Source organism: Rana temporaria, chromosome 1, assembly GCF_905171775.1.
Source record: "Rana temporaria chromosome 1, aRanTem1.1, whole genome shotgun sequence".
In the NCBI taxonomy this organism is placed as follows: domain Eukaryota; kingdom Metazoa; phylum Chordata; class Amphibia; order Anura; family Ranidae; genus Rana; species Rana temporaria.
In genome coordinates this window covers 361988205-362060293 of record NC_053489.1, presented here as the reverse complement: position 1 = coordinate 362060293, position 72089 = coordinate 361988205, and the positions used below count along the sequence as shown (strand labels likewise).

General features: G+C 45.5%; 1 protein-coding gene across 1 annotated transcript; it reads left to right on the top strand.

The window, feature by feature from the left end:
- Window positions 1–23296: 23296 nt before the first annotated feature.
- On the top strand, window positions 23297–37685 carry ODF3L2 (outer dense fiber of sperm tails 3 like 2). The gene is made up of 4 exons (XM_040335890.1): window positions 23297–23879; window positions 24192–24302; window positions 25380–25493; window positions 37105–37685. Exons 1-4 carry the CDS (start codon window positions 23828–23830, stop codon window positions 37587–37589), a joined length of 762 nt encoding a protein of 253 aa, XP_040191824.1. The 5' UTR covers window positions 23297–23827; the 3' UTR covers window positions 37590–37685.
- Window positions 37686–72089: the final 34404 nt, after the last annotated feature.

The following is a 72089-nucleotide window of genomic DNA, read 5'->3' as shown; positions in this document are numbered from 1 at the left end:
GTCTGTAATACTCTGAATATGATAAAAAAAAAATTCCACTATAAATGTTATGTCTATAATTCATCAGTTTATGTTCTTTTCATTCATATACTTTATTTAACCACTTCTCCACTGGGCCTATTCTGGCACTTCTCTCCTTCATGTAAAAATCTAAATTTGTTTGCTGGAAAATTAATCAGAACCCCCAAACATTATATATATATATATTTTTTAGCAGACACCCTAGGAAATAAAATGGCGGTCATTGCAACTTTTTTCTCGCACGGTATTTGCGCAATAATATTTCAAACGCCTTTTTTGGGGAAAAAAAACGGTTTCATGAATTAAAAAATAACAAAACAGTAAAGTTAGCCCAATTTTTTTGTATAATGTGAAAGATGATGTTTCGCCGAGTAAATAGATACCTAACATGTCACGCTTTAAAATTGTGCTCACTCATGGAATGGCGCCAAACTTCGGTACTTAAAAATCTCCATAGGCAACGTTTTAATTTTTTTTACAGGTTACTATTTTCGAGTTACAGAGGAGGTCTAGTGCTAGAATTGTTGCTCACGCTCTAGCGCATGCGGCGATACCTCACATGTGGGGTTTGAACGGCATTTACATATGTGGATGGGACTTACATGCGTGTATGCTTCTGAGCACGAGTTACCGTGGACATGGGCGTTTTTTATAAATTATTATTATTATTTTCGTCACCAGTCATCTCTATGGTTGCGAGCCAGCGCCGGCCGATTCGTTCTCCGGGCCCCCGATGGCACGGGAGAGCCCGGAGAAGCACCAGATGGCGGCGGGAGGGGGATGTCCCGCTGCCTATAAGAACGATCAAGCGGCGGAACTGCCACTATGATCATTCTTATCGTGCAGAGAATCGCCGGCAGAAGACGATGATAGCTGAATGATGCCTGTAGCTGCAGGCATCGTTCAGATATCACCGCACAGTCATATGATGTCCACCCGAGGACAAGTAGTTAAAGTGGAGGTTCGCCCGGAAATGAAAATGTTTAACCTTATGCCGCGTACACACCATCACTTTATGTGATGAAAAAAAACGTCATTTTTAAAAACGTCACTTTAAATGACCGTGTGGGGGGGAAAACGTCGTTTTATGTCTTGTGAAAAACGACAAAAAAAATTTGAAGCATGCTTCAATTTTATGTGTCGTTTTTTCAAAACGTCGTTTTTTACTTCACAGAAATTGACCGTGTGTAGCAAAAAACGACGTTTAAAACTACGTTTTTACACCCGCGCATGCCCAGAAGCTAGTTATGAAGCGAGCTTCAATGGAAAAACGTGGTGAACGTAACCTTGCTTTGCTGGAGCATTGTGAAAAAACGATGGTGTGTAGGCAACTTCGTCTTTGAAAAGTCTCAAAAACGTTGTTTTTTACTTCACAGAAAATGTCGCTTTTTTTCATCACATAAAGTGATGGTGTGTATGCGGCATTAGTTTCATGCTCATTTTGTCTAGGGGAATCTGGTAGTTTTTTTTAAATCGAAGCAGTACTTACCGTTTTAGAGATGCATCTTCTCCGCCGCTTCTGGGTATGGGCTGCGGGACTGGGCGTTCCTACTTGATTGACAGGCTTCCGACAGGCTTCCGACGGTCGCATCTATCGCGTCACGATTTTCCGAAAGTGGACGAACGTCGGTGCGCAGGTGCCGTATAGAGCCGCTCCGACGTTCGGCTTCTTTCGGGTACGACGCGATAGATGCGACCGTCGGAAGCCTGTCGGAAGCCTGTTAATCAAGTAGGAACGCCCGCTCCCCAAGACCATACCCGGAAGCGGCGGAGAAGATGCATCTGTAAAACGGTAAGTACGGCTTCGATTTTAAAAAAACTTCCAGATTCCTCTAGACAAAATGAGCATCAATCTAAGGTTAAAACATTTTTTTCGGGTGAACTCCCGCTTTAAGAAAAAATACAGAAATGATTTACCTAAATAAAAATATTTAAAAAGAACCTTTCCTGGCAGACTCCATGGCAACCTACGTGTGGGTTAATCCCGCCCCTCATACCCCATAGGACCCTTCTACCATAAATCTTTGCTCTGGGCCAGAGGCCATGTTCCTTTTTTTGTATTCTCCTAGAAAGATATATAGCTGGATTTAGAGACGCCGCCGCAACTTTAAGGCGGCGTAGCGTATCGTATTTACGCTACGCCGCCTTAAGTCAGAGAGGCAAGTACTGTATTCACAAAGTACTTGCCTCCTAACTTACGGCGGCATAGCGTAAATGGGGCCGGCGTAAGCGCGCCTAATTCAAATTAGGATGAGGGGGCGTGTTTTATGTTAATGGGGGGGTGACCTGACGTGATTGACGTTTTTTACGAACGCCGCAAGGACGTATTGGTTTCGACGTGAACGTAAATTACGTCCAGCCCTATTCACGGACGACTTACGCAAATGACGTAAAAATTTCAAACGCGGGAACGACGGCCATACTTAACATTGACTAGTCCAGCTATTTGATGGAATAACTTTACGCCTGAAAACGCCTTACGTAAACGGCGTATCTTTACTGCGAGGGGCGCACGTACGTTCGTGAATAGGCGTATCTAGTCATTTACATATTCTACGCCAAACTCAACAGAATCGCCACCTAGCGGCCAGCCTAAATATTGCACCCTAAGATACGATGGCGCAGGCTGTCGTATCTTAGCTAGGTTTAAGTGTATCTCAGTTTGAGAATACACTTAAACTTAGGACGGCGCAGATTTCGAGTTAGGTTGGCGTATCTACTGATACGCTGGCCTAACTCTCTCTGAATCTAGCTAATAGTCTTACCTTTTCATGAAGTTTTCTGTAAGGCCTGGTGGTGTGCACGGCGATACGTTGGTGGTTAGTGGTGATCCTCTCTGCAGTCCAGCAATCCTAGCTATTAGCAGGTGGAAATGGGCGATATGATGCGATACCAGGCAAGCGGCAATATGGCCAAACATCCCAGCTATTAGCGGGAGGCCTTGTGAACACCCGATCGTGCAGTGGGTCGAGCGAACAGCTCCCCAGTCCCAGGTTCTGGTCCGGATCGTGCCATGGTGGTGGTGAAGTACAAAGATATTCGTTTTATATTGCAGCCGTATCTCTGTGTTTTGTTTGTCTCCTTATTTTCTATCAAACTCCAGTGAGTGGCCATGGCGGCTGGAGCGCAGCTGCATTCCAGCTCGCTGCTTCAGGAAGTCGCCAAGACCTGTCTGCGCATCTGCAAGCCATGAACGAAGATTCTGTGCTTGGTTTGTGCAGGCGTGGTTTCGCCAAAATGGTGGTGGCGGTTGCACATGCGATTGGTCGCCACCGGGTCGCAACGTTTTTCCAGCGCTAGCACGCTGTGGGGCAGTGACATCATTATCGGCGGCAGATTTAAATAGCTGTCAAAGCAGCTATTCCTTGGGATGACTTGCAGGCTTATGCAACGGTTTCCCTAGGCACTGGTCTCTGGTTTACAAAGTAAATTGTTTGCTGCAGGCTCCCTAGGTGCTGGCTATATTTGTTATGTGTTCTCTCATGCCTGTTGTCACTCCTGTTTCTCATAAGGCTTTAAAGGGTTTGTAAAGGAAATATTTTTTTTTTATCTTAATAGCTTCCTTTACCTTAATGCAGTGCTGTTTTCATGTCCTCATTGTTTGTTTCTGCTCTCAAGTTGCTGTGATTCTTCTCTGATCTCCACACTTCCTGGTTGTCTGTTTCCTGATAACCACAGTACTGGGAGCTTTCTCTCTGTGGTCACTAATCAAGGAGGTGTGATTACTGTGTGTCTAAAACCCCACAGCACCAATCAGTTTCGTTTTCCAAACCATCACTGCCCTATATTGGCTCTGTGGCTCTGTACATCACAGAAGCAGGAAACAACAGCAAAAACGAAATTAGAAACTGCAGGTACATTATATGATTGATTTTTATCTATTTGTAATCATTTTTAAAAGGAATCAGTTAACTATTATGTCTCTATACCCTGTAAACAGTCATTTCAGCAAAAAAAATGTTTTCCTTTACAAGTCCTTTAATGGTTCATTTCAGTTTCAAACTGCCTTCCCATGCATATGTCACCGCCCTCCTGTGGCCAACCCTTGCGCTGCAGATAGGATTTAGTTCTTTTCTGCCTGTGATGCTTGGCTTTACTCATTCAGGAGCTATTAACCCTTTCTTTTTCACACAGCACTTCTAGTTCTGAACACCAAAGCATGGAAAAGACCGTCCTAGGTCTCAACGTTGTCACTCCTCTTCAAGCTCCAGACATCATAGATCTCCCTTTAGATCTAGGTACCACAGAGAGGAGTCTAAAACCACCTCTGGGCGACACTCTCACCACCACTCCAGCCACTCTGTGAGGAAAGCCTGTTGGGTATGCGGGGCCCAGGTTCCTGAAGGTAAATCGCTCTGCGAGCAATGCTTTTCAAAAGTCGCAAAAGAGAGGGTAGAGACCAACAAGTGGAAGCACTGGTCAGAAAGGTGGTCCATGAATCCCTGAGTAAAAAGGTTTCTGTTCATACCCACAACCCTGCTGGCAACACTGTTAGTCCCTATTAGGGATGATCTCGAGGCCCCAGGCCCTTCACAGCCGAGCCATTCCTCAATTGAAGCCTCAGACAGTGGGGTAGAGGTAGATGACCCTGGTGCAGGTTTTGAATTTGCCCCATTACCACAACTGGTCAAAGCTGTCAAAGAAGCTTTGAGATGAGAAGAGCCAGTGGGGGCACCCTCCAAACAGAGGAAATATTTTAAACGCCTCAAAAAAGAACGCCCTAATTTCTCCTTTTTGGGTGAACTTGGCGCAATAATTACAGATGAATGTGGTGGTGTTGAAAGGAAGTATTGCCTGTTAACAAAGGTGTCAAAAATGTACCCATTTAAAAGCAAGGATGTAAAACACCTGGAGTCTGCTCCTCTCATTGATGCAGCCTTAATGAGGATTTTGAGGCACGTCACACTCCCATTGGAGGATACTGTTTCCTTTAGGGATGGCCTGGAGAGGAAAATAGAGACCGACCTCAAGCGGATCTACATTACAGCGGGTATGAGATGCAAACCAGCTCTAGCTCTCACAGCTCTTTCTAAAGCGATGGAAGTCTGGGCGGACGACATAGATGCTTCTCTGAGGAGCATGTCAGAAGAACTGGCCAGGAGCTCATCTATTCATGGGCTAGGGTTGGCACTGGCTTTTTTGGGTGAGGCTTCCCTAAACACAATTCACCTGGTGGCTCGGATCATGCTGTCATCTGTCACGGCTAAGCGTGCATTGTGGCTGCGCCCATGGGTAGCTGACCCTGCCTTCAAGCAGGCATGGTGCAGGATTCCCTTTGAAGGTTCGTCCCTCTTTGGGAACAAATTGGACAGTGCCATCACCCGTGTCAAAGGGGGCAAGTCGGGGTTCCTTCCCCAGGATCGCTGTCTGCTAAACTAGAAGAGAACACAGCCCAGGCAAGGTTCAGATCGAGCAAGGGATGCTCGCTTCTATAGGCCTGGCCGTGAGTTCAAGAAGATCTGGAAGAAAAAATAGCCTTCAGGACAGAAGTTTTCAAAAGGGGCATCTTCCGGTGGACAAGAATCCCCTAAGTCTTTATGATATTGCGCCTGCCCAGACAGAGTGAGTCGGCATGCTTGCCTCTCTCGGAAGAGAAAAAGCGAATTCTCCTATCCTATGCAGACACTCTTGTGGCTCAGGGCACTGCAATTCCAGCCGACGAAAGGTTTCAAGGGGTCTACTCGCCCCTCTTCATGGTGTTGAAGAAAAATGGCTCCTGGAGGCCAGTTGCAGACCTAACCCACTTGAATTATTTTATCAAGAATAAGTTCAAGATGGAGATACTACTCATGATCAGTCAAGCAATCTAACCAGGTGATTGGCTTATGTCTATAGACCTGAAAAACGCCTACTTCCATGTTCCGATAGCGTCAGAATTCCAGAAATACCTTTGCTTTGCTGTCGATCAAATCCATCTACAGTTCACCTGTCTCCCCTTCGGGCTAACGACATTGCCTTGTGTGTTTTCAAAACTCTTGTTGACTGTCGTGGCTCTGATCAGGACCAGAGGTATCCGTCTGTATCACTATCTAGATGACCTGCTTTTGTTATCTCGGGACAGGGAGCAGTTGCTAATCCACAGATCCCAGGTCATCTCCACTCTACTCGAGTTCGGTTGGCTTCTGAATCTGAAAAAGAGCCACCTGGATCCTACGCAGTCCCTGGTATTCCTCGGGGCACACGTCAACGCTATCAAGAGCATCATCTCTTTACCCCTGGAAAAATCCCAGTGATCTGGGACAGAGTTCGGCTTGCAATGTTGTCCTCTCATCCCCGAGCCTCTCAATGCCTAAAGATCATCGGCACCATGGTGGCAACAACACCCATGGTAAAGTGGGCTCAGTGGAAAATACAGCCCTTCCAGAAGGGGTTCCTTCAGCAGTGGAACCCAGGGCTTCGGGATCACTCTATCCAAATAATCTCATCCATGCGGGAGAGCCTTCCTTTGTGGCTACAACAGAGGAACCTCCTCAATTGTCACTCCATCGCACCTGTGTCATGGGTCACCATCACTACAGATGCCAGCAACAGGGGCTGACAGAAGTAGCCCAAGGCATATGGAATTTTTCCTCACAGGATAGTTTCCAATGTTCTGGAACTCCGGGCAGCGTTCTGCGCTCTGTAGGCCTTTCACCACTTAACAGCAGGAGCCTCAGTCCTCTTAAGACTGGACAACATGATGGCAGTCACATACATCAAGAGACAGGGGGGTACTCAGTCTCTCCCTGTCGAAGGAAGTAGAGCCCATCATGATCTGGGCCCAGAAAAACCTGGCCAACCTGACAGCTGTCTACGTCCCTGGAGTCCAGAACGTCCATGCAGATTTTCTGTAGAGAATTTCTCTGCACAACGAGTGGACTTCTCCCCGAAGTCTTCAGGTGGGTCCTGTCCCTGGGAGTCATTCCGCAAGTAGACTTGTTCGCCTTCCTGTGCAACTTCAGATTAGAGAGATACTACACGAGGTCTCGGTATCCCCAGGCTTTCGGGTATATGCTCTGACAGACCATTGGCGGTTCCACAGGGCCTATGCCTTTCCCCCGGTTTCTGTCATTCTCTGGTTTCTGTCGAGGCTCAGGATAGAAGAAGCAGAGATAGTGGCAATAGTCCTGTACTGGCCAAACAGGCCATGGTTTCCACTGCTGATGCAACTCAGCTTCCGGGACCCAGTTCCTCTACCCTTCAGACCAGATCTCCTATCACAAGGGGCAATTCTACATCCATGCCCGGCCCATCTACATCTGATGATCTGGTTCTGGAGAGGGGAAGGTTGGAGGCCATAGGCTGTCCAAGTAGGGCCATCTCCACATTATTAAATGCCAGAAGAGCAGGCACCAACAGGGTCTACCAGAGGATTTGGAAAAAGTTTGCAGACTACACCACTTTCACTGCAGGTTCTTGCAATGACACAAAGATACATGATATCCTGGGCTTCCTACAATCAGGCTTGGATCTCATTGTCAGTCAGCTCGCTGCAAGTCCAAGTCTCTGCAATATCTGCCTTTACAGGTGTTTTTTGGGCTAGACACCCTCTTAGGCCCCATACACACCATAGAATCTATCCGCAGATAAATCCCATCAAATGGGTTTCTGCGGATAGATCCTATGGTGTGTACACTCCGTCGGATATCTATCCGCAGATAAATCTCCCCTGGGATGGATTTCCAGCAGATGGATATTTGCTGACATGCTCAACAAATCCATCTGCTGGAATCCATTCCAACGGATGGATCCGCTCGTCTGTACAGACTTACCGGATCCATCCGTCCAAAGGGATTCCCCGCACGCGTCGTAATGATTTGACGCATGCGTGGAATTCCTTATATGACAGCGTCGCGCCCGTCGCCGCGTCATAATAGCGGCGACGGCGCGACACGTCATCGGCAGAGGATTTCAGCGGGGATTTCAATGCGATGGTGTGTACACGTCATCGCATAGAAATCTTCTGAAATCCTCGAGAGGATTTATCCGCGGATACGGTCCGCTGGACCGTATCTGCGGATAAATCCTCTCGTGTGTATGGGGCCTTACTCAGTAGTTGTTTAGATGAGCAATAAAGCTCAGACCTCAGAAAAAGACAAGATTCTCTAATTGGGATCTTCCCCTTGTCCTGGATTTTTTCTCAGGTAGAGAGTTAGAACATGAAGATCAGTCCTCTATCAAATGACTCTCTCTAAAAGATGCCTTCTTGGTGGCTATACCATCGGCCAAGAGGGTCTCTGAAATCAGCTCTCTGGGATGCAAGGTGCCATTTTTAACCTTTTATAATTCCTATGTTGGGTTTAAAACCCAAAGTGGCATCTGTGTTTCATGACAATCAGGAGACTGCTCTTCCAATGTTCAGATCTACCGAGGATTCCAGTGTTCATCCCTTAGATATTGGAAAAGCTCTGAGTCAGTATCTTGAAGCTACAGCTTCTTTCCGTCAGACCGACCACCTGTTTGTTCTTTTTTATGCGAAGAATAAGGGAATGTGTGCCTCTTTTCAGATCTATCGCAGCATGGATTGTTCAGGCCATTTAGTGGGCCTTCAAAGCCAAGGGCTTGGCACCTCCAGAAACGGTGACTGCTGACTCAACTAGAAGTGTGTCTTAATCATGGGCGGCGTCACGTCACGTGAGTCCAGAAGTTGTTTGCAAGGCGGCCTCGTGGTCTTCAATTAACACGTTCACGGCACACTACTGCGTAGGGCCAGCATTGTTAATTTTGGTTTACGTATCTTTTGTGCCAATTAAACCTTTTTTTCTTTTGTCCAACACTCTGCCCACCCGGGTGTGTATGGCTAATTATTTCCCACACGTAGGCTGCCATGGAGTCTGTCAGGAAAACTGAAAATTGATATCAAGGAAAACTGAAAATTGATATCAAATACTTAATAATTTTCCTTTCCTGATGGACTCCATGGCAGCAGGAGTTTCCTCCCTGTGGCTGGAGTAGGCTAAATTATGGAACACGGCCTCTGGCCCAGAGCAAAGATTTATGGGAGAATGGTCCTATGAGGTATGAGGGGTGGGATTAACCCACACGTAGGCTGCCATGGAGTCCATCAGGAAAGGAAAATTACGGTAAGTATTTGATATAAATTTTCCGTTATGATATGACAATGGCCTTAAATTTGTGTGTAAACTACATAGGAACTGACCTAGGGCAGCAAAATATCAGGGCGTCACATACAGCCCTCATTTTTATTGACTTCTATTTTGCTTGCATTAGTTTTGAAAGCAGTGAAACAAGAACAGAGATCATAAATTCAGAGTCTATGTATAGTACAATTGGATTGAGTCATTGACATTCAATAATGTTGTTCCAGTTATAAATTGCATTTTTTTCTGCATTACTTGGCTAGACATGGTATGCAAATAATTCTGAGTTGTAGACGGGACAGAATGACATAAGCAATATTGGAAAAACAAAAAAAATTTAATCTATTGGATCCCTAAAGCTTAAGGCTTGGTTCACACTATCGCCGCATCCGTCGCAAAGCATTGGTCCGATGCATGCTGGTTTACCGTTTCAGGCTGAATTCGGACCTGAAACCTGAAATAGCTTGTGGACTATAACTTTCACAAAGACCAAATAATATACACCAATTTGTACTTATTTTTACCAAAGATATGTAGCAGTATAAATTTTGGCCAAAATTTATGAAGAAAATTTACTATTTTGCAAAATGTTATAACAGAAACGAAGAAAAGTAAATTTTTCGACCGAATTTTCATTATTTTTGAATTTTTAGCGCAAAATATAAAAAACCCAGCGGTGATTAAATACCACCAAAAGAAAGCTCTATTTGTGGGGAAAAAAAGGACAACAATTTCATTTGGGTACAGTGTTGCATGACTGAGTAATTGTCATTCAAAATGTGAGAGCACCGAAAACTGAAAATTGGTCTGGGTAGGAAGGGGGTTTAAGTGCCCAGTGGTCAAGTGGTTAAGGGATCAGAATATGAAATTTTTAGTTTTTTTTTGGGGGGTTAACAAACGTTTTAAGCTTTTCTTCAAGGTAGGCTGTACACAGAAAAGCGTATGCAATGGAAGAACAATTTTTTTTACAAAGGAGTGTACTGAGGTTTGTACGTGTCTTTTAGACTCTCGTTTGTAGCACAGTAATTAAAAGTATGGCCAAAGCTCTTTTGGTCATACTTCTCCAGTGGGCCACAGGAGTGCGCTTAGCTCTGCTCTCCTGTTACCCAGATTCAGCCGACAGAGCAGCTGACCCACAATTGTGTGGGTTAGCTGCCCTTCCCTATAGATTTCTATGAGGTCCTTCAGTTTTGGTGCAGTTTCAGAAAGCACATTAAAAACGCTTTGATACTGCATCTTTGGTGCTTTTTCTAAAAACCACAGCAAAACCATGAAAGAAAGGAGTAGTGTGGTTGACCAATGGAGTGGGCCTACATCCCAATGGAACTGGAAAATTAACAGGTTTCCCCTAACGGGACTTTAATGGCTCAAATAGCAATATAGTAAATAAGAGTAAAAAAAATAAATATGAAAAAAAAGTATACAACATTTATTGAAAAAAATATATATAAAATGTTGTAAGTGTCTGCTAACCCCCACAAAACCCGTGGATTAGCTACGCCTTATATGATGTCTGGCAGTTTTGGTGCGGTTTCAGAAAGTGCATCAAAGATGCAGCATGCAGGAGTTTTCATGCACTTTCTGAAACCCTACCAAAACTACAGGACCTCATAGAAGTCTATAGGAAAGGGCAGCTAACCCACACAAAAACTGTGGGTCAGCTGCTCTGTCGGCTGAATCTGGGTAACAGGAGAGCAGAGCTAAGCGCACTCCTGTGACCCACTGGAGAAGTATGACCAAAAGAGCTTTGGCCATACTTTAATTGCTGTTCAACAAGCGAGAGTCTAAAAGACACGTACAAACCTCAGTACACTCCTTTTGTAAAAAATTTAATTCTTTATGGGAAAGCGCAGGTAACCCACACTAAAACCTTGGGTTAGCTGTGTTTTAGCAAAAGCTCAGCGGGGTAGTGTTAAGCCACCTTGGTGCTTATGTATCACATGCTACCTAGAAAGAAACCTTAACCACTTTAGCCCAGGAAGGATTTACCCCCTTACTGACCAGAGCATTTTTTGTGATTCGGCACTACGTCGCTTTAACTGACAATTACGCGATGCTGTGCCCAAACGAAATTGACATCCTTTTTTTCCCACAAACAGAGCTTTCTTTTGGTGGTATTTGATCACCTCTGCATTTTTTTTGTGCTATAAATAAAAAAAGAGCGACAATTTAAAAAAAAAAAAAATGTTTTTACTTTTTGCTATAATCCCACATTTTTTTTTCAAAAAAACATATTTTTTTCTCAGTTTAGGTCGATGTGTATTCTTCTACATATTTTTGGTAAAAAGAAAAATTGCAATAAGCGTATATTGATTGGTTTGTGCAAAAGTTATAGCGTCTACATAATAGCGGATAGATTTATGGCATTTTTATTATTATTAATTTTTTTACTAGTAATGGCGGCAATCTGAGATTTTTAACGGGACTGCGAAATTATGGAGGACACATCGGACACTTTTGACACATTTTTGGGACCATTGACAATTAAACAGCGATCAGTGCAATAAAAATGCACTGATTACTGTAAAAATGTCACTGGCAGGGAAGGGGTTAACACTAGGGGTCGATCAAGGGGTTAACTGTGTTCCCTCACTGTGTTCTAACTGAAGGGGGATGGGACTTACTAGGGGAGATAACGGATCGCTGTTCATACTTTGTATGAACATATGATCAGTCATTTCTCCCCTGAAAGTCACGAGCGATCACGGGTGCCCGGCAGCAGGGCTGGTGCAAGGATTTTTGACACCCTAGGGGAAAACTCATTTTCCTGACTGACTCCATGGCAGCCTACGTGTGGGTTAATCCCGCCTCCTCTCCATTGTGATAGGACCCCATACCCATAAAGAGTTAACTCACCAGTAGCACCAGTGTTCCTTTTTTGTCCTCCTCCATGGATCTAGGAAAACGAGTTGTTCAAACGAAAGACAAGTTTGGAATAAATGGATGGCACACTTTCAGCGGTGCAGCTCGGATCCCAGCCATGGGCGGGTGGAGAGCTTTGCAGCAACTTCCCCTCCGCTGTGCGGTCGTTGCTGTGTGTGCTGAAGACAACGGATCCCGGCTGGCAAGGTCTTATCCTTTTCATGGCAGTCACCTCTGTGTTGTATGTATGTTTGTATTTTTTTGCCTGTATGGCGGCTGGAGCGCTCCTGCGTTCCAGCTCGCCGTCCTTTCCCTTCCTGGTGTGAGCGCCAGAGCCCCTCGCGCATGCGCAATGCCCACACTCAGAGTGAGGCTTGGTTCGCGCATGCGCAATCGGACGGGACTCGCGGCGGCCGTGCAGGCGCCGTTGAGTCATTTGCCACTGCGCAGGCGCGTACGTGGACAGCGTCCTACGTCACCGGCGGGTGATTTAAAAATCAGCTGCTCGCCTGTGTACATTGGGATTCTCCTGACAGGCGAGCAGCTGACCCTGTAATAATATCTGTGGCCAGGTTAGTGTGGGGAATCTGCCTATACTATAGGCATAGATTCCCTTTTTTGTTATGCCTGCACTCTATGTACTTACATAGCATAATGATTATTATTAGTCTGCAAATTGATTATTTCTTAGTTTTTTCTTTCAGAAAGTTACATTGTTTTACGGTGTATTATTTTTAAAACATTTTTTCTTCTTAAAGGGGCAGTGATCTTACTTTTTGTTTTATCTGGCATCATAGGATTCCATTACCTTTGCTTGGATATAAGTGTCACAGTGCTTCGTAGGTCCAAGAAGCTATGGACCAGTCACCGTCTACAGGTGGCCAGCCCTCACGCACAAGGTATGTGCGGGTGAGGGGGGGCATAGGGGTAGAAGTCACACTGTGTATGTCTTGTCTGACTTATTCCCCCTACATATCTCTTTTTTAGCCCTTTAGGTCCTGATCCTAATGCCGCTATCCAGTCCAGAGACCTTGCCAGGCCGCATCAACATTCCTCTTCTTCTAAATCAAAGAGTAAGCGAAGATCTCCATCTACATCTTCCCATCAGAGGAGAAGTTCCCATTCCTCCTCCAGACACCGCTCCCACCGCCACGAAAGTCGCTCTGATCGCAGAGCCTGCTGGGGATGTGACACTCATGTCCCGGAGGGCAAATCATTATGTGACCGATGCTACGCCCTGGCGGTTGGGGAAAAAGAGACAGAAGATCGTCGTATCGAGTCTCTTGTGGAACGTGTGGTGCAAAAATCTTTGAGAGAAAATGTCTCCCACACACAAAGTCAAACCGGTACCATCAGGTCTGGTTCTCCAGCCATTGAGGTCCATGAGGATCCTGGTCCTTCCCAGCCTCGCGCTGCTTCACCAGATTCCCAGGAGGGTGAACTGGAAAGCGATGAAGAGAGTCTAGAGTTCGATTTCTCCCAAGTAACACCGCTCATCAAAGCGGTTAAAGAGGCTCTCCTGTGGGAAGAGCAATCTACTTCCCCAGCTAAACAGAAAAAATATTTTAAACGCCTGGGGAAGGAGCGCCCAAGTTTCCCGTTAACCGAACTAAAGGGCATCTTTGAAGAAGAATGGAGTAGAGTAGACAAGAGGTCCTCTATGGCCAACAAGGCCTCCAGACTATATCCCTTCAAAGCAGATGACGTTAAGCACCTGGAGAATATTCCTGTGGTAGACACAGCAGTAACACGACTGGCCAAGCACGTTACACTGCCACTGGCTGATTCAGTGTCCTTCAAGGATGGTCTTGATAGGAGGATGGATCAAGACCTCAAAAGAATCTACGGTCTTGCTGGTACAGCCTGCAAACCTGCTTTGGCCTTGGCAGCTTTATCCAAAGCAATGGAGGCCTGGACGGAGAACGTGGACTCCTTCCTTAAGGGTGTCTCTGAAGATCTGGCCAGAAGTTCTGCTACGTCAGAACTTAAACTAGCAGTTGCCTTCCTGGGGGAGGCATCCGTCGATTTAATTCGCCTATTGGCAAGAATTATGCTGTCCTCTGTTACAGCCAAGAGGGCCTTGTGGTTGCGCCCCTGGGTCGCTGACCCATCGTCCAAACAAAATTGGTGTAAGATTCCCTTTGAGGGATCATCCTTGTTTGGCAACAAGCTGGATGACGCCATTGCTAAGGCTACAGGTGGTAAATCGGGTTTTCTCCCCCAGGATAGGCGTCAGTCCGGTAAGAAGAAACCACAATTCCGAAGGTATAGCCCGGACCGCACTAGGGAAGCTCGCGCCTACAGACCTGGCGGGAACTTCAGAAGAAACTGGGGTAGAGGTCGAGCATCTTTTCGCAAACCAGCATTATCTAACCAAGCGTCAAGTGGACGCGATTAGGCGAAGTCCTTTTGAAACAACGCCCGCCCAGGCGGATCGGGTGGGAGCTCGACTGCTCCTCTTTCGGCACGTTTGGGCGGCCTCGATCACAGACTTTTGGGTCATCAAGACAGTAACATCAGGCCACGCATGGTCGTTCTCCAGCATTCCTCTTCCCAGGTTCATTTCCACCCTTCTCCCAAGATCAGCGGAACAGAGACAGGTTCTTCTAACTTATGTGGATCTACTCAAATCCCAAGGAGCAGTAGTATGCGTCCCAAAGGACGAACAGTTTCATGGAGTATACTCCCCCCTCTTCTTGGTGCAGAAGAAAAGCGGTGCTTGGCGTCCAGTCATAGATTTGACCTATCTAAACAAATTTATAAAACACAGAAGGTTCAAGATGGAAACTCTGTCGACAATCCAGCAAGCCATACAGCCAGGCGATTGGATGATCTCGATAGATTTGAAGGACGCTTATTTCCACGTTCCGGTGGCAACCGAGCTCCAGAAATATCTCAGGTTCCACGTTGGACAAGAACACCTTCAATTTGTGTGCCTACCCTTTGGGCTGACAACCTCACCGCGAGTCTTCACCAAAATCCTGTTGGCAGTGGTGGCCTTCATCAGACTGAAAAAGATAAGACTTTATCATTATCTGGACGACCTCCTTGTCCTAGCCCAGGACAAGACTCAGCTCTTAGCGCAAAGAGATCAGGTAATCTCGATCCTGTCCGAATTCGGTTGGCTCCTGAACCTAACGAAAAGCCATTTGGAACCAACTCAATGCCTAGTATATCTAGGGGCCCAGTTCGACACAGTGAAGAAAACCATCTCTCTTCCGCTGGAAAAGATCCCTGTGGTTCAGGAGAGGATTTCTCGGGCTCTAGACACCCGCCATCTGAAGGCGTTCCAATGTCTAAAGATCATCGGAACAATGGTTTCCACAACCCCCATGGTGAAATGGGCATTGTGGAGACTACGTCCCTTCCAGTCCGGCTTCCTCAGGCAGTGGAAGTCAGGCAACAAGAATCAGCAGATTCGCATCTCAACTTCTATGAGGAACAGCCTCTTCTGGTGGCTTCAGCCAAAAAACCTACGGAAGTGCCATTCTATCGCCCCAGTCTCCTGGGTCACAGTGACGACCGATGCCAGTGGCTACGGCTGGGGGGCCCTGTGTGGTACAAACATGGCGCAAGGCAGATGGGATGCTCGCCTCCGCAATCCGGGCTCAAACATCCTAGAGCTTCGAGCAGCCTGGTGTGCCCTCCAGTCCTTCTCCCAACTCCTGAAGGGAGAGTAAGTACTGTTGAGGATGGACAACACCACAGCGGTGTCCTATGTCAAGAGACAAGGAGGGACACGGAGTTCATCTCTTCTACGGGAAGTCGAACCCATCATGAAGTGGGCACAGGAAAACCTGGTCAACCTGAGAGCAGTCTTTATTCCCGGAGTACAGAACTCCGAGGCAGACTTTCTTTCACGCACTCAGGTGGATATCAACGAGTGGTCTCTCCACATCCAATCATTCCAATGGATCTTGTCTCTGGGAGTCAGTCCCCAAGTAGATCTTTTTGCTTCCCAGCACAATGCCAAGATGGAGAAGTTCTATTCGAGAGGTCATTGCAGTCAGGCGATCGGGATGGATGCCTTGACGGATCGGTGGAGTTTTCAGAGGGCATATGCTTTTCCCCCGATCCCAGTAATACTGAGATTTCTACGGAGACTTCAAGCAGAAGAGGTCGAAGTGACGCTAGTGGCTCCCTACTGGCCGAACAGGCCATGGTTCCCTCTCCTGGTCCAACTGAGCTATCGGGACCCAGTACCTCTACCAGTCAGACCGGACCTTCTCTCTCAGGGTTCACTCCTACACCCCTGTCCGGCTCTGATGAAACTGACGGTCTGGTTCTTGAGAGGGAGAGGCTGGAGTCCCTTGGTTGCGCCTCTGGGGTGATCTCCACGCTGATGAGCTCGAGAAGGGCAAGCACGAACAGAGTCTACGGAAGAATTTGGGCTAAATTTGTAGAATTCTCTACGGCCTCAGGCAGGTCCTTTAGGAATCCAGAAATCCAAGATGTATTGAGTTTTCTCCAAATGGGGTTAGATCTTCCCCTATCCGTAAGTTCATTGAGAGTTCAAATCTCGGCCCTGTCGGCCTTCTCTGGAATTTCGTGGGCAGTACACCCACTAGTCAAACAGTTTTTTCGAGGGGCGTCAAGGTTGAGACCTCAAAGGAAGCTAAGATTTCCCAAGTGGGATCTCCCACTAGTCCTGGATTTTCTGAGTGGGCTCAGTACTTCGGGGCCTTCCCCGTCCTCTATAAAGGACTTTTCAGCCAAAGTGGCATTTTTGGTCGCCATCACCTCGGCCAAAAGAGTATCGGAGATCGGGTCTCTTGGTCACAAAGAGCCATTCCTTACCTCCTTCCCGGATCGAGTGGTTTTGATACCCATGCTGGGTTCAAATCCGAAGGTTTCTTCTGTCTTTCATGAGAATCAAGAAGTTGTCCTCCCTACTTTCAGGTCTTCGGATTCCAACGAGACTCACCCTCTAGACATGGGCAAGATCCTTTCTGAATACATCCAGATGACGTCTCCCTTTAGACGTTCCGATCATTTGTTTATCCTGCACTCAGGCAGTAACAGAGGGAAAAAGGCTTCTGCCAGAACAATCGCGGCCTGGATTGTTCAGACAATACAGCAGGCTTATAGGGCGAAGGGCTTGGCTCCTCCGCAGGCGGTGACAGCTCACTCTACCAGAGGGATGGCAGCCTCCTGGGCGGCAGCTCGTCACGTGGCTCCAGATGTCATCTGCAGAGCGGCCTCTTGGTCTTCTTTAAATACCTTTATGTCCCATTACTGTGTTGAGCCTGCATCTCTTTCCTCTGTGAATTTTGGTTTATCAGTTTTTTCAGTTGACGGGACAAATTAAAATTTATTTTTGTTCAGCATACCCACCCGTGTGGTCTGGCTAGTTATTTCCCACACGTAGGCTGCCATGGAGTCAGTCAGGAAAAAGGAAAATTTATTATCATACTTACCGTAATTTTCCTTTCCTGATGGACTCCATGGCAGACGGAGTTCCCACCCTGAAATTATGGAGTCGGGATAGTTACGGAACACTGGTGCTACTGGTGAGTTAACTCCTTATGGGTATGGGGTCCTATCACAATGGAGAGGAGGCGGGATTAACCCACACGTAGGCTGCCATGGAGTCCATCAGGAAAGAAAAATTACGGTAAGTATGATAATAAATTTTCCTTTTTGCTGCCGCCCTCTTGGCTCCACACCTGACTCCACCCCCTTTGCCCTGCCCATGTATATCCCACCTTTTTAATGAAGTGCTCATAAAATGCAGCCTCACCAGCGCCCATCAGTGCAGCCTCACCAGCGCCCATCAGTGCAGCCTACCAGTGCCCATCAATGCAGCCTATCAGTGCCCATAAATTAATGTTTGCTTGCTTCCATTCATTTCGGAGTTGGACACATACACAGTCCTCCGCCGCCGCTGTGCCTCTGACACTATGTGCGAACAGAGTGACGGCTGCCTACTGATGCTGAGACTTAGTTGCTTGCTGCAGAGGGGAAAGTAGAAACACCAGTCTTTGAGCACCCTAGGCAGCAGTACACCCTAGGCGGCTGCCTAGTTTGCCTAGTGGTAGCACCGGCCCTGCCCGGTGGTCATTGGGCCCGCCTGGCACTTGCATTGGCTCCGGCGGCGAGCGCTTCCCTAGTGGCCACAATGGGAAGCAACGTAAGGTAACCTATATTTGCCCAGCTGAGCCAATCTGCTGCAGTAAAACCACGGTGTGTAGTCGGCAAGTGGTTAAAATACGTGACCAAAAAAGATGAATACACAAGATGCAAGTTATACAGCATGGCTGCATCAAAAAAGCTCAACTGTGTTGCATAAGTTTATGTGATATGCCTTGTGAGATCCCATAAAATCTCTGCATAGATTTGATATAGTTATTCCACTGTTAGAAAAAATACTTATCCTTTAAATAGCTGCATACTTATACTTTTTGTATTGCTAAGTACTATGAATATAGAGTTATAGTAGAAGTTCTGCATGAGCTGTACTGGTTAGTTTTACGAGAAAGATATACTAAGCTCTGAAAGGTGAGCGTAACGTTTACTCAGTTTTAAGTTTCATGCTTCTGGAAACACGCCTTGTATGGCATGGTGTGTTCTTCTAACTTCCCAGAAATCGCTCAGGGCCCTTTCACACCATCACATTGGAAAACACCTGCTTTTTATTCACTCATTTACTTATAAAGCTTTTATTGAAGTGAACACAACGCAAGACACATTTTACATGCATATTAGATGCGCTTTTCCTTTGTTTAAAATTTCTTCTGAAAACATGTGAAACCATGCATGTCTAAATGAAAGTGCACAAAGTTAAAAATGTTTTGCTATTTTAGTGCTTTACTATTGACTTTAATGTAATCTGTTTTTCCAAGAACCACACAAAAGAAACAGAAAGCAACATTTTTCTAAAACAACACACTGTAATGTAATACAAAGCACTAATGTACAGATTTTCATCGATTATAATTGTAACTTTATCATATGGATTTGGGGCTCTATGGTGTGAATGGGTCCTGAAATATAGAATTACAGTGGAACCTCAGATTACGAGCATAATCCGTTCCAGGAGAATGCTTGTAATCCAAAGCACTTGCATATCAAAGCGAGTTTCCCCATAGAAATCAATGAAAACAAAGACAATTCCTTCTGCATTGACTTATATTGCATGGAATACCGCATGTGGCCAAAGTATTTCCGAGTGATATTGAGTATTTCCGAGTATTTCCGAATGGCTCTGAACCGTTCCGAGTGTCACTGGCGCCCCCGCACCGCTGGCCAAATGTGGTACTGCACACCGCAGAGGCTTGAATCCTGCTCGTTTTGCGAGACAACACTTGCAAATCGAGTCAGGATTTTAAAAAAAAAAGTTGCTCGTCTTTCAAAACGCTCGTTAACTGCGTTACTCGTAAACCAAGGTTCCACTGTAGATATTTAGCACAGTGCACTGTAGCTAAATATTGTCATTGATCCGTGACCTGAACGGGTCGCCGTGTTCGGATCGGCACACCACGCGATCTGCGGATTGCAGCCATAGGAAAGGCTCTGGCTTCGGCCTAGCGCCGGAGTGGCGGCCATATTGGTACACGCGGTGGCCGCGGCCTATTTGGGCTCCCCACAGCGGCGTGCGCTGACGGGGGAGATGTGGATATTATAGTGGGGGAGATGTGGACATTACAGTGGGAGAGATGTGGGGAGATGTAGACATTACATTGGGGGGAGATGTGGACATTACAGTGGGAGAGATGTGGGGAGATGTGGACATTACAGTGGGGGGAGATGTGGACATTACAGTGGGGGGAGATGTGGATATTACAATGGGGGAGATGTGGACATTACAGTGGGGGAGATGATGTGGACATTACAGTGGGGAGATGAGATGATGTGGACATTACAGTGGGGGAGATGTGGACATAACAGTGGGGGAGATGTGGACATTACAGTGGGGAAATGACGTGGACATTACAGTGGGGAGATGAGATGACGTGGACATTATAGTGGGGAGATGAGATGATGTGGACATTACAGTGGGGGAGATGTGGACATTACAGTGGGGGAGATGTGGACATTACAGTGGGGGGAGATGTGGACATAACAGTGGGGGAGATGTGGACATTACAGTGGGGAAATGACGTGGATATTACAGTGGGGGAGATGTGGATATTACAGTGGAGGAGATGTCTGTGGATATTACAGTGGGGGAGATGTCTGTGGATATTACAGTGGAGGAGATGTGGATATTACAGTGGGGGGGAGATGTGGATATTACAGTGGGGGAGATGATGTGGACATTACAGTGGGGAGATGAGATGACTTGGACATTATAGTGGGGAGATGAGATGATGTGGACATTACAGTGGGGGAGATGTGGACATTACAGTGGGGGAGATGTGGACATTACAGTGGGGGGAGATGTGGACATAACAGTGGGGGAGATGTGGACATTACAGTGGGGAAATGACGTGGATATTACAGTGGGGGAGATGTGGATATTACAGTGGGCGAGATGTCTGTGGATATTACAGTGGGGAGATGTCTGTGGATATTACAGTGGAGGAGATGTCTGTGGATATTACAGTGGGGGAGATGTCTGTGGATATTACAGTGGAGGAGATGTGGATATTACAGTGGGGGGGAGATGTGGATATTACGGTGGGGGAGATGATGTGGACATTACAGTGGGGGAGATGTGGATATTACAGTGGGGACTATATATGGTGGTGATCCGAAAAATGATCCGATCCGTGACTCTGATCCGAGGAACGATCCGAACCATGAGTTTTTTGATCTGTTGCACTCCTAGTGCACTGACAAACAGAAGTGATAGAACAGTTGCAGTATTTTTTAGTTCAATCAATATTTATTGAAGTTTCAAATATACAGAATATAATAGAATGATATAGAAGTATTCAGTGAGATTAGATATCATATTGTATTAACAATAAAGTATAATATCGATTTACAATGGTTGACAGAAGTTTAAAAATGGTCACATTAGAACTGTACAGTATATGCATAATGATTGAGTAACAAACCAGTTTGGTTCAACCTCAGCTTTCAAATGTAGTCTCGGTGCTTAAAGAATATAATTCTGGCCATACACTATACGAAAAATCGGTCATTTGGCCAGTTTGTTCGTTTTTCGGCCAGTTAATGGGCACAAAATCGATAATAGTTGGGATGTTTTTGAGCCGAAAAACTAAGGACAAGTTTGGAAATTTTCTGCCGAACAAACGATAAATTGAAAGGTTAATGTGTTTCCCGTCCGAACTGTCTGCACTAGGTATATGTAAAAAAAAATTAACAAAACATGTATTCATTTATGTCCACTGAATGATTTATCGGTCATTACATGATGGCACTGTCATTTGCTTTCACGGCCAAATGTCAGTTTTTCAAAAAAATTCTTATGCCATGTACACACAATCGGTCCATCCAATGAGAACGGACCGATGGACCGATGGACCGTTTTCATTGGTTAACCGATGAAGCTGACTGATGGCCTGTCGCGCCTACACACCATCGCTTAAAAACCAATCGTGTCAGAACGCGGTGACGTAAAACACGACGTGCTGAAAAAAACGAAGTTCATGGCTTCCAAGCATGCGTCGACTTGATTCTGAGCATGCGTGGATTTTTAACCGTTGGTTGTGCCTACTAACGACCGGTTTTGTCCTATCGGTTAGGAATCCATCGGTTAATTTTAAAACAAGCTGCCTTTTTTTAAACCGATGGTTAACTAACCGATGGCGCCCACACACGATCGGTTTTGACCGATAAAAAAGGGTCCATCAGACCATTCTCATCGGTTTAACCGATCGTGTGTACGCGGCATTAGTGTATGGCCAGCATAAGGGTAGATGCTGGCAAAAGCATTAAGAGTGACATCACTGTATTGGCTGGAGGGGGAATAGAGAAAAAAAAATGGGAATGGGGTCCCCTTCTCCCATGGCTCTGGAATGGCGCAAAAATGTTACTCAGCAATCCAGTTTGGAATGCAGATGAGAGTTGGAATACAGTTACAGGATTTTTTTTTTTTAAATAAAAGCACCGTTTTACTAAACGTTTTAGAACATTTTTGCTACCTTCTTGCAGAATATGTTGTAGTGTATGCAGAAAGGAAAAAAATATATTCCTACAGAAAACGTGCAGTGACCTGTTAAAATGATTGTAAAGGTTTAACCTGTTGCCGACCAGCCGCCGTCATTATACAGCGGCAGGTGGGCATGGCTGTGCAAATCGCCAATGTTTTTGCATAGAGCAGCTCTGATCCTCCCCTTATGGGGTCCCCTTCTCCCCTCCCCACGGAGTGCCCCCATAGCAAGCCCCTTGCTATGGAAGCACTTGTGCATGCTTGCTCCCAAGCCCTGCTCTGTGTGTCCATAAAGCCTCGTACACACGATCAGTCCATCCGATGAGAACGGTCTGAAGGACCGTTGTCATAGGTTAACCTATGAAGCTGACTGATGGTCCGTCATGCCTACACACCATCAGTTAAAAAACCGATTGTGTCAGAACGCGGTGACGTAAAACACAACGACGAAAAAAACGAAGTTCAATGCTTCCAAGCATGCGTCGACTTGATTCTGAGCATGCGTGGATTTTTAACTGATGGACATGCCTACTAACGATTTTTATCCCATCGGTTAATTTTAAAGCAAGTTGGCTTTTTTTTTACCTAAGGTTAAATAACCTATGGGGCCCACACACGATCGGTTTGGACCGATGAAAACGGTCCATCAGACCGTTGTCCTCTGGTTAACCTATCGTGTGTACGAGGCCTAAGACTACTGCTGTGTCTAAGCCAATGAGGCGGGATAGAGCCTCTGATCTCGTGCACATTGCTGGATCAAGATTGGGCTCAGGTAAGTACAATGGGGGGGGGGGGTGGTTGCTGGGGAGCTGAATACAGAAAGGTTTTTACCTTAATGCATTGAATGCATGAAATAATAATTACTTTACTATATTTCAGGCATAGTTCTCCAAAAGTGTAGTTTCCTTATTCACACAATGTGTGTATTGGCACCTGATACTCAAATTGCAGGCTACAATGTTAGTGTTGAATTATGAGACAATTATGAAAGAATTAGAAAAGAATTAGAACATATGAAGGCTTACTTTAAAAAATAAATAAAAATGATGCCCGTGTCAGTGGATATCGTTATTCAGAAATCTTCAAATCTTAAGAATATATTTGCGGACTGCCGATGAGTGCTCATGGGAATGCGGAGAAATCTTCAAATCTTAATTTGTTAAACAGTGCCTTTTTATTTAATGCTATTGAAAATGTATAAATATGTTCAGTGCCAAGAATATGTCTAGCAACGGTGTCAACGGTTTCCATTATTAGCCAAGACTTTCTGATTACAAATATTGGGTGATCAATATCTATATTGGATCTATGTAAAGGTGCTTAGTTCTTTTTTTTTACAGTGGTTTCCTATACTAGGGGCATTAATCCATCATTATCTTCTAATGATCTCAAATCTAGATGTAGAGGGCAGAGAAATGGTTAAGTAACATTCATGAACTATCATAATGAAGGTGTTCTTGCTCCAGTGGCTTGGAACCCGCAGGAGAGGGGCTGATGGGTGTGTTTGGGAGGGGGGTGATGAGATAGCATACGGATAAGCTTACACATATTGGAACATCCTCAGGTCACATTACCATGGCGTGACCTACAGGATAAGTGAAGAGCATCCTTGACAAGAAACCCCTGTTCATCAACAATTGCATCTGATTAATGAGCAAAAACAATTTGCTATTTTTAATACATTCTCTATAACCCATAAACGTCACCTCTGTATGGTCTTTTAAGTTTTTATTCTTTTACAAGAGCTTTTAAAAGGAAAAAAACGAGGATAAATAACATAGACGAATAACTGACATTGGATAAAATGGGAGAACACACAGAAAGAAAAACACCAATGATTGCAGCTAAAGAAACAGGTAGGTGAGCATGTGTTGCTTGATATTACTATGTTCTATGTAACTTTTTTGTTTCTCTGCTCAAACATTTTTGGAACTTATCCAGTCATATAAAGCAAAGTTTAATGTACCATAGTAACACACAATTACCAAAGATCAGCTTTGATCAGTAAGTAGACTGATTTAGCTTGGTTTCGGATTGAGTACTGTAGTAAATATGTTTTGCACTAGAAAGAACCAGAAATATATAAATATCTAATTTGTCTTTCAAATCATATTAACTATTCTGTTTCCTCCTTCCTTATGTAACTCTTGCAACATCTTCTACAACAGGTCCCGGTCCAGGTCGTTACAACCTGCCGCCAACTGTAGGGTTTGTAGGTCATGATTATACAAAACATTCCAACCCAGCTTATTCTTTCCACGGACGGCCAAGCCATTCTGGTATGTATGATCTTTATGAAATCTCTGTTAAATTATTGTAGGTAAAAAAAATCATGTCACTAATTCATATCAATGTTTACATAGTTACTTCTTTATTTTTCCATTTATGTTCTTGAAGGTTATAACATCGATTTTAATGGTCTAGTGGTTAAAATTGTTGACTGGCAGTTCAAGTCTTGGCCTTGAGTCAACCATAGCTTTAATTTGCATAAAGTATATACAGTAGATTGTTGTGTTTGCATGGATTTTTACAAAGTGCTTCCCTTCTAACATAATATTGGGGTAGTTTAGATTTTTTTTTTTAACAGGTAAGGCCCTTTTCACACTACAAAATAAATCCGTTTTAATAATCCGTATTAAAATCCGTCAGATAATGTTAAAAAACGGAAGTTATACGTCCTTTATAAAATATCATTAAAGTCTATGGGATTTTTTTATGTTCCGTAAAGATCCGTAATAGTCCGTTATAACGTACGGACGTTAGTTATAACGGAATATGTGACGGGTCTTGCACTATTTTTTGTACATTTTTTGTCCGTTGCAAGTAACGGATATATTAACGTCCGTTATATTTTAACATTGAAGTCTATGGCGCACGGACGTTAGTAAATGTCTCCGTAAATGGCCGTTATGTTAACGGACGTTAATTTTACTGAGCATGCTCAGTAAAGACTTCTGGAGCTGGACTTCAAGAAAGGGTGAAATGGTTTTTATTAACGGACGTTAGAAAGGAATGATATAACGGATGTATACGGATATATACGGATAAACATTATCCGTTTTCAATAAAGGAAGAATGGTAAAATATTTATCCGTATGTATCCGTTATTAAATTCGTTAATAAACGTCCGTTAATAGGTGTAATACGGATATTATAAAACGGACATACAATCCATAGTGTGAAAGAAGTCTAATAATATGCATAAATGTTTGACTTTAGGAATATTAGATTGTAAGCTCCATTGACTCTGTCGGGGCACTGTAAAAATATCTATAATTAGTACTCTTTTTTTTATTTATTTCCTACTTACATGCTTCCAATGTTTTTCTGTATATTGCTTCCTTGCTTTCCAATAGCTCATGTAAATGATTCCAGCCCGGGACCTCGCTATTATGTGGAGCCATGCTTGACACGCTTTGGTAGAAGTGCTGGACCTGCTTACTCCATTCAGGCTCGAGGAAAATCAGCTGGTAGGTCAAAACAACACTAAACACTCAGTCTGTAACATAAAAGCTTTTTTTTAAACATACAACAATATTCTGAGTTCATGGGTGTAACTAGAATTTAAAGGGCCTATAGAAAACTCCATCCAGCAGAAAAAAATGCTAAAACACCCTTATTATCAGTCATGTAACAAAGGCCTTACCTACATAATGCAAGTACTATTTTCCATCATACACCACAACAACAACAACACAAAATAGATAATACATAAAATACAAACTGGCATATGTTCTTTGTATTTCTGCCCTAATCTCAGGGTTCTATCTTGGTACACAACAATAGCCTAAAATGTGCTTTTGGCCCTAGTGACCATTGGGGGGGTGCCCCCCTACAAAGGTGTTAAACGTGAAGAAACGCTTCCTTACAGTGGTGATCAGTTGGAGTGAGAATGATTCTTATTGGTGGTCAGCAAAAGGAAGAGTATGCCTCATGTTCATAGTCAGTGGGAGAGAGAATGTCTTCTCATACATTGCTGGTCAGTACTAGAATGAAGACTCAGCAATAACATATTTTACTCTGCCCAAAATCGTTAGACACTATTAGTCAGGGCTGGTGCTACCACTAGGCAAGCTAGGCAGTCGCCTAGGGTGCACTGCTGCCTAGGGCACCCGGTCACTGATGTTCCTACTCTCTGCAGCAAGCAACTAAGTCTAAGGCCCCATACACACGAGAGAATTTATCCGCGGATACGGTCCAGCGGACCGTTTCCACGGATAAATCCTCTCAAAGATTTCCGCAGATTTCTATGGGATGGAGTGTACACACCATCGCATTGAAATCCGCGCGGAAATCCTCTGGCGATGACGTGTCGCGCCGTCGCCGCGATTATGACGCGGCGACGGGCGCGACGCTGTCATATAAGGAATTCCACGCATGCGTCAAATCAATTACGACGCGTGCGGGGAATCCCTTTGGACGGATGGATCCGGTGAGTCTGTACAGACGAGCGGATCCATCTGTTGGGATGGATTCCAGCAGATGGATTTGTTCTGCATGTCAGCAAATATCCGATCTGCTGGAATCCATCCCAGAGGAGATTTCTCCGCGGAAACAGATCCGCTGGCGTGTACACACCATAGGATCTATCCTCAGAAACCCATTTGCTGGGATTTATCTGCGGATGGATTCTATCGTGTGTATGGGGCCTTAGAATCAGCAGTCAGCCGCTGCTCCATTCGCACATAGTGTCAGAGGCAGAGCAGCGGCAGAGAAGTGTGTCTGTGTTCCGACTCCCGAATGAATGGAAGCAAGCAAACATTCATTGATGGGTACTGGTAGGCTGCATTTGATTGGCGCTGGTGGGCTGCATTTGATGGGCCCTCTGTTTAAAGGATAAGTTCACATTTTACAAAAAAATTATAAATGCACATCCTTTTGCAGGTAAAAAAATAAAGGATTTTTTTTTTCTTTAAAATAACAAACATGTTATACTTACCTCCACTGTGCAGTTCGTTTTGCACAGAGTGGCCCCGATCCACATCTTCTGGGGTCCCTCTGCGGCTGTCTCTGGTCCTCCCCGCAATTACTCACCACAGTCATGCGAGAGCTGGCATGGTGGTCAGTAATTGCGGGCGCACTCCCGTGATACAGCGTGCGGCCATAGCCGCTCACTGTATCACTCGGCCCCACCCCTCGGCGCACCGCGTCACTGGATGTGATTGACAGCAGCGCCAGCTAATGGCTGCGCTGCTCTCAATTAATCCGCTCTAGCCAATCAGCGGCCAGGCTGAGCGGGGAAGAGGATCTCGGGACCGCACAGGACTTTCAAGGGGTCAGGTAAGTATAACGAGGGCTCAGGGGGGGGGGCAGCATCCGATGTTTTTTCACCTTAATGCATAGATTGCATTAAGGTGAAATTTTTTTTTTCTTTACAACTCCTTTAAGGATTATCAGTTGAAATCACTACTAGGACTTATTCAGAATGAGGTCTGGTCAGCTCAAGATGGTAGGACAGGAGTACCATAGCTCCCAACTGTCCCTGATTTCAAAGAACTGTCCCTGATTTGGAGCAATGTCCCTCTGTCCCACATTCCTCCTCATTTGTCCCTCATTTTGATCTAAACTATAGAGTTGAAAATAAAATGCACTTTTTATCTATCAAAAGGTGTTTTCCATCCCTAAATCTTTCATCTGATTTCTAAATTGCTGCATTTTAAAATTCCAAAAGACAATATAAAGGAATAGTAGTGGTAAAAAAAAGCACTTGTGGGTTTAACCAATCTTGTTTTGTTGTACAATTCTTCCTTAAGGGTGCGTGGCAAGGGGTGTGTCCTATGCCTGCATACTTTTGCTGAAAGGTGTCCCTCATTCCAATTTCAAAAAGTTGGGAGGTATGGAGTACTAATGCTGTGACAGGAAAGTGATGTGCAGGAGGAGAAGTGTCCTGGAGGTAAAAGTCTGCAGGGAGAGTGCATAGGTGGGAAATGTTCTGAAGTGAAGCTGTCAAGATTAGAGTCCGCCATTTTTGTCCTAACTAGCCGCTATAACATTGCAAATACTAATTCATCCTATGGGCATCCCATCCCTTCCCCAACCAAGTTCAAACCCCCCCCCCCCCCCCAAATAAAACGACAAAACAAAGCATGAAGCCTCGTATACACGACCGGTTTTCTTGTTGGGAAAACTGCCATGAGAGCTTTTGGCCGGGAATCCCGACCATGTGTATGCTTCATCGCAGTTTTCCCGACAGGAAATCAAATGAGGAACAGGGGGGCGTGTTTTATGTAAACTAATCATGACCCCACGTAAATTACGCTTTTTTCGAACGGCGTATGCGCGCGCATGCTCAGTTTCACGTTGAATTTTCAAATTAAATTACGCCCGCTCAATGCGTAGTCGACGTGAACGTAACTTACGTCCAGCCCCATTCACGGACGACTTACGCAAACGACGTAAAATACGACGCTGTTCGTACGTTTCCGACGTCCATACCTAACATGACTTACCCCTGCTTTATGAGGGGTAACTTTAAGCCGGCGTATGTCTTACGTAAACGACGTATCTTGATACGCTGGGCGCACGTACGTTCGTGAATCGGCGTATCTGCTAATTAGCATATTCAACGCGGAAATATACGGAAGCGCCACCTAGCGGCCAGCGTAAATATGCACCCTAAGATACGACGGCGTAGGAGACTTACGCCGCTCGTATCTAGGCAACTGTGAGGCGTATCTGATTCTATGAATCAGGCGCCGAGTTGCGACGGGCCGCACTCAGAGTTACGACGGCGTATCTGGAGATACGCCGGCGTAACTCCTTTGAGAATCCGGGCCAAGGTGTATTCCAGATTAACAGCCTGCTGGTAAAAACATTTGCCAGAATACTGGAGAGGAGAGCCCCTCTGTTATTAAACCTATTATACAGGAGGAAAAATATGGATTTCATCCTGACTATGGAATGGTGGACCAGCTCTTTTCAATTTACAGCTATGTGAGGGAGCATGGACATTTGGTAAATTAGTCTAAAAGTGCCTCGTGGAATTGCAAAACACATATACCATAACCTTATACCCAGATATATTTTCGATGTGCTGCATAAGTATGGATAAACAAGCCCACTTTTTTTTACATTTTTTGGACTCTGCATTTATTCAGTGTTGTCTTTACATACTTTACATCAAGACAAAACTGTTGAGGGTTAGGCTAAGGCCTTGTACACACGGTCGTTCCAAATCGATGAGAATGGTCCGACGGGCCATTTCCATCGGTTCACCGCTGAAGTGGCCTGATGGTCTGATGTGCGTACACACCATTGTTCCAAAAAAACGATCGGGTCAGAACGCGGTGATGTAAAACACACGACGTGCTGAAAAAAACGAAGTTCAATGCTTCCAAGCATGCGTCGACTTGAGTCTGAGCATGCGCGGGTTTTGAACCGATCCTTTTCTGTACTAACCATCGGTTTGGACCGATCGGGCAGCGGGGGGCGGGAATCATTTAAATTAGGCGCGCTCCCGCGCCGAGCGTACAGCGCATGCTCCGTCGGGAAACTTTCCCGACGTGCATTGCGGCAAATGACGTCGCAAGGACGTCATTTGCTTCAAAGTGAACGTGAAGGGCGTCCAGCGCCATTCACGAAGCACTTACGCAAACGCCGTGAAATTCAAATTTCACGGCGCGGGAAGGCCGGCTATACTTTAGCATTGGCTGCCCCTGCTATTAGAAAGGGCAGCCTTGCGCTAAAGTTGCCGTACGGAAACTCCGTACCTGGCTTGCGCGGGGCCCGCGCAAGTTTGTGAATCAGTTGGTAGTATGCAATTTGCATACTACACGCTGATCACAATGGGAGCGCCCCCTAGCGGCAAGCACAAGAATGCAGCCTAAAATCTGCGAGGCATAAGAGCCTTATGCCGCCCAGATTTTAGGCTGCAGTCGGTGTAACGAGGTTCCTGAATCAGGAGCACTCGTTACACCGGAGCAAGTAAGCAATTGCGCCGTGTAACTTATGGTTACACGGGCGCAATTGCTTCTTGAATCTGGGCCACTGTCTTCTCCCGGCAGGGACAGCTTCCGCCAGCCCTCTGCCGGGAGAAGACAATGGTCCAACAGGAGGGATCCCTGCATCAAAACTGTCTGTATTGATGGGGGAATCAAGCTAATTTCTTTCCTGCAACCCGTGTATGGCCAGGTGAAGGTGTAGCTGAAGCTGAATCTTGTCTCTACTACTTTTCCTTATATTCATAGATAGGATATGAAGATGCAGAGACTGATGAATGGTGTTAAGAAAGAGAAGGATGGGAATGACAACTCTGAAGATGTCATTTGCCTGGTCCCTCCTGCTGTTAACTCTTTAAAGTGCAACATTGCAAAAATGAAGAGCAACACCTTTAAATCTGAAACCAAAGTACTTTCTTAGGAAGGGCTTACTGAATAAATGCACTTTCAGACAAATTGCACTTATTGTTTTTGACCCTTTGTCCAGATCGTAACGATCCCACCCTCTCCCTCTCAAGATGGTTGCAGCCTCAGTTGTTTGTTTTACATCCAGCGGTGAAAGGCCCCCTCTCCTGGCCAAGCCGGGAGATGGAAGTAAAAGAGATGCCATTTTCCAGAACAGAGAGCTATATATTCAATGTGAATGAACTCATGCATGCATATGAGTTGCACCCAGAAAGTTAAGATTCTACCCTTCTCAGCTTTAGGGATTCTTACAGAAAAAGGTGCAGAGCAAAATATAACCACACACTAAACAAAACAATTAAAACCAGAAGCCTAAAATTGACAGTCCAGCACAGAAATCAACATTTCTAGCCAGATTCAGATACAACAGTGTATCTGTCGGCGGGCGTAACGTATCTCAGATACGTTACGCCGCCGTAAATTAGGGCGCAAGCTTCGTAATCAGAAAGAACTTGCGCCCTAAGTTAAGGCGGCGTAACGTATGTGGTCCGGCGTAAGCCCGCGGAATTCAAATGTGGATGATGTGGGCGTGCTTTATTTAAATTAATTGTGACCCCACGTATTTGACGTTTTTTACGAACGGCGCATGCGCCGTTCATGAAAGGATCCCAGTGCGCATGCGTCGGATAGAATACCTAAGATACGTCGAACACTGCCTACGACGTGAACGTAACTTACGCACAGCCCTATTCGCGTATGACTTACGCAAACGACGTAAAAAGATAGGCTTGTTCCGACGTCCATACCTTGCATGGGCTGCGCCACCTAGGGAGCAGCTTTATCTTTACGCTGGCGTATCTCTTACGTAAACGGCGTAACTAATTGCGACGGGCGCACGTAATTTCGTGAATCGGCGTATCTTGCTCATTTGCATATTCGACGCGGAAAACAACGGAAGCGCCACCTAGCGGCCAGCGTAAATATGCACCCTAACATACGACGGCGTAGGAGACTTACGCCGCTCGTATCTTAGCCTAATTTAAACGTATCTGGTTTCCAGAATACGCTTAAATTTACGACGGCGTAGATTCAGAGTTACAACGGCGTATCTACTGATACGCCGCCGTAACTCTCTCTGAATCTAGCTATTCCTCTTTTATTGAAATACTTACATGTCTGGCACTAGTTAAGTCAATTCTTCCTAGGCTGCCAAGAAATGCTTATAAAGCTTTTTTTTAAAAAAGCTTTGTAAAGGCTATATGAAGCACCATTAATGCTTGTCAAACAGTGGTTAACACTGAGAATTAATTGACAGGGTTTTTATTGTTACAGCCCAAAAAAATAAAACATAAGACCCCTTTCACACTGGGGCTGTTTTTCAGGCGCTTTAGCGTTAAAAAAGCCCCTGTAAAGCACTTGAAAGAAGCTGCATCTGCAATCCCAATGTGAAAGCCTGAGTGCTTTCACACTAAAGCACCTGAAAAACGGCCCATTGTGAAAGGGGTCTTAGCGTTAAAAAAAGCGACTGTAAAGCGCCTGAAAGAAGCCTCATCTGCAATCCCAATGTGAAAGCCTGAGTGCTTTCACACTGAGGTGCTATGCTGGCAGGGCGTCAAAAAAAGTCCTGCAAGCAACTTCTTTTGCAGCGCTTTAGGAGCAGTGAATACACCGCTGCTAAAGCCCCCTTCCGATTAAGGTGCTTTTATTAACGCTAAAGCGCCTGAAAAACGCCCCAGTGTGAAAGAGGTCTTAGCGGATCTTTACCAGTGTTTTTCGGGCGCTGGCAGTGTGAAAAGGCTCTGACAACACTCAGGCTTTCACATTGGGATTGCAGATGAGGCTTCTTTCAGGAGCTTTACATACACTTTTTTTTAAAGGGGTTGTAAAGGAATTTTCCTGCAGACATTCCTCTTTTCACTTCCTCATTGTTCAGAAGTTGCTCTATTTCTTCTCTGTTCTGTTCACTTCCTGCTTGTCTGATTTTACTGACCACAGTGAAGGGAGGCTTTACTGCGGTGGTCAGTAACGTGCTCTCCCCCTCCTGGGAACTACATCTGTGTGGCAGGACGCTCTCTACGTGTTAGAGACTTCAAGGAGATGTGAATTACTGGGCGTGCCGCAATGCGTACTGGGAAATGTAGTTCTTACATGAACGAGCGATGAAAACCAGGAAGTGATTGAGAGAACAGAAACTAGAATGCGGAGGTGATATAGATGAAGGAATTGAATACACGATTCTGTCTGTCTACCTTGCAGACATTGGGCCGGATTCAGAAAGAGATACGACGGCGTATCTCCTGATACGCCGTCGTATCTCTGAGTCCGGCCGGTCGTATCTATGCGACTGATTCAGAGAATCAGTTACGCATAGATCTCCCTAAGATCCGCCAGGTGTAAGTGTCTTACACCGTCGGATCTTAGGCTGCAATTCCAGGCTGGCCGCTAGGTGGCGCTTCCGTATGTTTTACGCGAGGAATATGCAAATTAGGATTTACACCGATTCAGAAACGAACGACCGCCCGGCGCTTTTTTTTAACGTTGTTTGTGTTCGGGTTTTTCCGGCGTATAGTTACCCCTGCTATATGAGGGGTAGCTAATGTTAAGTATGGCCGTCGTTCCCGCGCCAAGTTTTGAATTTTTTACGTTGTTTGCGTAAGTCGTTCGCGAATACAGCTGGACGTAATTTACGTTCATGTCAAAACCAATGACGTCCTTGCGACGTCATTTAGAGCAATGCACACTGGGATATTTTACGGACGGCGCGTGCGCCGTTCAACTAAAACGTAAAAAACGCGGGGTCAACACAAATTTATATAAAACACGCCCCCTACATCCCCATTTGAATTACGCGGCCTTACGCCGCAACACATACGTTACGCCACCGTAACTAAGGGTGCAAGTTCTTTCTGAATAAAGAACTCGCGCCCAAAGTTAGAGCGGTGTAACGTATCGGAGATACGTTACGTGGGCCGGACAGATACGCTCAGGTATCTGAATCCGGCCCATTCATTTTAGGCCAAAAATGTTTTTCCTTTACAACTCCTTTAATACCAAAGCGCCTGAAAAACACCCCAGTGTGAAAGGGGTCTAAGCAAAGCTTTGAAGATTTTTCGATTTTTTATTTTTTTAACCATCTCACAAATTTGTTATTTGGTTTTGTTAGCTTTTTTTATGTTTTATTCATGATGGGAGAGTTGATCCAAACACAAGACTATTGTAAACAAAGTCTGATTATTTTATATCACACAAAATTAAGTCAACAAGTGGACAAGTACACAATAAATGCATTTGAATTCCTAAACATTTTAAACACTGCTGCGCTTATTCTGAAGATAAGGCCTATATTTTACCAATATGTTTACCAGCTTTGTGGACTTTTATGTATTATGTCCACTAGATGGAGACAAAATACTGCAGTACTGCTGCAACTACGGTATTTTAAAGAGAAAGGACAGTGAACATTTATTTTGAGTTATTTTTGCAAGGTTTATCTTAACCACTTGAGTACCAGCCTGTACCGTATAACTATTTTGTTACCAGGTAATTTTTATGTTTTTAGTGCTTTGATATTTTGCCCAAATACATTTTTGAGACACTTAGATCATCACTGTACATTGTGTCTGTGAAACAAGCCATCCAATGACAGCTTGGTTCACAGCCATTAATGAGTGCACCTTGAGGGCTATTTCCAAATTAAACATTTTTAAACAGCACTCCAAAAAAAGCTATCCTCCTACCCACCATGTTTTATTTTTTTTGCAGTACAGTGTTAACGAGAAGGTTAACCACATAAAGGGTCACTAAAGGAATTTTTTTTTAGCTTAATAGCTTCCTTTACCTTACTGCAGTCCTGGTTTCATGTCCTCATTGTTCGTTTTTGCTTTGATGTTGCTGTAATTTTTTTTATGTACTCGCCGATACCGAATACCGATACTTTTTTTAAATGTGTCCCCAAATGCAGCCATGTCCCCCCACATATGCAGCCATGTCCCCCCACATATGCAGCCATGTCCCCCCCATATGCAGCCATGTCCCCCACATATTCCAGCCATGTCCCCCACATAATGCAGCCATGTCCCCCACATAATGCAGCCATGTCCCCCACATATTCCAGCCATGTCCCCCACATAATGCAGCCATGTCCCCCACATATTCCAGCCATGTCCCCCACATATTCCAGCCATGTCCCCCACATATTCCAGCCATGTCCCCCACATATTCCAGCCATGTTCCCCACATATTCCAGCCATGTCCCCCACATATTCCAGCCATGTCCCCCACATAATGCAGCCATGTCCCCCACATATTCCAGCCATGTCCCCCACATAATGCAGCCATGTCCCCCACATAATGCAGCCATGTCCCCCACATAATGCAGCCATGTCCCCCACATAATGCAGCCATGTCCAACATACCTTGATGATGCCGCACGTGCCGCCGTTAATCAGCGTGCGGGGAACATTACAGCTTTCGTTTGAATAGCTGTATCCCCGCCGCGTATAGACACTCCCCCTTGCGCGGGATTGGACAGATCATCCTCCAATACTGCGCAAGGGGGAGTGTCTATACGCGACGGGGATACAGCTATTCAAACGAAAGCTGTAATGTTCCCTGCGCGCTGATTAACGTCGGCGGCGGCTTTGCGGCGACGGGTTTGCGTCGGCGGCGGGGGGGAACAAGTATTCTATTTCAGTACGAGTACTCCCGCAAATACTCGGTATCGGTCCCGATACCGATACTGGTATCGGTATCGGGACAACCCTAAAACAAAGCATGTACGAACATGAAAAAAAAAGTACAGCATAGAAAAAAAAATGAGAGAGTTACTTTTTAAGCTGGGACCAGCAATGGACTTAAGCCACCTTCTTGTCTGTCAGGTCCTAGCATAGGCCTATTCCCACTCTTAGGGACTAAAGGAGCAGGTACCAGGACCCATATAACAGCATACCCTTTGAAGGGCAAGCCTGGGAGGCTAGAGGACTCTTCTAGAAGGGTTCCCCAAATATCTATAACCTTCCTAGGCCTACATAAATGGCAATGAACCTTGTAGCAATTGGCCAGTGTAAAATAAACTCATTATAACTCATTAATCTGTTTCTTCTTGCCCTATCTGCTGGAGAACCCTTCCCACAACAGGTGTAGACAAACAATAAAGGGTTCATGGGAAACCCAACATACCCAGAATAGGTACACAGATTAAAGTTTAGGCTGGTTACAACCTAGCTATGTCTTTTTTTCTTCTAAAGTAAATCTGAAAATATGTCAGCTGCCAGGCTGTTATACTGATCCAAAGGTTTTAACAGTTTTAGAGTCACTTTAGCATATCTCCCAACTTTTTGAGATGGGAACGAGGGACACCTAGTAGCAAAAGTATGTAGGCATAGGACACACCTCCTGCCACGCCTCTTTAAGGGAGTACTACACAAAAAAAAATATTAGTTAAACCCAAAAGTACTACTACTCCTTTATACTGGCTTTTGAAATTTACAAATGCAGCAATTTAGAAATGATATGAAATATTTAGCACTGGGAAACATTTTTGAAAGGTAAAGAGTGTATTTTATATACAACTATATGGATCAGACCAAAATGAGGAGGAAAGAGGGACAGAGGGACTTTGTTCCAAATCGGGGACAGTCCCTCGAAATCAGGGACAGTTGGGAGCTAAGCTTTAGTGTTACAGCTTTTAGAAACTTATAGGCAAATCAAGCCTCGTACACACGACCGGTTTTCCCCATGAGAGCTTTTGGCCGGGAAAACCGGCCGTGTGTATGCTCCATCGCAGTTTTCCCGACAGGAAAACATACCGGGAAAAAAAAAGAGAACCAACTCTTTTTTCCCACCGGGATTCCCTGCGGTTTTTAACCTGGCAGTTTTCCTATGGGAAACACTGCGATGGAGCATACACACAGCCGGGATTCCCGACCAAAGCTCTCATGGCAGTTTTCCTGTTGGGAAACCCGGTCGTGTGTAGGGGGAAAAAGTTACCGCGCAGGCTTCGGTTTTCCCCTTAGGTGTGTACGAGGCTTCAGAAGTTTTGGGTTTACTCTAAATTTTCTGCCTGTGTGCTTGTTTTCAGGGCAGTGATTATAGCTGGCCATAAATTGACAGAATTTTGATCTATATATGTGCACTGTGGTTGTTACAGAATTTGATCTACCAACCGAAATCCGTACAATAACCCTGTCGGGTGTTCCCTGCTCAAACAAAAACCTCAGGCTATAGCCTGCAATGCTGATCAGTGTATTTTGATGGCGGGGATGCTTCCCTGCTGTCAGAATACAATATGTCCGTGTGGAGGATTCCTCCATCCACCTAGAATGTGTGGATGGTGGAATCAGGCCAATTTTTTTTTAATTTAACCTGCTAATAGGATGAAAACAACTGACATATGTACAGGCTGCTTTAGAAAGCACCAATGTAGGAGACAGCCAGGCCACTGGCATTTTCAGGAGATGGACACAAAGAGCAGCCCACATATTTCACTTGGCACAGGGTTACCTATTTTGTTAACAATAAATAGTCCTCCGGCTGAGCAGGCCTTTAGATAGCACTGGTATCTACTGTATGTATGGTTTTGGACATGTTGCAGACAGTGAATACTTTACAAATGGATAGATTGGAATGTTACAGTTTTAAATACACAAACCTGAAATAGAATACATTAGACTGCTAAGAAATATGACTATGAGATGTCTGTATGACTCATTCACTAAAATCACTGCTTTATTTTTCACAGATAATAAGGAAGCTGTACCTGGTCCTGGAGTTTACAGGCCTGAGAAATGTATCATTCCAACCCATCGCAAACCCCCCTCATACTCCATGGGCTCCAGAACCCGTTACAGAACAGTTGATCAGGTTCCAGCACCTAATACATATTCTCTGCCTCCAGTTCTGGGTCCAAGAGTTTCAGGGAAAGCTTCTGCCCCAGCTTTTACTGTGTCTGGCCGGACACGTCACGGAGGGCATTCTGAAGATTTGGCTTTTACCCCAGGCCCAGCTCACTATCATCAAATAGATAACAATACCTTTATGAAGAAAGGTCCAGCTTATTCCATGCTTGGACGACATCAAGTTTCAAAAACACCATTTACTACCCCAGGTCCTGGAGCCTATAGTCCTGAAAAGGGCGCAAACAACAAAAAACGAGCACCTGTGTTCTCAATGGGTGTTAGGCACTCTGAGTATACCACACCTCTCATCATAGAAGTGTCTAACTGATCCTTCCCCATTCAATAACTACTTTGAAACAGAGAATTTTCTTAAATTTGTCCAAAGCTAACTGCACAATAAAAAAGATGAATATAGTAAACACAATCTGGTTAATTGCTATGTGTTATGGCATGTAGAAAATAGAATGTACATTTTTTTTATGTATTTATTGTGGTATTAACCCCAGACCAAAGATGTAATACATTGCAGCTTACCAATCATCAGATGTGGTGACTGTATTTGTTTTCTTTTTTTAAGCTTTTTTTCCCCTCAGGTTTTCACCTGGTTATTTGGCCAGTAGCACACCTCCTGTATTAGAATGCCTCTACTCTGGATCAGGGCTGGACTGGGACAGAAATTTGGCCCTGGACTTCATCCAGACTGGCCCACTCTGACAGGTCTCTCCCATGGCGGCCGGACAACTCCCGCACCCCCCTGGCCACCCAAGCCCCCTCTCCCCCTTCACTAGCCGTTCTATTTATTAGAGTAGAACGGCTGGTACTGGTACTCTTATAGGCAGTACCAGTGGGGAAGCTAGATATTATTTCACCCGGGGCAAAGAATCAGTTCGGTGCTCCCCTTATGGGACAAGATTAGGCAGAAGTGAGAAACTCCCAGGCCATAGCTGTTTAGTCAGCTGTCATGCTCCTCTGTCGTCCCCCCTGCTCCTCTGCTCCTCCCCCTGCTTCTTTGTTCCCCCCAGGTGAGTGCTGTGGGGAGGGAGAGGAGGTGAGCGCTGCGGCAAGGGAGAGACAGAGGAGCGGAGGCGGTCCCCTGTCACTGAAGCCGGCCCACTGAGCCATCGGCCCACCGGGAAACTCCCTGTAGTCCCAATGGCCAGTCCATCTCTGCTCTGGATGAAAGAGCAAGGTGGGGCACCTTTGGACAGCAGCATCACCAGTCTGGGGAGAGGGAAGTGTTAGATGGACTAGCAGATTTAGATAAACGAACAAAGAAAAGCTGAACTTCCTCTCACAGTGCTTTTACACAAGCTGTTACAGTAACTTTTTTTTCTGGATAAAGGGTTTACTTAAAAAAAAAAAAAAAAAAAAGCAAAAAAAAAAATCTGATCATTGCTGTCAGTGATAAATGGTTTTCTCAACACTTTGATACATTTGGAGGAGAGCTTGTTCTGTTGAAAAACCACACCAAGTGAAACTAAACCAAAGAAAGCCTAAAAAAGAAAACACATGGAGCCATCACATCTAAAAATTGGTAGGCTGCACTATAATGTTTGCTTTTGGGTTTAATACCACTGTAAATTTTCACATTATTCTGTAACTCATATAGCCCTGATTCACAACATGATGCAGCGTGCAAAACTAAAAGACCTGTTCACCTTTCCTGCTTATAATGTATGGCCCAGATTCACAGACACTTACGCCGACGTATCTTCTGATACGCCGCGTAAGTGCACTGATGCGCCATCGTATCTATGTGCCTGATGCTTGAAATAAGATACGCCTGAATTTTGGCTCTATCCGACCGACGTAAGTCTCCTACGCCGTCGTATCTTGGGCGCATATTTACGTTGGCCGCAAGGGGCGCTTCCATTGATTTACGTGTCGAATATGCAAATGACCGAGATCCGCCGATTCACGAACGTACTTGCGCCCGTCGCTGTAATCTACGCCGTTTACGTAAGGCGTACGTCCGGCGTAAAGTTAAACCACCATATAGGAGGCGCAGCCCATGCAAAGGTATGGACGTCGGAACAGCCGTCGCATTTTACGTCGTTTACGTATGTCGTACGTGAATGGGGCTGAGCGTAGGTTACGTTCACGTCGTAGGCATTGAGCCGTCGTATCTTAGGGAGTATATGCGACGTGATTCTGACGTTCGTTCGGCCCTTCATTTACATGGGGTCACGCTTAATTTTAATAGATCACGCCCACTACCTTCCTACTTTGAATTAGGCGGACTTACACCGGCCAATTTACGTTATGCTGGCGCAAGTTTGGGAGCGAGTGTTTTGTGAATACTGTTCTTGCCTCACTGATTTACGTCGGCGTAGCGCATATGAGATGTGCTACGCCGGTCTAAAGATGCGCCGCTCTACGTGGGCCTATGTCTTTATTTAGAAAACATGCTGGTTACTTTTTGATTGAACTGTTTCCGCTCTCTCCCTTATTATAAAAATTACAACAAAACCGGCCCTAGAAATGTTAAGTAAGGTCAATCTACAAACAAAGACAAAGCTTTTTATTTTTATACATACCTTGTTTTTCTTGATGGGAAGCTAGCAGACAGGTGCAGGGGGATGAAGATGACAGGGGGGTGGGGTGGTGGGAAGCTGGCAGATGGGTGCAGGAGGGATGAAGATGACAGGGATGGAGTGGTGGGAAACTGGAAGACGGGTGCAGGGCGATGAAGATGAAAGGGGATGGGGTGGTGGGAAGCTGGAAGATGGGTACAGGGCGATAAAGATGATAGAGGGTGGGGTGGTGGGAAGCTGGCAGATGGGTGCAGGGGATGAAGATGACAGGGATGGGGTGGTGGGAAGCTGGCAGACGGGTGCAGGGGGATGAAGCTGGCAGGGATGGGGTGGTGGAAAGCTAGCAGACGGATGCAGGGGGGATGAATATGACAGGGATGGGGTGTTTTTTTTACCTTTAACCACTTAAGACCCGGACCAATATGCAGGTAAAGGACTTCCACACAACAGCCCATTCCCTTTTTTATCCTCACAGAACCTCTTATATTGTGCATTCCCTCAGCACTACAAATGGACTCAGTCCTCACTACAGCTGATTTAAAGTGCATCCAAAAAGGATTAACAGCGCTTCACTTTTTCAACATTTTGTTAGGTTACAGCCTTATTCCAAAATGGATTAAATTCATTATTTTCCTCAAAATTCTACAAACAATACCCCATCATGACACAGTGAAAGAAGTTTATTTGAAATGTTTTCAAATTTATTAAAAATAAAAAACGAAAAAAGTTTATTTGGTTGGATGGGGTGCGTCGGTGCATGTCCATTTTCAGATCTCTCCAGAGATGTTCAATTGAGTTTAAGTCTGGGCTCTGGCTGGGCCACTCAAGGACAATCACAGAGTTGTCCCATAGCCACTCCGTTGTTATGTTAGCTGTGTGCTTAGGGTCGTTGTCCTGTTGGAAGACGAACCTTTGCCCCAGTCTGAGTTCCAGAGTGCTATGGAGCAGGTTTTCTTCAAGTATGTCTCTATACATTGCTGCATTCATCTTTCCCTCGATCCTGACAAGTCTACCAGTTCCTGTTGCTGAAAAACATCCCCACAGCATGATGCTGCAACCACCATGCTTCACTGTAGGGATAGTATTGGCCAGGTGACGAGCGGTGCCTGGTTTCCTCCAGACATGACCCTTGCCTTCAGGCCAAGGAGTTCAATCTTTGTTTCATCACACCATAGAGTTTTGTTCATCATGGTCTGAGAGTCCTTTCCAAAATTCGGAAATTTGAAAATTCGAAAATTCAAAATGTGAAAATCAGAAAATTAAAAATTCGAAGAATCGTAAATTAGAAATTTGAAAATTCAAAAATATTATTATTATTTATTATTAATTTGTTCCATTCCATTTTTTTAGATGCGGCATTCGTTATTTTGGATAATTTGTAACTTCAGATAAATTTGTATTCTTTACATTCATAACAGCAAAATTTTTAAAGGAAATTCCAATACCTATAATTTAATAGTTATTATTAGTTAGTTATTATTTTGAATTTTAATGATTTTCTTTCCAGATTTTCGAATTTCCGAATTTTCGAGATCGTAAATTCGAAAATCGTAATTTCGAAAAAGTTATTGGAAATTCAAAAATTCAAAGTTATTGGAAATTCGTAAATTCGACAATTCGTAAATTCGTAAATATCTGAAAATTCAGAAATTCAAATATCTGAAAATTCAGAAATTCGAAAATCCAAAATTCGAAAATTCAAAAATCGGAAATTCGAAAATTCTGAAATTCGAAAATTGGAAATTCGAAAATATGAAAATTTAAAAAACGCGGAAATTCGTATGTCCTCCGAAAATGCAAAAATCAAAAAAGCATCTATCTAAGCCCCAGTCACTGGAGAGGACTTTGCTACAGTGTAAAGTCTGTCCATACATTGGGGGGTATCCTCAGCCACCAGAGCCTCCTGGCCAAAGACAACAGCAGCAGTGCTAGTGTGAAGTTTGTGCCAAACCAGATGCACCCAGCCATTAGCTTTCCAGAACCTTCCTTCATAAGGTGGACACGTGAGACCCCAATATCTTCTTTGTCATAAGCTGAACTGAACTCAGGAACTCTACTGCCATCTAGTAACCATTGGTAGAATTGTTCTCATTTGTTCCATTCTTGCTTTCCCTACTGTTAATATTAATGTGATATACTGCACTCCCCTGCTCATATGATATCCCCTATGCAATTCATTTCCATTGTTTAGTAAAGTACAAATTGCATGTCACCACTGGTCTGATCATTTGGCTGATACCATTACACAACACTTGCTGTCCCAAACAGGTTTCAAACATTTCAGTCAGTGATGAGGTGAACAGCACAACAGCAGAATCAGCCGGCTGCTGCGTTGAGGGAGTTAAACAGTCTGCCATTACTTCTCTATTGCTGGCGGGATTGCTACTGCAACAGCCGCCTAAGTACTAGACATGTGCAATTCGTTTAGCTCCGAATTCGTCTTTTTAACGAATATTGACAAACCAGGTAATTCGGAAATGTCCGAATTTTTCAATATTTTTTGGGGGATTTCCAAAATTTTCGAATTTCCGAATTTTGAACTTCCTAAATTTCGAATCTCTAAAATTTAGAATTTCCGAAAATTCTTAAATTCGGAAATTGGAAATGTCGGAAATTGGAAATTTCAAAATTTCTGAAATGTCTAAATTTTTAAATTTTGTAATATTCGGAAATTGTAAAATCCGCAATTTGTAAATTTCGGAAAATTGGGAAATGTCGGAAATTGGAAAACTCGAAAATTCGAATTTGGAAAATTCAGAAATTCGAAATTTTGGAATTTGGAAAATTCGAAATTGGAATTTTCGGAAATTGGAAAATTGGAAATTTCAGAAATGCACACCAGCTCCATGGGCTCTTGGCTTTGAAGATGACCCATTGGGGCAGTCCGATGTGGCAAGGTCTTCCTTTGGATACACCGCATTCAGGAGTGACAGTAACCTTCGACTTCGGCCCACATGTGGGGCCAGTAAAACCTGTCCCTGACCAACTGGAAGGTTCTCTCAGATCCTAGATGACCATGGTTGTCACGAAGGGCATTGAGGGCCGTCTCTCTGTGCTTGGCGGGCAGAAACAACTGCCATCTTTCTTCTAAACCATCGGAGGGGCCACTTCGGTAGACCACCCCATGATGTAATTGCAACTAGTCCCATTCTTTATGCACCAGTCGAGCCTCCTTAGAAGAGTCCATGAGAAGCACATCTGGGCATTTTCCATCCAGAGCCTTCAGTACCAATCTTCCCAGGGTGTCTTCCTGTTGGTCTCTCCTTTATTCCTTCTTTGACAGCTTTGGGAGGCCCTCTTCTCCCACCTGGGTTAAGTTACAGTAGCACTTGGGTACTCCAGCAGACGAGACTCCAACTTCTTCAGACCTGGACCCTCCCTTGGCTTGGAGTTCAGTCCCTTGGTATAGGGCCCGTACTCTTTCTGGGGTCAGTTGAGTCCATTCCTCAGTAGGATCACCAAGACCATGTGGCCTTCTGGATAGGGCATCTGCATCTCTGTTCCCAACACCTGGTCGGTATTTCAGGCTGAAAGTAAATCCTGAAAGAGCAGCCAATCATCGATGTCCTGTAGCATCCAGCTTGGCAGTAATGAGAAGTTAGGTGAGTGGATTGTTATCAGTTCTCACCACAAATTCGGCTCCATACAAATAGTCTTTCAACTTGTCTACCACGGCCCACTTGAGGGCCAGGAATTTAAGTTTGTGTGTTGGATAATTCTTCTCGGCTGGGACCAGGCTCCTACTCACATATGCAACAGGTTGCAGGTGACCATCGTATTCCTGGTATAACACCCCACCTAATCCATCTCGACTGGCATCAACATGCAGTTCATATGGTTTCTTAGGGTCCGCATAGGCCAGGACAGGGGCAGTGGTCAGGCTCTTTTTCAACTGAATAAATGCCTCTTCGCACTTGGAGTCCCACTGATCCTGGATAGACTCCTTGGGCTTCCCGGACCCCGTAGCAAGCTTCACAGGCTTGACCGTTTCTGGGACATCATCTACTCCTTCTATCTTCCACAACTCATTCAAGGGTCTGGCTATCTTGGCAAACCCCTCCACGAATCTTCTATAGTAGGAGCAGAAACCCAGGAATGACCGGAGTTCGGTCACATTGGTAGGCCTTGGCAAGGAGGTAACAGCATTCAACCTCTCTGGATCTGTAGCCACCCCTTCTGCGGACACATTGTAGCCCAGGTAGTGGACAGAGGACTGGTAAAATTGACACTTTTCTGGGGACAGCTTCAGTCCTTCTTCATGAAGTCTCTTTAGGACCTTTTCCAGCCTTTCTTCATGCTCTTCTAGGGTTCTGCCAAACACGATAACATTGTCCAAGTATACCAGGACTTCTATCAGGTTTATGTCTCCTACTGTTCTCTCCGTAAATCTCTGGAAGGTGGCCGGGGCCCCTGACAGACCCTGGGGAATGCGGTTGAACTCACAGGAGTAATGAAAGCTGTCTTCTCCCTGTCTCCAGGATGCATGGGAATTTGATAGTTCCCACTCTTCAGGTCCATCACACTGAACCACTTGGCCCCCGACAGACTCTGCAGAGCATCTTCTATCCTGGGGGTAGTATACTGGTCAGGGATAGTTCTTCAGTTCAATGTTCGGTAGTCGATACCCAGTCTTAGGGATCCGTTCTTCTTTCAAACTACCACTATTGAGGAGGCATAAGGACTTCTAGATTCTCGGATTATTCCTGTCCTCTTGAGCTCTGCCAGCTGTTCCTGTTCCCGTAAATCTTCTAAGTCGCCTAGAGGGACCCGTCTGACTCTTTCCCTGAACGGTTTGTCTTCCTCTAAGCGGATCGTGTGAGTGGCACTTCTCGCACACCCCACATCATATTCATCCTTAGAGAATATCTACTGCCATATGACCAACTGAGCTCTGGCCCTTTCTCTCCATTCCGGTAGGAGGGCCATGTCTCCTGTACAGAGCTTCTCCAGCGCTGCCTCACCTCCCTCTTCCTTCTTCCAATCGCATGGGGCGATTGGGGTGACTGAGTTCACTTGGCCTAGCAGCATTCTGTCCGGTACCTTCACAGGTGTGGTCATAGTGTTTCTGATGCTCACCGAGACCTTCCCCCGGTTTCTCTGCAGTGCCTTCAATGGAACCACTTCAGGGATCACCTCTAACCCTTTGTTTCTCTGTGGATCTGCTTCAAGAACAACAAAGGGGCTTGGCTGCCCCCAGGTGAGCTTGACAGAGACCCTCAGGCAGGTCACTTCTCCTGGCTGCAGTATTCTTTCCCTTTTATCCAGCCTCCAGATCTTGCTGACTCCTTCTGTGGAAGCCTTCTTTTTCAAGACTAGACGCTGGTAGGCCTGCCTCAGCATTGGGTGCACTCTTGCAGATGGGGTATCCTGCTCTTGAGATAAAGGTGCCAAAAGCCTCTGGACTAAGTCAGTGTTCGTCCCTATGATGAGGGAACTTTTCCTGGCTCCCGGTGGACGGGGACAGACTTTTGCCAGAGTGTCGAAGGTTTCGGCTTCCCCTGCCACTGAAGGGTCAAAGGTCAACTTAATTGGCAGGTATCCATTGTAAGGGAAGTTTTGAGTTCCGATTCCCCAGATCTCCAGCTCTTCCAGCTTGCGCGGCGGTAGGTGCTTAAGGTGTCTATCATAGAAGTCCCTATATAGGAGAGTCACTTGGGCTCCAGTGTCAAGAAGGCCCTTGGTGTAGATTCCTTCTACTTGGACTGAAACCACTGGGGAAGGCCCCGCTAACTTGGCAGGAAACTTATTTTTAGAGACCTTCTTGTTTGGTTCCGCTGTCTGTACTCTTACTCCTTTCTTCTGTGAATTTTTATTGGGTCTGGACCCTTGTTGGGCCTGGTGTGCACCGATCTCCCGCCTTTTAGCAGTTTGGGCCGTGGAACCGAAAGCATTTGACCGCCCAGAGGCAACAACGGGGGCACTTGGCAAAGACTCGTACCCCCGACGCTTGTTAAGGAATGTCTTGTAGTCAACTGAAACCCGCGGACACCCGGTTGACTCCTTCACCGGGGGCCCTCTGAATTTTTCTGCCGGCTGGCGGTACTGTGTTGCAGCTTTCTCAGGGCTTGGACACACTTCCCTGACATGTCCAACTCCTCCACAGTTGAAGCAAATTGGTAACTTCCACTGTTTCTTTGGTGAGTCAGTGTTGGAACCGGGGGGTTTCTTGAGTTCTGCTGGAGCGTTTTTACTGGGCTACATGGTCGCTTGACTCGTCAGGGCGGCCACCAATTCTATTTGTTAAGACACTTGGGACTTCAAGAGTTCCACCTGGTTGTCTCCCTCGTCAGCACTGATTGTTCTGACTTTGGCAGTGGGCTCGGACTTCTGTGGTTCTCTTTTGTTGTCCAGCATGATTTCTTCTTCCCTGACAAACCGAATTAGGTCAGGGTATTCTAGGGTACTCCCAGCCAGGCGTGTTCGCAGAACAAGGGCAAGGGGGTCTAAAGGTTGGTCACCCCATATAACTTGTTGTATATGGACCTCATCAACTCTCTTCGGATCCATTCCCTTCTTTAGGAGTACCTGATATATGATCCGGTCCAAACGTCTTAGGAATTCCGACATTTTCTCCCCTTCTTTCTGGTAGCAGTGCTCCAATTGATAGAGGAGTTTGGTGACTTTTTCTGTACGACCGTACACATCTTGAAGGGCGCTCAGGTAGTCTTGTGCAGTACAATTTTTCTTACTAAGCTTTAAGTTGTGAAGAAAAGTATACCGCTCTAAAAACAATCAATCCCCATTGCTTCCGTCCCAAGAGGGTGCTGGCTGTGCTCAATTACCATGAGATGAAAGAAAAATCCTGGATCGCCGCACTCCTCAAAAAACGATGTCTTTATTCAAAACATGAAAAAACAACAAAAATTCAAATGGAAAAAACAGCCAAAATTCATGCAGTCAAACAAGAAGTGGATTAGGAAAAAAGAGCTGACATGTTTCGCATCCTGTGGCCTATTTCACCCTATAGCCACATATGTCTACTTCACAACCTTTTTATAATGTCACACAAAATGTATTATTATTTGTTTTATTTGTTGTTGTTCATTCATCCTTTTCACTGGTTATAACATATATATGTGTCTCACACATGGGGTCTCTCCTCTTTTTTTTTTCTTTCTCTTGTTTGGTCTCATCATCAAGAGTTTAAGAAATTAGATATTTTTTCATTCACAAATCTTTTTCAATCTCATACACAGGGGCACCTCATGTGTGATACATCAAGGAAAATAGTGTTCCTTTGACTAATGATCACCTGGGAGTGTTTGGTGAAACGCCCCATTCACCTCTTTCCCTCCCATATTTAAGCACATTTTGGTCATTTGTTCACTAGCTACGATTAAGCATCACAGGATGGGAAACATGTCAGCTCTTTTTTCCTAATCCACTTCTTGTTTGACTGCATGAATTTTGGCTGTTTTTTCCATTTGAATTTTTGTGCGGCGATCCAGGATTTGTCTTTCATCTTAAGCTTTAAGTTGCGTATGATCTCTAGGGCAGGGTCCCTCAGGCTCCCTGTGACCCTTTGTTTCTATTGTGGTTCAGGGTCCTCCCATTCCTCCAAAGCCTGAGTGGCGCAATCCAACCACTCCTCGAACCCATCTTCCACTGAAGGCACAGGCTGTCTTCCTGAGAAGATTCTGAGCTTCCGGTACCCAGCCATCACATAGTCTGAAGGGTCCTTCTTGCATTTGGCGATAATTTCATCAAGGACAGCATATAGTTTCGGGCTAAGGGAGGCTAGGGACGAGGGTTTTGACCCCCCACTTGGACTAGGGGCGGCTTGACTAGTGGATGTAGGACCCCCTCCTGATAGATCTGGACGTATTAAGAAAAGTTCAATCTGATAAGGTGTTTTCACACTGGAACCCTTGAATTGGTCAGGGATCCCTTTTTTCTAGGGTTGTCCCGATACCACTTTTTTAAGACAAGTACCGATACTTTTTTCAAGTACTCGCCGATACTGAATACCGATACTTTTTTTAATCTCATGTGACAGCGGCACATGTGTCAGTATGTTTTTTTTTTATCTTTAACAATTTGTTTTTAATTTTTTTTTAAAACATTTTTTACAATTTTTTTTATTTATAATGCTTTCTTTTTTTTAAGGGGGGGGGGGGGGCTGGACCGTGTCAGTGTGTTTTTTCTTTAATTTTTTTATTTTCTACAATCATTTTTTTTATTCTTTATTTTTTTATTTATTTTTTCAGCCCTGTTGGCTTTGGTGAGATATCAGGGGTCTTAGGAGACCTCTGACATCTTCCCTTTGAGACAGGGAGAGAGACTAGGGACACATGTTCCCCTGTCCCTTTCTCAGCAGCATCAGCTGCGCTGAAAATGAATGGAGTGAAGACAGCGTCTTCTCTTCATTCATAAACTGAAACATTTGTTAACACAGGTTACAATGTTTCAGTTATGTGATCACTGACTCTGTCCATTCGGAGCAGTAAGGAGCCAGATTTACCGGCTCCTACCCCGCTCTCCATCCTGACATTTCCAGGGGGTGGAGGAGGAGCACCGAAGGGGAGAGAAACACGGCGGCATACACGGGATACACACGGCGGCATACACGGGATTAGGGATGAGCTTCGCGTTCGACTCGAACCCATGTTCGACTCGAACATTGCCTGTTCGATTGTTCGTCGAAATTCGTACAAAACGGGTCGTTCGCGCCAAATTCGAGTGACGCGTCACGGCCCATAATTCACTGCGGCATTGCGCGCTGATGATTGGCTAAGCATGCACTATGACCTGCATGCTTGGCCAATCACAGCGCCGTCAGTACAGAGAGCCGTAATTGGCCAAAGCCAGGGTGGCTTTGGCCAATTATGGCTCAGGGCTTTAGCACACGCCCCACACTATAAAAGGCTGCCTGCAAGGCCGCCTCGTGTAGTGTGTTGCGGCGTTGTTAATGAAAAGATCCATCAGTTAGTCAGAGAGAGAGAGAGACAGTGGCCCGGATTCAGAGACGAGTTACGACGGCGTATATCTCCATATACGCCGTCGTAACTCTGAGTGTGCGGGGTCTTATCTATGCGCCTGATTCTTAGAATCAGTTACGCATAGATTTCTCCAAAAAACTGACCAGCGTAAGTCTCTTACGCCGTCGTATCTTAGTTGCATATGTACACTGGACGCTAGGTGGCGCTTCCGTATATTTACGTGTAGAATATGTAAATTAGGTAGATACGCCGATTCAGAAACGTACGTCCGCTCGGCGCATTTTTTTACGTCGTTTACGTAAGGATTTTTCTGGCGTAAAGTTACCCCTCATAAAGCAGGGGTAAGTCATGTTAGGTATGGACGTCGGAAACGTACGAACAGCGTCGTATTTTACGTCGTTTGCGTAAGTCGTTCGCGAATAGGGCTGTACGTAAGTTACGTTCACGTCAAAAGCATTGACAGTTTGCGGCGTAATTTGGAGCATGCGCACTTGGAAACGTTCACGGACGGCGCATGCGCCGTTCGTAAGAAACGTCAATTACGTGGGGTCACAAGTAATTTAAATAAAACACGCCCACATCATCCACATTTGAATTAGGCGGGCTTACGCCCGCTCATATACACTACACCGCCGTAACTTAGGGCGCAAGTTCTTTCTGAATACGGAACTTGCGCCCTAAGTTACGGCGGCGTAGTGTATCTGAGATACGCTATGCCTGCCGAAAGATACGCAAATGTATCTGAATCCGGGCCAGTGTCTTTTTTACTAGATGGATAGATAGATAGAGCAGGCAGGCTAGTCAGTTCAGTTAAATGTACAGGCCCGGATTCAGAGACGAGTTACGACTGTGTATTTCCAGATACGCCGTCGTAACTCTGAGTGTGCGGGGTCGTATCTATGCGCCTGATTCTTAGAATCAGTTACACATAGATTTCCCTAAGATCCGACCGGCGTAAGTCTCTTACGCCGTCGTATCTTAGTTGCATATTTACGCTGAACAAAGACGAAAGATACGCAAATGTATCTGAATCCGGGCCACAGCGTGTAGAGGATATATATACATCCCAGGAGTTGTACATATATTTATACACTGTATAGTTTAGCTAGATCAGCTATTTCTTTTTGTCAGGCAGTAGATTGTGCTAGCTGCAGTGTTCTAACGTGTTGTATTGCCCGTGTGCTGTTTAGTTTGCACCTAAACGTCATTGGTGTTACTGCACTTGTGCTGTTTAGTTTGCACCTAAACATCATTGGTGTTACTGCACTTGTGCTGTTTAGTTTGCACCTAAACGTCATTGGTGTTACTGCACTTGTGCTGTTTAGTTTGCACCTAAACGTACTTGGTGTTACTGCACTTGTGCTGTTTAGTTTGCACCTAAACATCATTGGTGTTACTGCACTTGTGCTGTTTAGTTTGCACCTAAACGTACTTGGTGTTACTGCACTTGTGCTGTTTAGTTTGCACCTAAACGTACTTGGTGTTACTGCACTTGTGCTGTTTAGTTTGCACCTAAACGTACTTGGTGTTACTGCACTTGTGCTGTTTAGTTTGCACCTAAACGTCATTGGTGTTTACTGCACTTGTGCTGTCTAGTTTGCACCTAAACCTACTTGGTGTTACTGCACTTGTGCTGTTTAGTTTGCACCTAAACGTCATTGGTGTTTACTGCACTTGTGCTGTTTAGTTTGCACCTAAACCTACTTGGTGTTACTTCACTTGTGCTGTTTAGTTTGCACCTAAACGTACTTGGTGTTTACTGCACTTGTGCTGTTTAGTTTGCACTTAAACCTACTTACTGTATATTGCAAGTGTGCTCTGTAGTTTGCACCTAAACCTACTTGGTGTATACTGCAAGTGTGCTTATTAGTTTGCACATAAAGCTACTTGGCGTGTACTGCACATGTCCTCTGCAGTTTACACCTAAAGCTACGAGGTGTGTGTACTGATTTTGTCCTCTGCAGGCCATTATAATGTCTGGAAGGACAACAAAGAGAGGCAGAGAGTCATGAGGGCAAGCAGGCTCTGCATCTAGAGGCAACCGTGCTGGTGGTGGACACGGTGCATCCTCTTCAGCACGTGGATGTTGCACACGCTCGTCCTTCTTTTCGGGAGCTGGCCGGGTTGAGCCTCAACATGCAGACAAATTGGTAGAGTGGATGACCAAGCACTCCTCATCCTCGTCCTCATCCTCTCTCACCCAGGCTCAGGGTACTTTGTCTGACAAATTAGCTGCCAAGGCGTCCTCTTCCCTCTGCTGAATGGCATCACTTACTCCTTCCCTAGTCCCACCGTGTCCTCCTGAGGAGTCCCCCGAACTGTTTCAACACAGTGTTGGGTACATGCTGCATGAAGATGTGCAGCGTTTTGAAGGCTCCGATGATGGAACACAGAGGAAGGCAGAAATGTGAGCCCAGAGAGAGGGGGTGCCCGAGAGGGATAGCAATCTGGCAGTCATGTTCCCCCAGCTGCAGCATACTGCCAGGTTTTCAACAGTAATGAGGAGGGAGGGGATGAAGAGGTCACTGACTCTACATGGGTGCCTGATAGGAGAGAGGAGGAGGAGGAGAAAGAGGCACAGGCACATCTCCAAAGAGGCAGGATGCCCTCCAGGGGCCAGCTTAAGGGCAGCACACCAACTGCATTACATCGCAGAGCTACGCCTGTGCAGGGTGCTGCTGTGTCTCAACTTTACTGTAAAAGTTCTTTGGTGTAGGCCTTTTTTGAGACATGTGCATCAGATCGCACCGTTGCTATTTGCAACATATGTCTCAAGCGTATCTCGCGTGGCCAAAACATCACCCGCTTGGGCACCACATGCTTGACCAGACATATGTCGACCTGCCATGCAGTTCGTTGGCAAGCATACCTGAAAGACCCACACCAAAGAACAAAGCGGACCTCATCAGCTGGGATCTCCAACCCCACTATACACTCAGTCCTCTCTGAAGCCTGCACTGATAGGACTGAAGGTGTAAAATTTGGTGTGTCACAACCTAGTAGTACATGCGGGCAATCTACTATCGGTATATCGATGTCAGATTGTACCAGACAAATTTCCCTGCCCCAGCTGCTGCAGCGCCGAAAGAAGTACTCTCCATCCACATGCCCAGTGGTTGAATGCTAGCTTAGCGAAATTGCTAGCACTTCAACTGCTGCCTTTTCAGTTGGTAGATTCTGCCCCCTCCTGTGAGTTTGTGGAATGTGCGGTACCTCAGTGGCAAGTTCCCAAACGCCACTTTTTCTCATGGAAGGCGATTCTGGCTCTCTACCGGCGTGTGGAAGGCAATGTCCATGCCTCGCTGGACAGGGCGGTCAGTGGTAAGGTGCATATCACCACTGACTCATGGTCCAGCAGGCATGGACAGGGACGTTACCTCTCTTTCACGGCGCATTGGGTGACTCTGCTGGCAGCTGGGAAGGACGCAGGGCAAGGTACAGCAGTGTTGGAGGTTGTTCCGCCACCACGCCTCCAAAACACTCCTACCGGTTGTGACACACCTCTCTCCTCCACCCCTCCTCTTCTTCTTCCTCTGTGGCCTCTTCCTGTGCTGATGTGTCCTCGGAACCAGCCGTGCTCTGTAGGCGTACGAGGGGCTACGCAGGAATGCAGGCAAAGAGATGCCAGTGCTAGAGCTGGTGTGCTTGGGAGACAGGAGCCACACTGGGGCAGAGGTTCTGTCAGCTCTGCAGGGGCAGGCTCAGAGGTGGTTGACGCCACGCCAGCTTAAGCCAGGAATGGTGGTTATCGACAATGTCACCAACCTCCTCTCTGCCCTGTGACAGGGACAACTGACCCATGTGCCCTGTTTTGCTCATGTTCTAAATTTGGTGGTGCAGCGGTTCTTGGGCAGGTACCTGAGCTTACAGGGTGTCCTGAAGCAGGCCAGGAAAGTATGTGTGCATTTCCGAAGGTTATATAATGCCACTGCTCGGCTGACAGACCTCCAAAGGGAATACAACCTGCCCAAGAACCGCCTAATATGTGACATGCCCACCAGATGGAACTCTACATTGGCCATGCTGCAGTGGCTGCACACGCAGCAGAGGGCCATCAATGAGTACCTGTGCCAATATGGCAGCAGAACTGGGTCAGGGGAGCTTGGGTTTTTTCCCCACGCCAGTGGGCCTTGATCAGGGATGCATGCACTGTCCTGTCACCATTTGAGGAGGCAACACCAACACCTAGGTCCCAAATTTCTGCAGAGTATATACGGCAGGCCCCTACTTTTAAACATCCAAATTACAAACGACACCTAATTGCAAACGGAAGGAGACAACAGGAAATGAGAGGAAATCTACCCCTAGGAAGGGAAATTCTCTTCTGTAAGAGGTGTCTCCTGTCCACTGATGCTTTATCACAATCCTTGTTTCACAAAAAAAAAAAAATCATTTGTCATTGGGACAGAAAGTGAGGTGCAATCTTCTGAACAAATGCACACAGACAGCAAAACCAATGTTACAGGGGTGATATGGTAACCCTTCTCTATGTTTTCAGAAAAGCTTAAAAAAAGATTTTATGGTTGAAGCTACACTTTAAAGAAGTACCAGTTAAAAATTACAAATAGATTCTACTTAACAACAAACCTACAGTCCCTGTCTTGTTTGCACTGCCTGTATACTTCTGTTCAAAGTATATAGGGCAAAAGGGGCTTTTTAATGACCTGGGGGGAGGGGGGCGGGGAAACCCATGCTATTTTTCTCAGTGATTTTCATCGATAATTACATTAAAGCCGCAAGCAGTCTTAAATAACTTTTTTATTATAGTTAGGGTTGTCCCGATACCACTTTTTTAGGACTGAGTACAAGTACCGATACTTTTTTTTATGTACTCGCCGATACCAATTACCGATACTTTTTTTTAAATGTGTCCCCAAATGCAGCCATGTCCCCAAACATATTGCAGCCATGTCCCCAAACATATTGCAGCCATGTCCCCCACATATCGCCATGTCCCCCACATATCGCCATGTCCCCCCACATGCAGCCATGTCCCCCGTATATACAGCCATGTCCCCCCATATATACAGCCATGTCCCCCGTATGTCCAGCCATGTCTCCTGTATATACAGCCATGTCCCCCGTATGTCCAGCCATGTCCCCCATATGTCCAGCCATGTCCCCTGTATGTCCAGCCATGTCCCCCATATGTCCAGCCATGTCCCCCATATGTCCAGCCATGTCCCCTGTATGTCCAGCCATGTCCCCCATATGTCCAGCCATGTCCCCTGTATGTCCAGCCATGTCCCCCATATGTCCAGCCATGTCCCCTGTATGTCCAGCCATGTCCCCTGTATGTCCAGCCATGTCCCCCATATGTCCAGCCATGTCCCCCATATGTCCAGCCATGTCCCCCATATGTCCAGCCATGTCCCCCCTATATGCAGCCATGTCCCCTGTATATCCAGCCATGTCCCCCATATGTCCAGCCATGTCCCCCATATGTCCAGCCATGTCCCCTGTATATGCAGCCATGTTCCCCGTACCTACCCTTAATCACCGCGGCGCGGGGGAACATTACAGACAGCTTTCGTTTGAACAGCTGTTTTCCCGGCCGCACATAGACACTCCCCCTTGGACGGATCTGTCCAATCGCGAGCAAGGGGGAGTGTCTATGCGCGGCCGGGAAAACAGCTGTTCAAACGAACGCTGTCTGTAATGTTCCCCCGCGCCGCGGTGATTAACAGTAGGTACGGGGGACATGGCTGTATAATCATTGCGGCGCGGGGGAACATTACAGACAGCTTTCGTTTGAACAGCTGTTTTCCCGGCCGCGCATAGACACTCCCCCTTGCTCGCGATTGGACAGATCCGTCCAAGAGGGAGTGTCTATGCGCGGCCGGGAAAACAGCTGTTTAAACGAAAGCTGTCTGTAATGTTCCCCCGCGCCGCGATGATTAACGTTGTAGCGGCGGCATTGGCGGCGGCGGCGGGGGGGGGGGGGCGGAGGGGAGGAAGTATTCTATTCTAGTATCGGCGGTATTAGCGGGAGTACAAGTACTCCCGCTAATACTCGGTATCGGTCCCGATACCGATACTGGTATCGGTATCGGGACAACCCTAATTATAGTAATCTTATTTTGTGCAGGGACAGATTTAAACACGTGCCACTACTACAGACACCTAGCAGGTATGATATTTAAAGGAATTTTTCATATTTTTTTTTCACTTTAAGCATCATTAAAATCGCTGCTCCAGAAAAAACGACAGTTTTTAATTTTTTTTTCCATTGATACATGTTCCCTGGGGCAAGACCCGGGTCCCCAAACAGGTTTTCCGACAATAACTTGTATATTGGGCTTTAAAATTAGCACTTTTGAATTCGAACGTTCGAGTCCCATAGACGTCAATGGGTTCGATACGTTCGCGTGAACGTTAGGTCCGTTCGAAGGTTCTGGTGCGAACCGAACACAGGGGTGTTCGGCTCATCCCTAAAAAGAAGTCACTCCCGAACATCGGGTCTTTAAAGGGCCCGACCCCCGAGGGTAGATGGAATGACTACTTAGAAAGAGTTGATGTAAAAAAAATATATATGAAAAAAAAATATATATAATGACAATAAAAGTGTAAATTGTTGATAAAATCACTTAGCAGTTTGCCATAGATATTTGATAACACAGGCATCTTTACTACACCTTATGAGTTATTAATAAAGGCGTTGATGTCTGTATCCACATTGAGTCCATAGGGCAGATAAGTTCTCAGTCGGTATACCCATGACATTTCTTGTTTTGAGATTTCTCGAACAAGAGAGCTGCCCCTCCAATGGGGCCTATATTTGTCAATACCAATGAATAAAGTGCCAGAGGGATCCCTTCTGTGCACCAAGTCATAGTGTCTGGATACCGAGTGCTTATCAAAGCCCTTCCTGATGTTTGCAATGTGTTCATTTAGTCTAACTTTTAATGCCCTCTTGGTCCTTCCTACGTATTAAAGCCCGCAGGGGCATTGAATCAAATAGAGCACCCCTTCAGAGGAGCAGGTGATAAAAGGTTCCACCTCATACGTCCTGCTGGTGCTGGTAGATGCAAAATGGGTGATTTTTCTATCCTGGTATTTGTTTAAGGTGCAAACTTAGCACTTTTTACATTTATAGTATCCAGTGAGATTTTGCAGAAAGGTCCTATTCTCCCGTGGGGGGTCCTGGACACTGGGGGCAATGCGGTTAGATAGTGAAGAGGCTCCCCTAAATACAATTAGCGGCTTCTCCAGTAGAACAGGTGCCAATACTTGATCACTCGCTAGCACATGCCAGTGCTTGCGTATCAGACGTTTGACATTTTGGTGTTGTGCTGATACTGTGGTGATAAATGGAAGGGAAAATTCCCTCCCCCCACCTCCCTGGCCGATCCCTCAAAAAAGACTCCCTGTCGATCTATCTGGTGGACTGCACCAAGCCCGAGAGGGCAGATGGATCATATCCCTTCTCTATGAACCTGTTAGAGAGAATTGTTGCTTGATTGTTGAAAGCTTCTACCTCAGTACAATTTCATCTTAATCTCGTAAATTGTCCCTGAGGGACTGATTTGAGTCATGGGGCGTAATGACAACTGTCAAGAGGAATATACGAGTTCCTGTCAGTTTGTTTGAAGAAGGTGGTAGTTACAAACTTATTTTCTTAGATGGAAATGGTAAGGTCTAAGAAATTCACCTTTTCTTGACTGGCTTCGAACGTGAATTTGATGCCCCTATTGTTGTTATTTAGGGATGACATGAATTTATGGAGGTCCAATTCACTCCCATAGGAGGAGGACGTAGTCGATATATCTTGCCCATAGTATTACCTCAGCTCTACGGCAACCATCCACGACGTCCTCCTCCTCCCACTTGGCCATAAATAGGTTGGCCAAGCTGGGGGCATATTTAGCCCCCCATAGCTACACCCCTATCTTGACGGAAAGAATTGGTGATCAAACCAAAAATAATTATGACTCACTGCATATTGCAGCAAAGTCAGAATAAATTCGATTTGTAGCGGAGCCAGGTTGGACCCACGACTCAGGTATGACATCACAGCTTCCAATCCCAAATCATGGGGGATAATGGTGTATAATGAGGTCACATCCACCGTGACCAACCATAAACCCGGTTTGGGTGAAATGCTGGTCAACAGGTTAATAACCTGTTTTGTGTCTCTAATAAAAGAGGGAATGGTCTGAACCAAAGGTTGCAAGAAAAAATCAATATACTTACCCACCCGAGACATGATTGAATCGATCCCACTGACAATGGGACGTCCCGGGGGGCAAGTTTGGCTCTTATGTATTTTGGGAAGGTAGTATATTACCGGAGTTCGAAGAGCAACCGGTACCAAATACAACCTCTCTCTCTCATTCAGGATGCCACTTCGTAAACCCTGGTCAACAATCACCTCTATTTCCCATTTGTATTTAACAACTGGATCCCTGACAAGAGGGGTGTAGGTGTCGGGATCGTCTATGATTCGTTGCATCTCCTTTAAATAGTCGCACCTATCCAATATTACGATCCCTCCCCCTTTGTCAGCAGGCCTTATAATTAGAGATTTGTTAGAACACAGTTGGGTAGATTCCGGTAGGGGCGCCTAAAAATAGGTCGGCGTAGCCTAGCGTGTTTACACTACGCCGCCCTAAGTAAGAGAGGAAAGTACATGATTCTGAAAGCACTTACCTCCTTACTTAGGGCAGCGTAGTGTAAACACGGCGGGCGTAAGGGCGCCTAATTCAAAAGGGTTGGGGGGGCGTGTTTAATGCTAATGAGGCTTGACCTCACGTTTTTTGACATTTTTTCTTACTGTGCATGCGCCGGGCACCTACATTTCCCAGGGCGCATTGCGGCTAAGTACGCCGTACGGGCCTATTGATTTTGACGTGGACGTAAACGACGTAACTCCCGATTCGCGAACGACTTACGCAAACGACGTAAAAAATTCGAACCTCACGGCGGCCATACTTTAACATTGTTATTCCACCTCATAGGTGGAATAACTTTAGGCCGCCTAAGGCCTTACGAAAACGATGTAATTCAACTGCGGCGGCCGTGTGTATGTTCGTGAATCGCCATACTAACTGATTTACATAATCTACGCCGGCCGCAATGGAAGCGCCACCTAGCGGCCATCCAAAAAATTGCAAGCTAAGATAGAACGGCGCAAGCCGTCCTATCTTAGCTTTGTTTAAGCGTATCTCTGTTTGAGCATACGCTTAAACATACGGCGGCGTAGATTCTGAGTTAGGCCGGCTTATCTACTGATAAGCCGGCCTAACTCTTACTGAATCTACCTAAGTGATTCTAGGCCCTTTTCCAGGTCTTTCTGCATCTTAACTTTTTTAACTTTGATGTTCTCTAATTATTTTAATATTACATCACGAAACACTCTAATGCTGGGTGCCAAAGACCCAGAAAGGGTTAAAAAGTGATGATCAACTGAGTGACCTCGACGCAAACCCTGAATATCAGGGTGTGCTCTGATGAAGATGGCCAGTGGCTCAGCGGCCAGGGCATATAGCAGAGGAAACCGCTCCGACAGCCAACCGTTAACAAAGATCCTTGCCTTGGGAGTCTGATACAGAAGTTGCACCCATTTTATAAAATGCGGTCCAAATCCATAATTATGTAGACATTACCACAATTAGGGCCATTCCACTGAATGAAAGGCTTTGGCCGTGTCAAGCGCCACCACCACCCTGGTTCCTGAGTTATCGTGCTGTGCCTGGATATTCATGTACAGTCGTCTAATGTTCATAGCAGTGTTATTCCCCGTCATGAACCCTGTTTGGTCTATGTGAATTAGTGATAATATGGCAGCATTTAACTGAGATGCTAATATTTTGGCTAAGATCTTAGGGCCAGATTCACGTAGATGATCGGCGGCGTAACGTATCGTAGATACGTTACACCGCCGCAATTTTTCATCGCAAGTACCTGATTCACCAAGCACTTGCGATGAAAACCTACGCCGGCGGCCTCCTGCGCAAGGCGGGCCAATTCAAATGGGCGTGTGCCATTTAAATTAGGCGCGCTCCCGCGCCGGACCTACCGCGCATGCTCCGTTTCCGAACTCCCGCCGTGCTTTGCGCGAAGTGACTTCATTTTTTCGAACGGCGACATGCGTAGCGTAATTCCGACGCGGGAACGACGGCCATACTTTATACAGCAATACGATTGCTGTGTAAAGTTAAGGCACCAAAAAAAACGACTAACTTTGCGACGGGAAACTAGACTAGCGGCGACGTAGCGAACGCGAAAAAACGTTGTGGATCGCCGTAACTCCTAATTTGCATACCCGACGCTGGTTTACGACGCAAACTCCCCCCAGCGGCGGCCGCGGTATTGTATCTTAAGATCCGACAGTGTAAAACAATTACACCTGTCGGATCTTATGGCTATCTATGCGTAACTGATTCTATGAATCAGTCGCATAGATAGAACAACAGATACGCCGTCGTATCTGCTCTGTGAATCTGGCCCTAGATATCTACCTGTAGTAGAGAAATAGGCCGATAAGATTTAGGGTAGCGGGGGTCCTTCCCAGGTTTAGGGAGTACTATAATTTGGGCTTCCTGCATAGACTCAGGTAGTATATTCTTATTAAAGATAGATTGGTACAGGGCCTTTAGCTTGGGAACAAGTATATCGGAGTAGGTATCATAGAATTCCAAAGGGAGCCCATCCAGTCCTGGTGCTTTGGATTTGGCCTACTGAGCAATCGTCTCAGCAATGTCATGTGCCATAATAGGCGCCTCTAGTAATTTAACCTGCTCTTGGTTAAGCCGAGAAAACTGAATGGTGGCCAAATATGACTACAGTTCCCTATAGGAATAGGTGCCCTGGGATTTATAGAGGGTACTATAAAAGTGTTGAAATTCAGCTGCCACTTGGTTCGGATTGGTAATACTATGTCCTTCAGGGCCACTGAGTGAAACCACAACCGGAGGTTTATCATCCAAATGAGCCAGATAGGCCAGCAGTCTTCCCGCTCTCTCCCCCTGCTCATAGACTCTCTGCCTACTGAAGAAAACCCGCTGTTTAGCTTTCTTTGTGAGCATTTGCGTAACCAAATGGGACTGGAGTTTAAATCTGTTAAGATTTTCAGGGGTTGGGCAAGCATTATATGCGGCTTCTAGGTCACCAAGTTTGTCAGAGGTTAGTTGGAGTATAGCGGTAGAGTCTCGTTTACGCCTATTTATTCTGGTGGATAATAGCCTGTGGGCATGCGCTTTAAAATCATCCCAGTGTGCGTTGAGGGTATAGGGCCCCTGCAGTCTATCAAAAAAGAAGAGCAGTTCTCATGGTATGGAGTCATGGTCTGTGAGGACCGACAACCAATGGGGATTTAGTCTCCACAGCCGCTCTGAAGAGGCAGCTCGAAGAGACAACGTAAGCCAGCACGGGGAGTGGCCTGAGAGGATCCGTAACCTTAGGCAGCAGGGCCCTGTAAACGAGAATTAAATCTATCCTGGACATGGTGTTGTGGCTTTTTGCATGAAAAGTGTACGTTCTGGTCGTGGGGTTATTATGTCTCCAGATATTAATAAGGGAAAACTCCATCAGCGTACAGCATAAAAAATTGCCAAAATAATAATTTTTTTCGTTTGTCATTTTCGTTTTTTTGCTTTTTCGTAAATTCGGGAAATTTTTGGATTTCCGAAAAAGCAAAAAAACGGAAAAAACGAATGAAACGGGAAAAAAAAGAATTTTCGGAAATGCGGAAAATTACGAATTTTCGAAATTTCGAATTTCGAATTTTTGACATTTCGAATTTTTGCAGTTTTCGAAATTTCGATTTTCGAATTTTTGACATTTCGAATTTTTCAATTTTCGAAATTTCGAATTTTCGAAATTTCGAATTTTCGAATTTTCGACGTTTCGAATTTTCGACGTTTCGAATTTTCGACGTTTCGAATTTTCGACGTTTCGAATTTTCGACGTTTCGAATTTTCGACGTTTCGACGTTTCAAATTTTTCAGTTTTCGAATTTTCGATTTTCAAACTTTTCAATTTTCGAAATTTCGAAATACGAAAATTCGGAAATACGAAATTTTAAAATTTCGAAAATTTAAAAATTCGAAATTCTAAATTCGAAAATTGAAAAATTTGAAATTCGAAAAATGAAAAATTTAAATTTGAAAATTTCGAATTTTTCAGTTTTCGAATTTCGAATTTAAAAATTCGTAAATACGAAAATTCGTAAATACGAACATTCGGAAATACGAAAATTCGAAAATTAAAAAGTTCGAAATTTGAAACATTTTTTTCAATTGTCGATTTTTTTAATTTTCGAATTTCAAATTTTTCAATTTTCGAAATTCGGAAATACGAAAATTTGAAAATTGAAAAATTCGAAAATTGAAAAATTCCAAATTCGAAATTTGAAAAATTCGATATTTGAAAAATTCGAAAAATGTTTCATAAATACGAAAATTCGGAAATACGAAAATTCGAAATTCGGAAATTGAAAAATTCGAAATTTGAAAATAAAAAAATTAGAAATTTGAAAAATTTGAAATTTTAAAAATTAGAAAATTGAAAATTTCGAAAATTGAAAAATTCGAAAATGGAAAAATGCGAAAATTGAAAAATTTTGAAAATTAGGAATTTCGAAAATTCGAAAATCCGAAAAATGTTCGTATTTCTGAAAATCCGAATTTCCGAAATTCGTAAATACGAAAATTCAGAAATAAAACGGAAATACGAAAATTCGTAAATGCGAATTTTCGGAATTCCGAAAATTCTAAAAAATAAAAAAATCGTAAATACGACAATTCGTAATTAACGAATTTCCGAATTTTCGTAAAAAAAATAATTAGAAACAAAATGAATTGCACATGTCTACGGCATAGTCTAGTGTGTAATGGTTCGCCTGGTCTGGGGTCAGCTTGTATTGGGCGGTCCAGTATCGGGGTCATCGTATTGTTGAAGTCCCCCATCCACACCACTGGCAGTGATAGATACTGTGCTATGTAAGCAAGACCCTCCATCACCACATCAGATTTGTAGGGAGGGGGGATATAGCTAGCTAGAATCAATTTAGGGGCACCCCCCACAATGGCATACATAAAAAGATATCTACCCTGCCGATCCGACACCACAGACACCAGTTCAAAAGGAGTGGATTTTGCAACTAGCACTGTAACCCCCTAGACATGTTGGTATGAGTGCTATGGTATGCCCACCTGTCAGATAACCAACCGTGGAAGAACTGGCAGACCTGTCTTGCGCGGACCAATGAGCACAGTGCGCAGGCGCGCGCAAACGCGCATGTGCGCGCATATGGGCAACAACACTGTAAATTCGGTGTTCTTTACTGCGCACGCGCCAGTACGCACGCAATGCGGGCGGGACTCCTGGCGTCAGTGCCCTATTTAAAGCTTGCTGCAGCAGCTTGCTTTGTAGCAGACAGTCCATGTACAACAACATGTGTTGAATAAAGTATAACAAAAATAGCGGTTCAAATATTCAATCTTGTCATTTAACCACTTACCCCCCGGACCATATTGCTGCCCAAAGACCAGAGTACTTTTTGCGATTCGGGACTGCGTCGCTTTAACAGACAATTGCGCGGTCGTGCGACGTGGCTCCCAAACAAAATTGGCGTCCTTTTTTTCCCACAAATAGAGCTTACTTTTGGTGGTATTTGATCACCTCTGCGGTTTTTAGTTTTTGCGCTATAAACAAAAATAGAGAGCCAATTTTGAAAAAAATGAATATTTTTTACATTTTGCTATAATAAATATCCCCCAAAAATATATAAAAAAACATTTTTTTTCCTCAGTTTAGGCCGATACGTTTTCTTCTACATATTTTTCGTAAAAAAAAATCGCAATAAGCGTTTATTGATTGGTTTGCGCAAAAGTTATAGCGTTTACAAAATAGGGGGTATTTTTATGTCATTTTTATTATATTTTTTTTACTAGTAATGCGATCAGCGATTTTTTTTTCGGTATTGCGACATTATGGCGGACACTTCGGACACTTTTGACACATTTTTGGGACCATTGGCATTTTTATAGCGATCAGTGCTATAAAAATGCATTGGATTACTATAAAAATGCCACTGGCAGTGAAGGGGTTAACACTAGGGGGTGGGGAAGGGGTTAAGTATGCCTGGGTGTGTTCTTACTGTGGGAGGGGGGGGTGGCCTCACTAGGGGAAACACTGATCCTCGGTTCATACATTGTATGAACCGAAGATCAGCATTTCCCCCGCTGACAGGACCGGGAGCTGTGTGTTTACACACACAGCTCCCGGTCCCCGCTCTGTAACGAGCGATCGCGTGTGCCCGGCGGCGATCGCGCCCGCCGGGCACACGCACGGGAGTCGGGGGCGAGCGCGCGCGCCCCTAGTGGCGGCTGGGAGAGAGGACGTCATATTAAGTGCTCTCACCCAGCAGAGCCACCTTGTGGACGTATAACGACAGTGCGCGGTCGGCAAGTGGTTAACATAAAATGGTGGATATATTTCTTTCTTCAGTATTTATACTCTCTCTCTCTCTCTCTCTGTAAGTTATTAAAGCATTCTTTAGTTTCTCTGAAAGGTATAACTCTGTAGTTTGCAACTTGGTTTGGTTTGATGAAAGTTTGCTCGTGAATTAGATCTGGTTTAGTTCGGTTAGGTGAGTTAGGTGAGTTTGGTGGGTTTGGTGGAACTACAAGTGAACACATAACTAGTTCAGTATACAGTTCTAATCACATTATTTACAATAGGAACATATATATAACTGTATGAAATACCTTTTTGGCCCCTTGCTTCCATAAAACTGGACTCTGGATCTGTGTGTCTGTTCTGTTCTCTCTCTGTGGTGGAATGATTTTCCAGCCAGTGTACTGGGGAATTTCACAGACAGAGTGGATGCAAGGCTGGCTGTGATTGGTCAAGACTCTTTCTGAGTGTGAGGCTGGCTGTGATTGGTCAAGACTCCTGATGAGTCACAAAGACTTAACTCTATACTTTCTGGTATACATTCTACTGTATTATTGAGCTTACCTTTACTGTCATATAAATAAACGATTCTTAAAGGCATATTTTTTCTTTTGCTTCTGTGAACACAACATACAACTGTTATATGACATCCAAGCATAAAATCACAGTGAATAACTCTGCTTTTGTCTCTCACATATAAACATGTGCACTACATTTAGGTTATATCAGTGACCTAGGACAGGTTCTAGCTGGCCAGCTACATATGGTAAGTGCTCGCTTACAATCATTCCAAGTAAATAACAATTACACAACGGTGCTAACATTCCCAATGCTCTGATCCAAAGATCCGGCATTTTCCTTCCCTCCCAGCCTCTCACCTCCCCAACTCCGTGGAAGCATGCGATCCCTTGCAACCTTTTTTTTTTTTTATCCAACAACATTTTATTAATTTTTCAGAGGTACACGGTATACATATTCCCCCTAACAGTGCGGGGGAAGACAAAAAGCAAAAACCAGCGGTATACACAAACAGATCTTATCATATCCTAAATCAGGGCTGACCACCCCCCCACCCATTCCCATATTCTCCCACACAGTAGACCATAAACACCATTTTTTACCCAGCATTAATGCCCAACAGTCTATCAGCCACTAAATCCACCGGGGCCAACCCCGGCACATCCAGCCACCTTGCCCATATCTTCTCGAACTTGTATGCACTAACCCTATGTTGATATATCAGTTTCTCCATTCTCAATACTGTCCCAATGTTGGCAATCCATTCTGTCAAGGTCGGGGGAGCCTCATCCTTCCCGTGTACCATAATAAGTTTCCTCGCCTGGAACAAGACTCTATGTACGGCCTCCCTGATATCCTCCTCCCATTCGTACTCTTCCAGAGCACCCAAGAGACAAACCCTCGGGTCCTGTGGGAGAGACACACCAAACACTGAGTTAACCGTAGTCACCACACCCGCCCAATACGTGTGGAGCTTAGGACATCTCCACAACATATGGACTAGATCCCCAGTGGCGCTATATAAGTGTAAGTATTATTATTATTATTATTATTATTATGATCTCTTTTACACCGCGTACATTTAGGCTCGAGCTGTGAATTCATCCGATGTAGTCTGTGAGGGGTGTAGTAAGTCCGCAACAATATATACAACTGAGTAAGCCTTTGGGAAACATTCAATGAGCACCTACCCACTGCCTGAAAAATCTCTTCCCACTGTTCTCCATCCAATTGGCCAACGTCCGCCTCCCACTTCTCCCTTATCCTCAGGGGATGCTGTTTCATCACAGACTGTAGCAGAATGGCATAGCACTGGGAAAAAAAGCCCTTGGACGACCCAGCATCCCCCAATAGACCAAACACAGGGGTAGGCAACAGATGCCACTCCGAGGAGCGACCCTGCGCCACCACGGCATGAAGCAATTGTAAGTAAGAGAAATACATCAATTACGTAAGGCAAAACGCCTCCCTCAAGTCACTAAACGAGCATAATACTCCATGGCAGAATATGTGTTTAAGATGTGTAATCCCATACTTCCTCCACCTAGCCCCAGACTGTAGCTTGGCCAACTCAGTATACGTGTCGTTTTGCCATATAGGACTATATTCTGTATATCCATATGCATTCTGAATATATTTAACTTTGTTCCATACCTTCTGAATTAGGCTGTAAGTAGGATACTTTTTATGCGGCTTAGCAAAGGCCTGCCCTCCAACGCCACAGGAATTGGGCTTCTGCCTACAGTGTGAAGTAAAAGCCTCTGAGCCGAGGATCATACCTCCGTCGCCTCTTACGTCGCTGGCGGGAACATACCAATTAAATACTGCAACTGGGCTACTAAGTAGTAAAGCCAAGGGTTTGGCAATGCCAAGCCCCTGCTGTCTTTGGGCCGTTGTAAATGCTCCAATTTAATCCTAGGGGCCCTATCCTTCCATATGAGGCTGCAAAAAAATACTGTTTACCGTGTGGAAAGTCTTAAGGGGTATAACCATAGGGGTGTTGTGAAGAAAGTTTAATAGTTGTGGCATAAGTATCATTTTTATCAAATTCACCCTGCCTGCTACAGACAGGAGAAGAGCCTTCCAGGTTTTGATCTTGTCCCTAAACCGTAGTAGCAAGGGGGAGATATTAAGATGGATAAAGTCCCGTGGCCTAGCTGTGATCTGAACTCCCAGGTATTTAAAAGATGAAGTAATAGGAATGGGACACGAGGAGTTAATCACCTGCGTGTCATCCCCATCCAACAGAAGCAGCGCCAATTTGGACCAGTTTATAAGTAGACCGGAAAATCCGCCAAATTTAGTTATGGTCAACATAGCCTCCCTGAGGGAGGAATCCGTGTCCCCCAGCAGAAGAAGAGTATAACTTTTTCCTGCATGTCACCATAACAGAAACCAGTAATGCGGGTATTTGCCCTAATATCAATGGCCAGCGGCTCATCAGCCAAAGCAAAGAGGAGGGGAGACAGGGGACATCCCTGCCGGGTCCCCCTCCTCAACGCAAAGCTCCCAGACAGGGAACCAAAGGTCCTAATTGCAGCGAGCACAATGGGAAAAGGCGATCAAAACAAGTTTTACTGATGAGCAATGGAAACGTGCCTCTATTTTTGCTCATAAGTGCTCTATCGGCACGAGACTGCAGGAAATGTCCTATAAGCTTCTAACACATTGGTACGCCACTCCGGATAAAATTAAAAAATGGTACCCGTTGTCCTTGGACTCCTGTTGGAGATGTGAGCAAGCCCAGGGCACTATTGTTCATATTTGGTGGGATTGTCCCCTTTTGAGACCCTTCTGGGAAAAGGTGTGCGAATTGATCAAAGCCATTACGGACACTACAATCTCTCTTACGCCTGCATGTTGCCTTCTGCATATTGCGGATTGCTCCATGCAGCATTATAAAAAATCATTGACTAGACATCTGCTGAATGCAGCGAAAGTCTTGATCCCCAGGCACTGGAAATCGAAGGATATTCCTTCCATCCCTGAATGGTTTCGCTTCATAGGGAATATTCACCAAATGGAGGAAACGGTTGCCATTGCCAGGGAATCGTCTGAAAAATGTAATCAGATATGGTCACCCTGGGTGGTGTTCAGGTACTCTGATCAGTTTTCACAACTGGACATGGGATGAAACTGTGGTTCTGGCTTTGATCTCTTTTTTTATACACCCCGGTATGTTGAGACCTCAGATAGCTTGTCCTCTAGAAGAAGTAGTCATTTGATTCTCCCCCTGAAGTTTATTCTTACTTTTATGTTTATCTCCTTTTTCCTCCCCCCTTTTCCCCTTCTCCTTTTTTTTTTTTTTTCCTTCTCTCTCCCCCTTGCCCTAGCTAGTATTGGGTAATATTACAGGTTGTGCTGTTTCCCTGTGCTTTCTTTTGTTATATGACATAAAAATTGTTTATTTTCAGAGTATGTATTGATATGCTCTGATTATGTGTTACTGTGTGGCACTCATGTACTCTTGCTGTATTTTGCACTCTGATTTTATTTTCTTTCCTTAATAAAAACTTTATTGTACTAATTGCAGCCTGTGGCTGACTGTATAACAGCCTCACCCAGGAGATATAGATTGGGCCAAATCCAAATTTCTCCAGCACCGTAGTTCCAATCTATGCTGTCGAACGCTTTCGTAATGTCCAAGGACAGCAGCGCCCTACTGCCCATATTATCTGCCATCGTCTGCATATTAAGAAACAACCGCCGCAAATTAACAGCCGTAGCCGTAGATTTATTGGGCATGAAACCAGCCTGGTCCCCATGCACAATAGAGGTTATCACTCCATTCAGCCGAATGGCAAGCGTCTTGGCCAGTATCTTCACGTCGCTTTGTAATAATGAAATGGGGCAGTATACCCCCCGGATCCACAGGATCCTTGCCTGGTTTAAGCAGTAGCACTATATTCGCCTTGGACATCGAGGGGGGGAGGGTCCCTCCCTCCCTGGCACCGTTAAAGACCTTCAGAAGTTGCGGAAGCAACTCCTCAGAATATTGTTTATACGCCTCCATGGGCAACCCATCCTCTCCCGGGGCCTTACAATTAGGAAATGCACTAACAGCCTCCATTAATTCCTCAACAGTGAGTGGTTCCTCCAACTGGGCACGCTGACCCGCGGACAGCTCAGGTAAAACCAGCTGGGCTAAGTATAGCTCTAAATCCTCCTGGGTGTAAGCCGTGCCAGGGCTGTACAGAGTTTCATAAAAACGTGCTAATTCCTGCATAATCTGTTCCAGTTGGGAAACCACGCCCCCCGCCCCGGACCTAATAGCTCCTATAGCAGGCGAACATTGATGGGAGTTCGCAATCTGTGCCAAAATTTGGCCGGTTTTCTCACCCTCCTCAAAGAACGCCTGTTTTGCAAAGAACCTCTTTTTCTCAGCCGAGGAGGAGAGCAACTGCTGATAGGCAGACTGAGCAGCCTGCTATGTCTCCCTGGTCAGATCAGAAGGGTCCACAATGTAAGCCTGTTCCATTTCCTGAACCCTGGCTTTTACTTCTATCAGGAGTGCAGAAGAAGCCTTTTTGACCTTATTAATTTCTCCTATCAGGAGGCCCCGAAAATGCACCTTAAAGGCATCCCAGTGCAACACACTAAAATCAATTCCATCCCCAGCACCAAGAACCCTCGCATGCTCCCCACAATCTCCTCATGGGATTTAAACAGCTTCAGCCAGAATGCATTACATTTCCAGGGTGCCCTAGGTAATTTAGACGGCGGAGCCACTAGTAGCTGAACCACCAAAGCGGAATGGTCCGACACACTACGGGGTCTATGTGATAAATCTGCTATAAGCGGGAGCATGCTCAGGCTCCCCACCCCCAGGTCTATTCTCGACAGACATCCATGGGTCTTCGAGAAACAGGTAAATTGTCTGTCACCTGGATTACAGTGCCGCGAGATATCCACCCAGCCCACCTCTTGCAACAACCACGCCAGGGGAGTACTCCTGGCGAGGGCAGAGGGTCTAGGGCCCGGGTGTCTATCCGCTACCTGGTCCGAGCAGCAGTTGAAATCGCCAACCACGTGCAGTGGCACATCCGGTCTACCATCCAAAAAAGCAAGGAGGAGCCTGAGCACCACCACCGTGAACGGCAGGGGGATATATATACATGCCAATACACATATCAATGTACCAAACTTACAATGAATAAATACATAATGCCCCTCTGAGTCTACGACACTGTCAAATTCCTGGAAATCCAGGGCAGTATGTATCAGTACACTCACCCCCTAGAGAAGGAGGTGTGTGTAGAGTGATAGGCCCTCCCCACCCATGAATACTGTACCTTAGAAAGCACACGGTCTCTGCCGTTAGGTGGGATTCCTGAAAACAAATCACCCCTGGGAGGAATTTCTTCAAACACATAAAAAGCATTGTACATTTCAAGGGGGAGTGCATACCCCTCACATTCCATGAAACTATAGGAACCTTAGCCATGAGGATCTGTCATTAAAGCTACTTGATTGGATAATTGCGGGCAAAAACTCACATATTGTCCCCAGGGCCAAAAAGGCGGTGCCCTCCCCAGGACAATCTGCCCCCACCCAGCATGGTTTAAGAGGGCAAGGTGCCCAAGTCTGTTGCGGTGTACCTCTTCCAATGTATGACTGCTGAAAAAAGAAAGATTAATAAAACATACGGACCTAACGGGTCCTGGAACTCCAAAATCCACCAACAGGGCAGTTGCAATTCTTTTCGCGACCCATCGTCGGCACACTTTGCTCAAGTTCAACATCAGCATATTGACCTTCGTGATAGAAATAGCTCTCTGTGTGCTGTGTAGCCATATATTTTGTACCCCAGCCAGAGAACATCAAACATTAATGTAGGGACTCCCCCTAAACAGGGTATATGTGAAATAACTTCCAACAGTATAAAACATGAGCCCAAAGGCAAACTCAGAGATCCAGCATTAGTTTCCCTCCTCCTGTGCTCTGCGTTGTAATGATTGCTCATTGCGATCCAGCCAGGTCATGGCCTCCTTGGCAGATTAAAAAAACTGGGCCTGGCCCCGCACCACTACTCGGACGTTTGCAGTGTAAAGCATTGCCTAGGGAAGTCGCAGAAGACACAAACGACGTTTCACATCAATAAATTTAGCCCTGTGCCTTTGGACCTCCGCCGAGAAATCCGGATAAAACGACACCCTAATGCCATTGTGCTGGACATTCGCTCATTCCCGAGCCTGGCGTAACACCGCCTCTCTGTCCCCGGTAATGTAGTAGCCGTGCAAGGATGGATCTGGGAGGGCCCCCCTGCGGAGGCGGGCGGGAAGGCACTCTGTGTGCTCGTTCCACCGCAAAAAACGGTGAGAATGCATTTTTGCCAAAGACTTCAATCAGCCAATTCTCCACAAAAATAGTAGGATCTTTACCCTCCACCCGCTCCGGGAGACCCACAATGCGTACGATCTTTCTGAGTTATGTCTGAGACGGTTCTCCATATCCTCAGCACGATCGTATGCGTCCCTAGCCATCTGCAAAGCAGCTCTAGTATCCTGGGCCATAGGCTGCAACTGATCCTTCACCTCACTGACTCTGCTTTCCATGGCCGTGGTGCGTTCGCAGATCTTTTGCATATCTTGCCGCAGTAAACCAAACTGTTCTTTCAGTGTATCAACAGAGGATGTGCACTTGTTCACAGCCTTAAGGATGCCTGCTAGGGTGGGTTGTGCTGCAACTACAGCCTGCGTGCCTGTGGCCTGGTTATCCTCCAACATGTCGTCTGCCTGGTCTCCCTCCTCCTCCTCTCCACAGTGTCAGCCCGTCTGGGTTTTGGGTCCCCCGATCGGGATGGCAGCTCCTTCCCCACAGCCCCAGATAACTTTTGGGTCGTAATACATCATGTCCCTAGGGGGATCTTTTCCAGGGGGTTTGGGCAGCTTACTTTGTTTAGGTCCCTGCTTATCCACGCCACGAGGTGTCCCCTTCACAGCAAGCGCGGCGGTGCCATCTTGGAGCCCCCCCCGCGATCTCTGCCTGTCCTTTGCAGGTCATTCCTCTGGTACAGAGAGCCGGTGGTGGTACCGCAGTGGTCCCTGGTGTGCTGGCTGCAGTGGTCCCTGGTGTGCATATGGTGGTTCCAAACCGGAAAAGCGCCTGGGGGAGGATCGAGAACGGATCACCGCCGGGAGCTGTAAGGGATGCGTCCTCTCACATGCCTGTCTTGGCCACACCCAATCCCTTGCAACCTTAATGTAATTTATCTTCCAGCCAGCAACTTTAGCTGGAGGTACAGTACTTAGAAAAATTGAAAAATTCAAAATAATAAGGAAAAAGTAGGGCGATAATTCACTGTGTAGTGCATTAGGGCACTAAACATAGCCTACGTGTCTCTTTCTTTTCCTGAAAGGATACATAGTTATCATTGTGTACCAAAGTTTTTGGGGCGTTAGGCCCATGGTATCTCCATGGAAATGCTGCGGGGGTATTAGGAGGCATAGGGTGTTAGTTCCTGTATTCCAAGCAGCTTCTGCCCACGGCCGAGTGCCCAGGAGCTTCAACAAACTGAGTCCCTGCTCCCCCAGGGGAACTTAGGCGTCGAGCCCCCTCCCCCAATCTGGGGGGCCTCCACATACAGGACAAGTAATGCTCGGGTGAAATAGAGGGGGAGGGGGGATAAGCAACTGAGGGGAGCTTCCGTGTGAGAGCAACAGTAATGATGAGAAAAAACAAAGGGGGGGAGACTATCCTCCCGCAGCTGAGGGGACATATAGAAGAAAGGTGGGGCCTCCCATCATCCGATCTCGGCAACAGAACTCGCAGCAAGAGGCGGCGCAACCGGTCATCCATCTGGGCGTCCGCGCTGATCTAGCCAGCACGCAGCCTCTTTTGGGTCATCAAAAAATAGGGCTCTGCCATCCTCCTCCACTCTCAATCTGCCCGGGAACAGCATGGCATATTTAAAGTGTGCCACCCTAAGCCGTCGCTTGACATCCTGGAACTGTGCACGCCTCCTTTGGACCTCATTTGAGAAATCAGGGAACACTGCAACGTGGCCGTTGCCTATGGCGATGTTGCCTTTTTCTCTGGTCAGCCTAAGGATTTTATCCCTGTCTCTGAAATTAAGGAACTTGGCGATAAAGGTCCTGGGGGGGCCGGGATGCGATGCGCCAGCTCCACTGCAAACATTACAGAAAAGGCCAATCTTCCAAATTGTTGCATCAGGAGGGATTCCAAGTATTCAGCAGGGTTGGTACCTTCAGCCTTTTCAGGTAGACCGATAAATCGGAGGTTGCAGCGCCTCATTTGGTTCTCCATGTCGTCCTGGTGTGCATGCAGCTGGTGGACTTGGCGCTGCAGGTCCTCCGTGGTATGGCGTAAGGGATGCAGGATGTTTTCTGCCGCTCCAATGCGTGTCTCGGCTTCGGTGACCCTGTCTTTGACCTTGGATAGATCCTGGCGCAGGAGGGAGATGTCCACTTTGACCTC

Coding starts and splice junctions, on each gene's coding strand:
- ODF3L2 (XM_040335890.1), top strand. CDS start 23,828: ATGGGAGAACACACAGAAAGAAAAACACCAATGATTGCAGCTAAAGAA. Junction 23,880..24,191: donor GATTGCAGCTAAAGAAACAG/GTAGGTGAGCAT, acceptor CTTCTACAACAG/GTCCCGGTCCAGGTCGTTAC. Junction 24,303..25,379: donor CGGACGGCCAAGCCATTCTG/GTATGTATGATC, acceptor GCTTTCCAATAG/CTCATGTAAATGATTCCAGC.